This window comes from Selaginella moellendorffii, unplaced genomic scaffold (assembly GCF_000143415.4).
Source record: "Selaginella moellendorffii unplaced genomic scaffold, v1.0 SELMOscaffold_81, whole genome shotgun sequence".
In the NCBI taxonomy this organism is placed as follows: domain Eukaryota; kingdom Viridiplantae; phylum Streptophyta; class Lycopodiopsida; order Selaginellales; family Selaginellaceae; genus Selaginella; species Selaginella moellendorffii.
In genome coordinates, this window is record NW_003314342.1 from 639,448 (window position 1) to 701,865 (window position 62,418).

Sequence of the window (62,418 nt, forward strand, 5' to 3'; positions counted from 1 at the left end):
TTCTTATCTATTCCTCAAATTTATCTAAATAAATGAAAGCTAGAGGCAAACATCTTAACAAAATAGCAAACTCATTCAGCTATAGGATGAGATTATTATATTTAAAAGGGTGTAGAATCTAGGATTATCCAACATTCATACCCTAAACTTTTTTTTTCCATCTGTAGGATATGTTTGTTTTGGTCTTGGACTAGTTATACCAAATAAATATTGAAAAGTTTGTTTACTCAACAAGTGTGTTTTTTACTATACTTTTTTAGTCTTGGCATTGTTTTCTTTTCTGTAATCTAGACATAAAATTCCTTTTTGTAACAATAAAGCTTGAGACAACAGGAAAATAAGTGGTATTCCTATATAGACGAGTAAAAGTCATTACAGTAAAAAGGAGGTAATTCTTTACTCTTTCTTCACTCTTTTTTTCTTTCTTTTTTGTTAGATATACACACTAGGTGGTCATTATTTTTGTTGTAATTATTTTCTAGAAATTTTTTAATCATTTTATATAGGTTATTTGGTCAGTCTAAAAATCTTTTTTATGATATCTTTAATGTTTGCTATTGTGCTCGAGCAACCCATTGTTTGACAAGAACTAATAACCTCTTCAGCCTTTGGATTTATAGTAACAATAAATTCCACTTATAAAAAATAATTGAGTCCAAGAGGGATAGAAAGAAATAGAGTACAGTTTTTTGTGTTTTGGGCAACCTTTATTTTTTCTTCCATAAGAAAAAATAAAGTTCTATTATTAAAATAATAATAGAAAAAATGGCAAATATCAGTAGAATATTTCCATATCAGAAAGACTAAATTATTGGATTGCAAATTAAGATGATAATCTTGTGATTGTCAAAGATGGAAATTACAGTAAATTTTGTGAAATATTATCTATTGATGAAACTGTTGTGAGTGTACAATGTAGAAGATATAATTAAAAATATATAAAAACTTTATTTAATCCAGATAGATAGCTACTTTTGTGACTACTAATTGATTTTATTTTTAAAATTGAAGCAAAATATAAAATAAATAAAAGTGGAATCATTTTTTAATAACAAAGAGTATTATAACATACTAGAGTTGTTGGCTAAAACATACTATATCTAATACCCATATTTGTGAGGTGATAAAAACTTTCCTTTTGTTAAGTTTTTCCACCCAATATCATTTCATGGCTACCAGACATAGAAGGCCATTTAATTTTCCATCTCAAAAGTTTCGGGGAGAAAGAGATGAACTTGTTGAGGGATTGCCAAGCTACACACTACCTAATGCTCGTGAAGGACGACGGAAACAAATTGTTTTATTAATATAATTATACTACTAAGAAAACTTAAGTACATAATACAAAAAATTTAATAAAGTAAAAATACTGGAAATCACAGTTGGTGAAAAGTAATATTTTAAAATTTAATTATGACAATTTTCTAAATAGAAAATATTAAGATCTAAAAAATAAAATGAAAGTTTCTCATGTCACATTGTATCCATATCAATAGATATTTTATAATATTACATTATTTTAATAGATTAAGGTTTCTATATTTAAACTTTTAAAATTTAATATTTAAACACGTCAGCTATGATAAAGTTTAATAATTTCACCATTATTGATGTTTTGCTAGTGTATAAACCACAAAACTACACCAAACATGCGATCCCACCCAAGAGAAAATGGCCGGATCCTCATTGCGTCTAAGTGATCCAAGTGCCAGCTCCAAATATAAACCAGAAAGAAAATTCCTCCTCACATAGGTTACTTGCAATGGCCAAGCACATCGTTGCGCTCCCATTCCCAGGCGAAGGCCATGTCTCTCCCATGATGCATCTCTCCATCTTTCTCGCCCAGCAAGGCTTCTCGATCACCTTGGCAGCCATGACAATCGGCCCATTCGATTGTTACAGCTTCATCAAGAACAAAGGAACTTGGCCGCCTCCAGGCACCACCAACATCAGCGTCAAGGAGCTCACCTCCACAGTCCCATTCCCTGCCGAGGCCATAGCAGAGAACCGAGCGGACATGACGCAAATCTTGCGGTACGCTCAAACTTACCTGGCCTTGATGGAGGAGCTCGTCCGAGCCATCCCGGACGAGGTGTGCTGCATCATCTCGGACTATCTCTTCGACTGGTGTCCAAAGCTGGCCGCGAAGCTGGGAGTTCTCGGGGTCGTGCTCATTCCAGCATCCGCCACTGTCACTTGGTGTGAGCTTAGTATCGCTCGCCTTGCTGCTGCTGGAATGGTGCCATCGCAACCAGGTAAGCTCCAAGAGAATGAGCTAGCCTTTCTTTTCTTGCCTGTTCTTTGCTTATAGGCGAGCTAGCCGACGATGACGACGCAGTGATCCTCACAGATCCTGAAATACGAAGGTCGGAGATACCGTGGCATTTTTGCAACGACAAAGCTTACCAGGATCACATCGCCAAGTTTAACAGCCAAGCTCTCAAGGCTGCCGATCTCGCTATCGTGAACACCTGCATGGAGCTCGAGGGCCAGATCGTGAGTGACATATCGCAGCAAATGGATGACAAGTTCTTACCAGTCGGTCCTCTCTTTCTTCTCAACGACGAGCCACACACTGTCGGATTTGGCGTCTGCGATACCGATTGTCTCAAATGGCTCGACGAGCAGCCGCCATCTTCCGTGCTCTACATCTCTTTCGGGAGCTTTGCGGTCATGACTGGCGACCAGATGGAAGAAATCGTGCGAGGACTGGAAGCCAGCAGCAAGAAATTCCTGTGGGTGATCCGACCCGAGCAGCCAGAGATCTCAAAGGTCCGATTTCCAAGCACGGATCAAGGAATGGTCGTCCCGTGGTCGCCCCAGACGAAAGTACTCTCTCATCCATCGGTTGGAGCTTTTCTTTCTCACTGCGGCTGGAATTCTACCGTGGAGGCCGTCGCCAGCGGCAAACCCGTCCTCTGCTGGCCGCTGCTGTTCGAGCAGAACACGAATTCCATCTCGCTGGTGAGAAAGTGGAAGGTAGGCATAAGATTTGCGAAAGGAAGAGATGGGATGGTGAGCCGTGACGAAGTGGAGAGGATCATCCGCCTGGCAATGGACGGCGAGCAGGGACGGCAGATCCGAGAGCGCGCCGAGGAGCTGGGTGAGAAGATCCGATCGAAGAATGTACCTGGCAGCGGCCTGGAGAGATTTGTCACCGCCCTCTCTGTCCGAGCTCCTGCCCTACAATAAAATTCATTGGGCAAGAATAACTTAAAATTACTATCCTTTTTTGGGCTTGCAAGAAAATGTTTCAATCTTTTCAAAAATTTAAATTATAAATAATTTGCTACGTGTAGCAATGTTTAGTTTGTTTAATAATTTCTACTTATTAATCCAATTGATCAAATAAAAATGTATAATTTTAAGCATGTTTGTATTTTATAAACATAATTGCATAGATGGTAGAATTAAAAAAAAACACTATAAGTGTTTTAAAAAGTTTATAAATTATAAACATATTTATAAATTATAAATACATGATTAATCTAAATAAATAACAACCATTAGATGGTAAAATATCCTAGAATATCCAAATATATTCCCGATATGTTCATCAATCCCTTTATCGGTTTACTTAAACAAATTAAAAACCTTTGTGACTTTTTAAATTTTGCAAACTACAATTTTGCAAACCCTAACTTAAATACAGGAGTGAGTAGTTTAGATTGAAACTAATCCAACATCTACCAAAATCCCACTATACTAATATTAATATATGACATTATAGCTGTACACGTGAACCTCATATCATCCCTTTTTGGAATAATGGAAGACCATCAAGGTTCTTTTGTAGATGGGCCAAAATTTGGAGAAACATTAGGAGGAGGCATCAATGGATCTGTATGTGGTATTAATTGTTCTTAATCCCTTTGTACGAAACATTTCAACCGTTGCATATACATAATTTATAGAGGATCAGTCTACTGGACATCATATTGAACCTCATAAACTTGCAAGCTAACTTGCCACAACATCTGATATAATTCTTTCTATTGAGCAAAGAGCCCTTTACATAAACCATATATCATAAGATAGGGAAAATGAGCTAACACCAAGTCATCCACTTTGTACTCTATAGGTGGACAATGATGAGAGTTGTAATGCCATTGTTGTCCCACTTGTATGTGCTCAGGTGTTCAGTAGTCTCTACTCAGACAAGTGGAAGAATGCTCGTCAAATACGAATCCTATAACTTAGTATCAGTAGCTCATGGTAATCATGAAGGTAAACCCAACTCCATTGGTAGTATTGGATTATGATCATATAAGAGTTTATAGAGTGAAGCACCAATAAAACTTTGCACCTTTGTGACATATGCATACCGAAAAGACAATAAATAATCATCTCAATCCAAATCTTAAAAATTCACATACTTTGCAATCATCCCTTTGAATGTTCAAATGAGCTGTTTCACCAAACCATCTAATTGTGGATGATAAGCACTCATGAAAGTTATCCCCAACCGAGATATCAAAACATGAAATGCCTCAACAATAAATGTAGACCATTATCCAAAAAAAAACCGCTCCAGACAAGAATGCTAGAATACCACTCAATTGAGGAGGAAGTATCTAACAGTAGTGGCAAAGGTGCTAGTAAGAGCACTAACTTCCACCCAGTGAGTCAAATAATTAGAAGTAGTAATAACATATTTATTGCCAGCGGTCAATCATGAAAAAAGTCCCATAAGATCAAATGCCACCAACTCAAACAAATGAAAAACTGCAATTGACTTTAACTGTCCTTCTACAATATGAGGGGGAGTATTACAAGCTTAGCACTAAACACAACTATGCATATACCGGATAATATCATTTTACATCTCTGGCTAATAGAAAGACCTGCACAGCTTCTCGGTCATATGACAATGTCCTATATACTCGCCTAGAATAGGGAATCATGGTAAGCATGGAGAAACTATGAAATAAATATTGAAGGCACCACCAACTATAAATGATCATCAAAATCCGTCCCCACAAAATAAAGAAGCCCGTTTTTAAGGTGATATTGAGAATGTAAATGCTGGAATGGCAAGTCATCAATAAGTGATGTAGGATTTTTAAACCCATTTCGAAGCCTTTGAATCCATGGCTCAATCTTTTAAGCTTCGTAAACCTCATCAAAAGAGGGTAAATCTTACTTTGCACTTTGTGAACATTGAACGTTAAGTATAACAACCGCTAATGGCATAGAATTCTCATCTAGAAAATCCACAAATACTGGAATAATGGGCTCATCAGAAACATGAGAAAAGAATGAAGGAGGAAGAGGAGCTCGAGAAAGGGCATTAGCATTAGCCATAGAACTCCATGTGCGATGAACAACATCAAAATCATATATCTGAAGCTTCAAAGCCTACTGAGCAATATGACCAACCAGGTTTTTCTACTTTAATAATGAAGTAACAATAGCATGATCACCTTCTAATAACATTCAAAAACCATATAGATATGCATGTCCTAAATTTCAGTTAAGTACCACCTCAAAATAGTACTAAGTGTGAATCAGCATTATTCTAGTGAAAATAACTTAAATTTAAGTTATCCTAACTTTAGGACTAAGTACAAAGTAAAAAAGTCCAGGATAAAGAGCATGTATGAATTGGCTCAATCTTGTCTAGAATATAGCTAACCCAACTTATCACTTAGTTTATTTGAGCACTAACATAGTTGCTAACTAGCTAAATGAACGAATGTTAATAACACAAAGGTATGACTAAATTATCAATACCATTATTATCAAAACTAGTGAAATAAAATTTCTATCTTTATGGGCCCTCATCAATCACCAATTATCTGAATTACCACAAATGAAAAATCCAACCTTTCAACTATGCCTATGAAGAAAACACTTCATCTCATTTCAATCTTAACTTCAATAATGTCAATATTAAAGTATCAATTCAGTGCCATTAACACAAAAATAAAGCTAAAAGAAAGCTAAAATGAATCACCACTCAAAGCTTTTTAGCAACCAAGCTAACCAAGATTAAAGATATATTTATTTAATATCTGACTTCAACAATACTCACTATAAATAACACATCATCAATGAATGAAATATTATGTCTAAGACACCAAGACTAACTCAAAGATCAGTAAGATCTCACTATAAAGTATAACAAAATATAAGATATAACCTACAACCAAACATAATGCTATAAAGAAATGCATCAAGGTCATTTTTCTAGAAAAACATAATACCACTTTTTTATTCTAACTCTAAATTTTATCTAACTTAATTGCATTAGTCTCAAAAGCTAGCATCCCTTTTGAGCCAAACTATTTATTAAATTCTAAGCTAACCAAAGTCAACTCTAAACTTTGGCTAATTTCCAATGGCTCACATAAATAAAATAGTTTTTGGGTAAAATGATCAATAAATCAACCATTAGAAAAAGCCTAAAAAATATGTGGAAACATTTCCATTTTAGAAAAAGAATGACTCTCCATTCAAGAATATAAATTCTCATAACTCAATCAACTTCCTACTACCTACAATTTCACATAAGTTCATCTTAATATAAATTTCTATAACTCAAAAAAATGTCTAACAATATATCTATATGCTCGACATTCGATAATTGTATTTGTAAATGTTAATGAATACCCAAAACTTGATCATGACGACTATATTTTTGGATATCCAAACTACATTTACATTCTTCTTTAATCACATTCAAGATTTAGTATAAAGCTAAAACACTAACAAAAAAAATGATATAAAATTTTAAATTCTAAGGATTTTAGAATTCCAAACTTTTGCATCATAATCTAGATATCACAAATATCATATATATATGTATGTATCACAATCTGATTTAATCATGGCTAGATGCTAGATAGAGTTAATTTATGAGCTAGTTATGATTCAATCAACAATTTAAGGATAATAGTGAAAATTTTAAATTGATTTTGATCCAATCAGAGAGGAAATGATACACATTTTGATGTAAAGAGAGGGTTGTTCATAGAAATTCTAAATGTTTTATCCTACCACATAAATACTCATTCATAAATATCTTGATTGAGCAGGATAAGTCATTATCAATAAGAGAAGCATAGGAAATAACAAAGTATTGATGAATTGGACAATTATTTTAAAGAACAAGTGAGCGATGAACAAAATATACATGATAGCTGAAATGCATTATAAGCATCCTGTTTTTTTATCCTATTACAAAATTTGAAGAGGAAATGAGGAAATGCTACAATGGAAATTTATAAAAATTATGATGTAACTTATGTGAAGTTACTCGTGTATGGAAATTTGCTTGGTTCAATTAATCTAGATAAAGGCTGATGAAAAGTTTGATTTCAAAAGGTTATTTCTTTTATATGGTGTTTTCTTTATTAATTTTATGCATTATAGATTTTTTATCTGCTCGAACAGCAGTGGCCAACAGAGGACGGGCGACGGCCTCCACCGTAGAATTCCAGCCGCAGTGAGAAATAAAAGCTCCAACCGCTACTTTCGTCTGGGGCGACCACGGGACGACCATTCCTTGATCCGTGCTTGGGAATCGGACCTTGGAGATCTCTGGCTGCTCGAGTCGGATCACCCACAGGAATTTCTTGCTGCTGGCTTCCAGTCCTCGCACGATTTCTTCCATCTGGTCGCCAGTCATGGCCGCAAAGCTCCAATCGGTATCGCATACGCCAAATCTGACAGTGTGTGGCTCGTCGTTGAGAGGACCGACTGGTAGGTGTTCACGATGGCGAGATCGGCAGCCATGAGAGCTTGGCTGTTGATCCTGGTAAGCTTTGTCGTTGCAAAAATGCCACGGTATCTCCGACCTTTGCACTTCAGGATCTGAGAGGATCACATCGTCAGCTAGCTCGGGGAGAGACATGGCCTTCCCCTGGGAATGGGAGCGCAACGATGTGTTTGGTAATGGAGGAATTTTTTTTGTGGTTTATATTTGGAGCTGCCACTTGGATCATTTAGACGCAATGAGGATCCGGCCATTTTCTCTTGGATGGGATCGCATGTTTGGTGTAATTTTGTGATTTATACACTAGCAGAGCATCAATAATGGTAAAATTATTAAACTTTATCATAAATATGTTTTAGCGAAACATTAAAATCTATAGCTGACAAAGCAGAAGAGAAGATCTTCCCGCCTCATCTCGCCCTCTCAGCAGCGAACCCTGGTTGTCGGATTCCAGATCTGGACGGCCAGAGAGCGTCGCGTGGAGGATCTTGCCAATTCCGACGCTGTCTGGGCCGTCGGATCCCCTCTGCGCCAGAATGTCCAGCAGATCCCAAGGTCGGTCCAGCTGCGGTTGCCGTACACGAGGTGAGGCCGCTCTTCACGGACATGACATTCCGGATTCCGATCCGGAAGTACGAGGGCTACAGAACGGCTGGGATCCAAGAGATCCAGAGTCCCGCCAAGGAACGCTCGAGCTTCGCAACGTTGTAGAACATGTCTATGCAGTGGAGCTGGCAGTAGTTCCTCACCAACATCATCCCCTTCTCACACTGCTTGATCTTCCTCCATCTTCGGACCCAAGCTCATACTCCTGCTCGATTGGATCCAGCGAGCCTGGCTGGAAGTTAAAGATCTCTGGCTGTTGCTGCTCGGCGGAGAGAGGCCTCCAGCTACTACCGGACTGCTGCTATACAGCGCTCGGATCGTCCCAAGGATGAACAAGAGATCCCGGTTATCCAAGAAACATGACCATCGAGAGCACGCTTACCTGCTAGAGAGCTTGTCATCGTCCTCGACATTGTTTTTCTTCCTCTTACTGTGCGTGCTCGAATAACTCTTTTAAACGGGTGGAGCGCTGGTTAAATCGCTTCAGCTGAAAACGCGCTGGCCAGAAGAATTAAGATGGTGGTGGACAATTTGTCCTGCTCCAGATCTTCCTACAGCGATTCAACTGGCCTAGGAGAAAAATCGAAAGAGAAGAGCGTATCACCTATGTGAATTACCTATGGTTTCTGGAAATCAAAAAACCACCAAGGGCGGATTGCGTACAAATATTGGATCCTGCTCCATACATAGAAACTAAAACCATTAAGGATCTAATAGCATACCAAAAATTCTCACAAGGTGCGTCCAGCTACAAGCGTTGGGAGTTTGGCAGCAAGGTGGAGAACTTAAACACATTTCTATCTCCTCACGGGCATGGCTCGGCCACCAGGGACTGGCTGCGGCACGCCTCGACCAGCAGCTCTTGCCTGCTAAAACACACTTTGTTAGAAACAAAACGAAGAAGGAAAATAAAAGAGAGAAGGAAACGAAGAGAGAAGTCGAAGAACATTACCTTCGCCCGCATGGATACCGCTCGTCCTCTTCCAACTCCAATTCCAGCAGAGCCCTTCCCCTGCAGAAAGGAATGTTAAAGAAAGAAAATTAATCTAGCACCTGGAAAGAAAAAAATAAGAGAGGATCATCGTACCTTGATCTTGGCTTCCAATCGTTTGAACATCGGAGCGTTTTTCAACATGTCAGGAATGATCATGAACCTGAAAGAAAAGAAAGAAAAAATCACAACTTTGTTCCAATCTCTAAACATTTTATTTTCGCAATACCTGACTTTACTGCCGCGAACGAAGACATGCTCGAGCTGCGAAACCTTCCCATCCTAGAGAACGAGAAAAACACGAGAAACCAATGTAAGCACGAGAAACCGAGAGAAAAACTAGGAATTGGGGCAAACCTTGGCAGTGTAAGTGATATTCTCGAGCTGGCAGTTCCAGTTATCCTCGCACTCGATCAGCGTACCCCTGTAGAGCTCGCCGCTCTTGAGCTCCACCGTGACGACGTGACCTTCCGCCTCGTGGAGGAGCTTCACTGGAATCCCCAAGCTCTTGCTCATGGCGCCCAAAGAAGCAAGAAACCCTAGAAATCTGCCCTAGGGCTTTAGCTCTTGCCAAAAGAAATAATATTCCCGCTTTAGGCGACTAAGTTACAGGGCCCCGACCGTTGGATTGTTTGAACCGCGTTGTTCTTGAGGATCCGACGGCCAAGGTTGGCTAGGTCTTTCTCGAACGCGGGGATAGAGTTTGTGGTGCTGGGACGAGATCGATCGATCGATCGTGTCGCGGGAGGTGGAGATTGCGAATGCGAGTTTAGGTCTCGTATCTGGGAGCGCGAGGAGGCTGTGCGCCGCGGTATGTAGGTTTTGGATCAGCTGTGGGGAGGAAATCATGCGTTGCTTGACGGAAGCGTTTCTATCTAGCGATTCTCGGCCGCCGGTCAGTGGCAGCGGGCTAAGGTTGGAGTTTGTGTCGGTGAATTTGGGGCTAAGAGGTGTTTGTTTGTTCTTTGACAGCGAAGATGAGCGATTCAGCTATGGCTACTCGAGCCTTTGCGGGAAGAGGATGTCAATGGAAGATTTCTACGATGCTAGAATTTCCAAGATAGATGATACTGTGGTGGGTTTGTTTGGAGTTTTCGATGGTGAGGCTTTCCTAGTTTCTCTTCTACCAGGATTCATCGAGAATTCTCTTGGTTCTTGCAGGACACGGTGGTTCTGAGGCTGCCGAGTATGTGAAGAAAAACCTCTTTGACAACCTGACAAGACATCCTCACTTTGTGAGCAACACGAAGCTTGCTATTGGTTAGTGGATCTTCGTGCAAACGATTGATTGGTTGATTTAACATTCTTCTTCTTTGTTTTTTTCCTTCTTTCCAGAGGAGGCCTATAGAAAAACCGATGCGGACTACTTGCACAATGGCCCCGATCAGTGTGGCTCCACGGCCTCCACAGCGATCTTGGTTGGAGATCGCTTGCTTGTGGCCAACCTGGGCGATTCACGAGCGGTGCTGTGCAAGGCTGGTGAAGGTACGTTTTATGGTTTTTATTATTTGGTGTGATGGTTTTCACGTGTGCTACTCTTTCCAGCCGTTCCCTTATCCAACGATCACAAGCCGGATCGATCGGACGAGCGCCAAAGAATAGAAAACGCTGGAGGATATGTCTTGTATTTGGGTATGCACGCAAAAGCACTTTTTGGCTCGGATTGACGATGTCTCGTGCGTTTGTCTAGGAACCTGGAGAGTTGGAGGCGTGCTGGCCGTGTCTAGAGCCTTTGGAGACAGCTCGTTGAAGAAATTCGTCCTCGCGGATCCAGAGATCCAGGTTTGCTGCTAGTTTTTTGCGACGGTCTTTCGTAGCTCACCTCGAGACACTGACAGGAAGAGAGGATAACGGAAGACGTCGAGTTTTTACTCCTCGCGAGCGATGGTTTGTGGGATGTTTTGACAAACCAGGTGAGCTTCGTGATTTGATCTCAAAGGCTGTGAATTCACTTGTTCTTGGCAGGACGCTGTGTCGATGGTCCAATCCATACTGGATCCGGAGGAAGCAGCCAAGAGATTAACGAGCGAGGCGTATGGCAAAGGAAGCGCTGACAATATAACTTGCGTCGTCGTGAGGTTCCTCCACAAGAACTCGAAGTGTGAATAGAGTGTATTGTTATAATTCTTGCTAACCGGTGTTTAACGTGTTAATAAGCATAAAATATTATAATAGAACTTTGATCGATCTAAATGAATCTTATGGAAGTACCGCCATGATATCGATTGATGTCAACGTAAAACCTCTCATCACATACGAATCCTATGAGCAACCAATCGATTGATCCAATATATCCCATCGACTCGATCGAGCTTGTCACAATCCATTGCTTCTTGTATAATTGATCGATTGGATTCACTCACCGGTGAGCGAATCCATCAAGTTTGCTCGTCGCTGCTCTTGGCAGCAGCCACGATCTCGTGCGTCGCGAGGCTGGGATGGACATATCCAATCCCCTGCAAGATCTGGTTATCCGCGAAGAACAGCGCGCGATCCATTTGCCTCCTACACTCTTCCGGCGTGTAGACATTGTTGATCTTGCCGCTGCAAATCTGGCATCCCGTGAAGTGCGTGACAAAGGGCCAGCGATCGTCCCCAAATCCCGGGTGGCTGTTCTTCGCAAACTCCTCGTATCTCTCCACTAGATCCTTCCAGTAGCCATTCAAGTAGTAAGCGTTCTCGAGGTAGACGCGCGAGCCCCACGCCGCACGATCGGCATTGAGCAAGTAAATAAACGCGCCTTGGTCGTCCGATTCGAAATCTTCCGGGCGGCCGGAAAGAGCCAGCGTGAGGACCTTGCCGATTCTATCGGCCACGATCCCCCGGAATCCCATGGGCGCCCACGTGTCCAGCAGATCCATCGTCCACTGGCAGTTCCTCACCAGGAAGATTCCCATGTTGAGCCCCGTCCACTTCCTCTCGCCGTAGATGAGATGATCCCAGCCATGGAGCACGAAGTTGTGATCCTTGTAGCGATCCAGAGGGATGGAGAAGGCCATGTCGGTGAAAACGGCGTCGCTGTCCATCCACCAGAACCACTCCACGTCCGGGCGCGCGATCATCCAGGATCGCAGCAGCGGGAGCTTGACCCACCAGCTGGGGAGATCGGACGAGAAAGTGGCGGCGTTGTAGAACAACTCGATGCCGTGGAGGCGGCAGTAGTCGATCTTGTTCTTGGTGGATCGCAGGAGCATGTAATCGCCCAGAGTGTTGAGGCATGGATGGGGCTGGGAGCCAGTGACGAGCAAGAGCTTGGAGGGATCGCGATCTTGGTTGTGGTCGGCAAACCAGCGCGATCGCTGCTCGTCCCAGTCGGTGATTCGGGGACCCAATGCGAAGGACGTGTTGAGCAGGGGATCGATCGCGAGGGACTTGTTGAGGAGGAATTCGAGGTCTGTGCGCTCGGGCATGTACTGTGTGGCGTGCGAGTAAGAAGAAGAAGAAGAAGAGCTCTTGGAGCTCTTGGAGGAAGAGGGAGATTTAAAGGAGAGTGGGTGCCTGGATGCGTCGCCACTAGCGGCAGCAGCGAATTGGTGGTGGGCTTCTTCCTCCTCGGATTCCACCGGGGAATTGGACGCGTATGGCGCCAGCACGAAGCTCCAGATGAGGAATCCTGTGAGAATCGCGCCGATTGTCATGGGGATGTTGTCGGAGATCACTTTGATCGCGGGCCTGGTGCTGGATTTGGCAGGCTTCATCGCAAGCGAGGCTCGAATCAATTCAGCGATCGATTGATTGATAGAAACAAGAACGAATTGACAAGAACAAGAGAACAATCGCTCATGAATGGAAGAGATAGAGAGATTGGATAAGAAATCGACCAATCAGTGATAAAAACAACTCTACCCGCGAGAAGGAATCGATGCTGACGGAAGAAGAAATAGAAGGAAGCAATGATAGAAAGAAAGAAGAGATTGGAAGAACAAGACTACGACAAGATCCCTGAGATTACCCACATTGGAAAAGTTGGCCTTTTGTGCTCACAAGAGCGCCAGAGCAGGGGTATTTCCCCACATCCGGCTACCCGCCTGGGGCCGTCCGATAAGCCCACGGATCCAACGGCGGAGGAAGCCGTACGGCAGAGCGCCGCGGTTCAAGCGTGTCAGTCGGCCGCTGGCTTCGATGTGTAAGCTGCAACAACACAAAAGATTGGCGTCACTCAGGAAAAACCAAAGCAGCGGGTGAAAAATTGCTATCTTGCCTGGAGTCACGTTGCCATTTTTCTCGCCTTTTTTTTGTTCTCGCGCGCGCTCGCAGCCATTGTATATTTCACGGTTGTTGACGCTTTCTAACAGCCAATGCAGCTTCCACAGGAGATTTGTGTCGGTCGCCTCTCAATCATCCTAGAGTAATCCAGACGTCGCAATCCTGGCTACTATAGCGTGAGCGAGCGAATCCCATGCAGAAAAGGAAGAAAACAACAGCTTTGCTTACTTGGAAGAGGCATCCAGCTGCTGGACAGCCTTTGGCGACGAGATTTTAATCCGCAGGGTGCTTGGACCCCGGTGAAAACTGGAAACTTGGCGCAGCATCTTTGATCTCCCTCGAGAGAAGCGCTGTGGAGCGATTCTCGGTACGTATCTGGCTCCAAGTTTAGAGCAAAAGATAAGATTTTCCAGGACGGAGTGGATGGGAGAGCCTGCGTCGAACAAAAATTCTCGCTGCCAACTAGCAAAGCACATGTAGCATCTCAGCTTTCCAGTTCGAGCGTGATTCCATTGTGTCAGTTTTCCTGAGAGAAAACACAGCTCTATGTTAGCTACCAAAACAAAAACTAGAATAAAACGGAAGGAACACATTTTTTACGCTTTAGTCCTGTCCTGTGTCATAGGCTGATCTCCTTGTCCACGATAAATTTCGCTGGCCGTCCTTCGTTTCCTTGTTCTTCTTCTTCCTCTTGCTCCTCCTCGCCAGTACTCTCTTCCTCTTGTCTTCGAATAAAGACATAGACAGAATGCTCCACACTGTCCAGTCTGGCATAAATGTCACTCCGTGCAGCTCTCAAAAACATGTCCAGTCTCGAGTAGCCAAGCTTTCGATGATCGATGTCGCAGCTAAACTTGCTGTAGAACCTGGCCTTGATCATACTAATGGGAATTCCATCCGGGTGTTCCAGTAGCAACTCCTCGAGCAGCGGTGCGTAATCACTCAACGAGCGTGGATTCACCTTAGCCAGCCTGGGAAACGTCCTGGTTCTTATCATGCACACTGTAGACTTCGGATAATATACGTGAACGATGTCTTGCATGACGCCCAAGAGGTCCTTGATCCTCACACAGCCGAATATGTTGAGGTTGAGAGAGAGGCCAAACTGCTTCTTAAACTCTGCCTTGAGATGAGAGACGTCGAAGCTTCTCCGCTCCTGTTCCACATTTAAAAAGTAGACCATCCAAATCCTCAGCTCCTCGAGGCTGGGGTAGTGTCCCTGTATCGTTTCCCAAGGACACGGTTGATCATTTAATGCGGGAGCAGTGTCGTCCGAGTTTTGGATGTCATCTTCTTCCGTTTTAAGCTGCGAGGAAGGATCCTTTTCAAGCTCCCATGCCGAGGCATCAATCTCCTTTTCGGCTACGAGACGGCTGACGACCTCTGATACCCTGTCCTCTTCCCAGTTTCGAATGCATGGCGGTCCGGACTCGCAAAGCAAGCTTGTGAATTCCTTCCTGCGGTGTGAAAGCAAGTGTCAAAAGTCTTTCAAGCTGTCAAAACATCAAAACGAAACTTACTGGCTTTGCGATTTGGATAAAAGGGAGGCACCTTCCTCAGTCTTAGAAAACTGTTTCACAATATCCGACGCGTTGTCTCCCTTGTCCTCTTTTGCTGCCGTTGTACGCCTCCAGAAGTGACTCCAGGAGCGCCTTGGAAATGATTGATTTGATGCCTCATCGTCTGGCGGAGAAATAGAATGGCTGGGAAAGCTTTCCTTAATCTCCTCCTGTCCACCATCGACTTTTGCTCGACTCGCAGCCTTGGATCCGAACAGAAACCTTCTCCACGTCCACTTTCCTTCGTGGGCGCTGGTGACAGCACCTGGCGAGCGACTTTGAGATGTGCTCACTGCGTTTCCATCCTTCACTGTCACCGCATTTATCTGCCGCTGACACTGAGTCGTCGAGCTCTCGGTGGTGGCTGCTACTTGCTTTGCGACTTGGACGGCGACTTTGCTATCTCTTTGCCGAGCATCATGCGTGGAGCCCCCGGACGGTGCCTCACAGGACGACTGCTTTATAGACTCGGGCTGGTTGGTGCCGGAGTCGTTTTCAGTATTCGCCAGGGCTTTTTCCTTCGAAACACTCCTGTTCTCTGTTGCTGTGGAGTGCTCATCCTTCCTACCTGCCTTGGTCACACTCAAAAGCATCGATTCCGGAGGCTTTTGGCTGAGCGTCGAGGCCGCTTGCTGGAGCAGTGCGCAAATATCCTTGTGGAAGTCCTGTAAAGAATCCTGTTTCTCTAGTCTCCCTGGCAGAGAATCTTGAGCTGGACGTGGTGATGCTGGAATAGGTGGTGGCGGAGATGGAGTGTATGAAGATGGCGAACTTGGCAGCGATGGAGACAAAGGTGGCGGTGGTGTTGGCGGCGTAAATGATGGTGGAGGCGTTGGCGTTGGCGTTGGCGGCGTAAATGATGGTGGAGGAGACGATGGTGGCGGTGGCGGCGGCGAACTTATTTCCTGTAGAAACTCCTGCGAGGAGCGATGGACGCTGCTCACGATTGTCTGTGCTACTAGGCCTTCTCCTCTAGCGAGCTTACCCCACTGCCATACTACCGAAGCTGCGGCAAGGAGAGCCGGGGAGGCCGAGTGAGAGTTGCATGCCAGAAGAACGTTGTAGTTCTTCATCCGGAGGGAGTGTAATGCACTGGAGAGATCACTGTCCGTGGAGATGACGAAGAGATGCGCTGGTGGCGGATGATCGACAGTCCACAGCACCAAATCCAGCATGAGAGTTCGATCTGAGGCCAAATTCTTGCGAGCTGGATAGAAAAAACAGGTATCACAACGATGGATCCACGAAAATCCAGCAAAGAGAAAAGATCGAGAACTTACACGATGGCAAATGGTGGAGAGAAATCCCAGTGGAAGCCAACGCCTCCTGTGTGCTCCGCGAGAGCTGCCATGTATCACCATACGCGTCGATCGACACTGGACCCTTGAATCCCCTGGTTCGCAGCCCAGAGATGATATTATTGCTCACATTCGTCGCAGGAATCCCAGCTGGGATGTCGCAGTCCTCGAAATCCCACCACACCGCCACTCTCACCGCTCGCGGCCCCGCATCCCATCCACTGCCATACAAGCTCCTGGGATCATCCTCCGCCGGCGCCGGCGCGACGGACGCGCTCCACGATCGCCGCTGGATCCTGCTCGCCCTGAGAGATCCCCGGAGAATGCGAGACATAATCTAAAAACCCTAAACCCCAAACCGTCGGAAGCTTTACAACTTTGCCGGATGATTTACTGTTTGATAGGATGGAAAGAGATCATGGTTCAAGCAATCCAGTCTATGATCGTTGCATGCCCAGTGCTGGGATCTTGATGGAGCTCGAAAGTTCTTTGAGAGGATGACGCGGAGAGATTCAGTGTCATGGGCAACACTTATCAACTCTTTTGTGCAACATGGCTGCACTAATCTAGCAAGAGACACATATGAAATAATGCCACAGCACGACGTAGCAAACGCCCTGTGCAGTGAAGTCGACCAGTTACACAATCTCTTGATTCAATGCCTCAAAGAAACCTTGTCTCGTGGACAGTTTTCTAGCAAGACTTTGCAATCAAGATGATCTTGCAAAAACTAAAAGAGTGTTTGATCTGATAGCCCAGAGAGACAGTGTTTCTTGGAATATTAAGATCACCGCATATGCCGAACTAGGGCATGTATACGAAGCAAAGTGCTTGTTTGACACTGTAGAAGTTCCAAAGTTATTATGTGGAATCAGAGAGTTGGGCAAAATGGACACTTGGCAGCATTGTTTAGATGCTGTTTACAGCCAAGCATAGTATTTGATCAGTGTTGTGGAGCTTTCTTCCAGATGTTTCTAATTGGGGATGCTTCTTGAGTGCATGTAAGATCCACGCGGAGTGAGAGGAGTGTTTGGTGCTGCTAGTTAAAGTTCTTTTCACTATTTTCATTATTTATTATGATTCACCCTATAAATTTGGAAAGTTCACAAAGGTTTTCCTATAATATTTCCTTAAGTGTTGGAGCACCAACACAAGCTATGGTCTATCCCAAAGATTATTTTACTCTTACTACCAACGTGCTTATTTTCATTAAGTTTAATATTGAGCTTTTCCATTAGTTTTTGCATTACAACCACAATCACAATGTCAATCTTTCTTTCAAACCCAGCTATTGCTATAAAACCCTAATAACTTTTTATAATAGCTATACTAATTATAATAGTATAGCATATAGATTTGGGATTGATCTAAGTAGGAGTTTAAACCTAATTAATATATTATATTGGTGGAGGTAAGAAGCATTATAAGCACTAAATTGTCTTCAAAAGGCAAAAATTTGTTAATAGTACTTTGCTCTAGTGTTCAAGATCATGGTTTATTTGTTTCTCAATAGATTTAGAATTTTTTGTGTAGATCTCTTTTATTTGATCTTCATTATATTTTGTTCTTTCACAATAACATATTATTGTCAATCAAAGAGTAATTTGATCAAGATTGCAAATGCTACTCTATTGTTCTCATTAGGCAATGTTGTTTCTACTGTATCTTCCAACAACCAGACTAGCTCTCCAATTAATATCATGATTAAACTCTATATTAGCAAGAGATGGTAAGACATTGAGAACAGAAGAAGCTATATAATCACATCCCATGGAAGCTGAAGTAATACATCAATTGGAGCAACATTAGCATAATCATGCTTCACAACACTAAAAGTTAAATTAACATCTGATATATTCAAAGATTGAATTTATGAGAAAATAATGTTTATAACTTTGAATGGATTCCTAATTGTGATAAAGAGTTCAAGGATAATTTTGGAGATAAATTGAAGATTTTATTGTGTAAGTGTCAATTCTTCAATCTTTTATTCACTTTACCTTTTATTCTTTCTTAGTTATTTCTTATTTTTCAGCTTAAACTACCTTCTTCATCTGTAGTATTTCATATTCTTAATTTTTCTTCTTCATCTGTAGTATTTTCTTCTCTTAGTATATTAATTACTTTTGACTATTGTGATTCTCATTCTTAATTTAGTTTTGAGTTAAGTGTTCTTTCTCCCTCCTCAAATTGATTTGGATGTTGAGAGTGAGAATTTTACTTTTGTTTTATTGATGAAGTTTTTAATCAATTCGGATGTTAAGTATTACCCTCACTAACAATTAATTACCCAATAATATTTACTCTCAAGTACAATCACTAAGAAAATGCCCAAGCTAGTTAATTAAATAATAAAGTTTGCAATATTGGTACTTTGAGTCAAGGATGATAACAACCTCAAACTCCTACTCATTAGAAATAACCTTTGAAGGAGGTGGTAGTGGATCAAAATGGGCATAATAAAGTTTCAATAAAAAAATATGGAACACAAGATATAAATTTATAAATGGAGGGAGATTGAACTAATAAATGACCTCAAAGGTATAAGAAAGCATAAGAAAAGGACCAATATATTGATGTAAGCTCATAAATTTGAACTTCTTAAAATGTCATCCAACCCAATACTACTCAAACTAAAAACACTTTAACACCAAATATCTCAAAATATTTAGCTGATTAAAAAAGAAAATTACACTTTTATTGATAGCCCCTTCTCTTTATATTAAAATTTTAACAAATCATCTCTTAAATTTTTTTTTATTGTTTATAATTGATAATCCAATTTATTGAAAAGATGTATGGCCTTTCAATGATAACAAAGAAGTTAAACCTTTGATCCAACGAAAAAATAAAGATTAAATTGGTGAAAATGATTAATAGAATGATAATAAACAACTTGAGCATAAGAAAGGTGATAGTGAACCAATATTTACACTATGTTCAATATTGTAGATATTGAACATACTATTCAAGATTATGAATAGTATACTTTGATTACTTATCAAGTGAGAAGTTCATAACTTACTTTTGACATAGGAAAAAGAAAGAAACTAAGCATACAAAGATAAAAATAAATTGAAACCCTCAATACCATCCAACAATCCATGAAGATATTAAACCTTATAAGTAAAAATCATTTTTGACATAGCAAAAAATATATTATTTTGGAAAACTTGTTGACTCACTATGAAATCCTCAAGAAAGTGGAATATTAATAAAGAAAACTATATATTTAAATTTCCAAGCTCTTGCAGCAAGAGGAAGGGGCTAGAGAAAACTAGATGAAGGATATTAAAGTATCTTGGTCTATTTGCACGATGGATAAAGATTTTAATATACTATAAATAGACTTGAAAAATGATGTATTTAAATATAAAAGGAAAAATGCCTATAAACAAGAATGTGTTTTTTTTTCAATTAGTTAAAGGTCTTAGGGCTAATTATCCTTGGGTTTTGAGTACCACTATGCTGAGGGAAGTCTTAGAAAGTTTAAATTTAAAAGTGTTTATTTGGTATTAAAAAGTTCTTAGATCTGACTCTGTTAGTTGGTTAAAAGAATCACACCACATATTAAAATTAACATTTGCAGTTTAGCTTACTGATGCAAAAGGTAGGGAGTCCAAACAACAAAACTCTTAAGGGAGTTACAGCTTTTATCTTTTATTTATAAATGTGTGAGCTTGCAAGCAAGAGTAAAAAATATATTTTAACCCCAGTCATCTCTTAAATCATTTCTGTCAAAGGGAAAAGGCTTCATGAATAATAATGTATTTTATTTTACAATCGATTAAGGGTTTTAAGATAGGGTTAAGTGTCCTTAAGTTTGAGTATTACTAAGTTACTGAGAAGTTCAAATTTAGAAATTTATACATACTTATCCACATAAAGCCACCAAAACTATTATTAAACTAATGTGCCCTATTGCTAGGGTGTCTTAGCACACTTAAACAATACCCAACTATATCTCACCATTAGATATATAGTTGAGCATATCAATGAAGAAGCTTGTTTTAGAAATGAAAAAATTAATAATCATCATAATGAGTTAGAGAAGTATTAAAATAAATTGATTCTTAAATTTTCTGAATAAATAGATCAATGGCTTGAGTTACTTCACTCTGTTACTTGATGCAGTAATAAAGAGGAGCAGATAATTATGCAAGAGAATTAATTTGGAAGTGAGACTAAGATCCCATTAACTTTTCCTAACTAATGTGCAATTATAAATTAAAAATAAGATAGTGACTATGACCATCAAACTTGATACCAATACCAAGGACTAATAATGAAGGTTTTGTGATCACCATATGTAAAGATCACATGGAAAGAACCCTTAGGGCAAAAATAACTCTTTATTGAAGTTGTCATAATAATTTTTTTATAAATTTATACTTTTGAGAGAGTGGAGAGCAATTGGGTAAAGTTTGTTATTTAGTCCTTTTTATGACAAGACAGTGTTTAAAGCAAAATCTAAAGCATTTACTTTAACAAAATATGGCTTTATATTATTTGGATGGTGTAAGTTGTTGAATTTGGTTAGGATTTTTAACCCTAACATGTGCTATAATTTCTCTAGTTAACCAATAAAGTCAAAGAGTCAGACCTAAAACCTCTTTAATAAGTTTTTGTAGTATAAACCCAAGAACTCTTAACTCCAAGTTTTAAACTCTTTGATTTAGGATTCTTGAGAACATTGTTACTTTTGCCCAAGAATACTTAACCCTAAATATCCCAAATGATTGAAATTCATTTTTATTCATGGGCCTTTTTTTATATTTAAACTTTGTGGATTGTTTTTCAAATTATTCTTTTTGGTTATCCCAAAACCATTAAATGATTAAAAAAGAAGGTGCACTCTTATATATAGGCCTTTTCTTTTTATATAAAACTCTATTGAACTCTATTGATTGTCTATTGAGTCATTCTTTACAGATGGATAAGAACTAAGATAGAATTGAATGTAAAGTTTAGGAGAGTAAAAAAAGTTTATATAGCAAAAGGCTACACAAAATAAGCATTTTTTATATGAAAAGGGGGATTTTGGAAAAACCTCAAATGAACACTGATAGTTCACAATATTATAAATAAAGGTTGAGCATTACCACTTAAGAATGATAAAAATCTTGAAAGAATCCATAATGATGCTATATGAAAAAATAATATAGCCTAAAAACTCCACTAAATCTTGATTAAAAGAATGTTTTTCCAACTTTGCAAAAGGTAGTATTATTGAAGGTATTGGAAAATAATACAAATATGATAGTCATGTTTTTCTTGAGTATTAGAGAAGATAACAATATCATCAAGATAGACACCAATAGAAAAATAAAGAAAATTATCATTCTTTTAAATTAAAACTATAAGGATTAATCTACTGGTTAAAATAATCATTATTGTGCTCTTTTATATTAGATTGGACTGATTTATGCAAACCATTTTGGCATCAACTTGCATTGAGGAGGCAAGGCAATGGCCTTACAATGACAATTCCATGCTTGGACTGCTCTTTCTTTTATCATAGTCATCTCTCCAAAGGATTAAGTGCAATGTGTGGAGTTTTTCCCATGGATCAAAACGAAGTGAATGCGGCGATGTTGATTCTGCTCAGGAAGCGTTTGACGAGTGCCGAGCTCAGGACAACACGGGTCTCTGGAACTCTCTCATGCACGCTAAATATGGTATTAGCAATACCAGCCAGTTTAATAGAGAAGCTTGATTCAGCAGCCTCTGTTGAGACAGTGGAGGCATCTGAGATCACCATACGGCTGAGACACGTGGTGACACGTGGTGGATCTGGAGAGTCACAACTCTCACCTCTATATGTATAGCGATGATGATATCTAAGCAATAGAGTTTTTCTCTTCTTCCTTAGTTTTCAACATGGCATCAGAGATCAGGGATTAAATCCTGGGTTGAATGGAGGAGGAAGAGGAGGAAGACGATGAGCCCCCTGATCTGGAGTGGCTGTGAATTGCAAATATCAACAGGCTTACACTCTCCAGGGCCGATCGATCGAGGCCTTGGAGCGTTTCTATTCCATGATTCAGGAGGAGGGCTGTAAAGCTGACGATGTGAGTTTTGTCTCGGTGTTGAACGCTTGCAGCCATGGTGGTCTGGTCGGGAAAGGAAGGCAGCTTCTGGATGAAATGCCCAAGCAGTATGGAGTCAAGCCACGTCTGGAGCATTATGTGTGCCTGATCGATATGCTCGGGCGAGCTAACCTCCTCGACGAAGCTGTGAGAGTTCTCAGAGCCATGCCTTTTGAACCGGATGCAGTGGTTTGTACGTCCCTGCTCGGAGCCTGCCGGAAGTGGAAGAATTACACGATCGGCAAACTCGCGTTTGAGCGTCTTGTGGAGATGGATCCCAAGAGCGGCACGCCCTACGCATTGATGGCCAATATATTTGGAAACCTGGGGATGCTCAGTGAAAGGGCCGCTGTTGTGGAGAGAATGAGAGGTGAAGGCAGCTTCAGGGAGCCCGGGAGAAGCTGGTGGACGGATGTTAGCTCAGGAAAAGTGCATTCTTTTTCTGTCGGGGATAGGAGTCACTCACAGAGCGACGAGATTGCGGCCAAGCTCAAGCAATTGTTGCTGAGAATGAAAGAGGAGGGGTACGCGAGCGATGTGATCAACGTTCTAAAAGACATACCCGAGGAAGAGAAAGAGGATCACTTGTGCGGCCACAGTGAGAAGCTTGTGCTGGGGTGTGCTCTGGTGAACTCGCACCAGAAGGAGACCATCAGAATTGTGAAAAATCTCCGAGTTTGTGACGATTGCCATGCAGCCACTGCTCTCATCTCTAAGCTGGAAAAAAGGCTAATCCTCTGCAAAGATGCCAGTCGGGTTCATGTGTTCCAGGATGGCAGATGTTCCTGTGACAACTACTTTTGAAAACATGTCAGTGCTCTTTCTTGCAGTTATCCCTGGTTTTAAACCCTCCGTGAGTCAAGCAGAAACATGGGCCGCTGAGTGAGCATGCCTCGTCAAAGTACCGCCGTCAACCTGAACTTCACGGAGAAAAAATTAACATTTAAAAGTTAAAACTATGCAAAAGGACGTTGTCTTAAATTTAAATTTCTTTTTGGTAGCAGAATCGGGGAATGCTGACTAAACCTGCCAACAGGTGCCCCAAAATGGAGCGCCCAGATTCAGATAATAAGCCTTTATGAAGACTTGCCGGTACCCAAACTCTTTGCTGATAGCAAGTACCGCCTCATGTTCCGGGAGCAAGGTGATGGCAGCTTGCGGCATGACCAACTTTGGGTTTGTGCTCCTAGAGCACGTTGAAGACGTGTGGAAGCTGGTGACGATGGCATTTGTTTCTTGCGACATACTCACCAGTTCCTCGGCAATGTCTTCCTTCCAGATTTTTTGAGCTTGTCGTGAGTGGTGACCTGCTTGCTCTCTCCTGTGACGACTTCTTCCAGCCTCTGGTGCCCAACCTCAAGGCTCTCTTGTGGATGGAGCTAGCCCTACACAGTGTGTGTGTGTGTATCAACCAGCAGATGCACAAATCGTTGAGAATTAGCAAGAAGTGTGTATCATAGGTTTAGTATGTAGTGTACCAGTGTACATGTACATGTGTTTCAGCTAAATATAATGGGCCAAATACACCGAAGAAGTGTGTATAAGAAGAGTAGAAACAAATTAAGAAATGTAAATTAAGAAGTGCAAAAGAAATGAAAATAAAAATTGTCCATCCTCATCAGTTTGCTGAAATTAAGTTGGATTCATTTCTTCCAGCTCCAAATATTGTGTGATTGAGTTGTAAGTTAATTAATAGTAGAAAATAAGAAAAAAAAACAAACATTGAAAAAATAGTGTTTGATAATATCTTCTTTGCTTTTAGTTTTTTATTTTCGAAAGAAAATTAGGGGGGAGTGCTGGTAAAGATATCTTTGCCGTTCATTGGTGGTTAATTAAATGAGCATGTTGAGAGATGTTTATAAGAGTTTAGCTCTGGACCAAGACGAAAATTAAAGTGCAAAATTTACATTTTCCCTATTTGCACAATAACTTAAGCTAAAGTAATGTACTTACCCTTATTTTTTATGGGAAAATTATTAGTATTTTGGATTCGCACGAAAACAAAAAGGCAAATTTAGAGGATTCTTAAGTAATTTTTAAAAACCCCCGACCAAATCTAAAGTGTTGGGGGGTCATTTTATTTTAAGGGAAGTTGTTAAAAATTATTCCGGAAATATTCGAGAAGATTCTTATGTTAGGGTTTGGCGAGGTTTTGTTGCTTGCTGTGCAAGCTTTCATGCATGACAAGAGCCCCGGTCTCCAAGTGCTGCCTGAGGAAGAAGACCGGGAACTTCGTCGGGCTGTGATTGGGAGGAGGTTTTGCATCGCCTGTGGTGGGTGAAGCCTCAAAATGTCACCACCTGGAGTAAGTTTTCTTTGGAGTATTACGATGTGGGGATGGAGAAGAGGACCTTCTTCACCATTTGTGGCATGCTGGAGAGCGAGATCCGGAAGCAAGATACCGGTTGGAGGAGTGCAGTGCTGGTGGATGTTCGACTGGGGGTGACTTTGTACAAGCTTTTCAAGAACACAGATTACTTGGATCTGGCGGACAAGTTCGGGGAGTCCACAGCTCATGAGATTGTCATGGACACTACTGCGGTGATTGTCAAGTGTGTCAGGTACAAGATTCATTTTCCTTCAACCGCCAAGGAGGTTCGAGCTGTTGCTGCTGGCTTTCGACAAGTGACAGGTACATTTTCTTATGTTTTTTGGATTGTCATAAGTTTTGACGACCAATAGGAACCCGACTGCCTAATGTCGCTGGGGCGATCGACTGTACTCTGAGATCATCTGATCTACTAGACTGGACGGCGAGAGCTACTACGACCGGAAGCAGCGGTACTCAGTCATCTTGCAAGGGGTTTGTGATGCCCAGAAGAGGTTCCTCAGTGTCTACGCTGGGTGGCCAGGTATGTTTCTTTGTGTGTTGTGGATGGTTCTAAAATGTTCTTTTTGCTTTCAGGACGCGTCCATGACATGAGGGATTTTCGTAATTCAACCCTCAGGAACAAGATTGTAGCAAGGGAGCTGCTGACATCGCCCACGGTGTTAGCATATGATGATAGGATCAAGCCATACCTAGTGGGGGACAAAGAGTACCAACTCCAGCAGCATCTGATGATTCCACACACAAGTAAGTTTTCTTCATTTTACTTTCTTTGGTTCACTTGTTTTGGTTGTTGCTCAGCTCCAAACCCGACACCATCCAAGGCAGCTTTCAACCTTCATCAACACCTTGCTCGGATTGTTATTGAGCAAGCATTTGGACTTCTTAAAATGAAGTTCAGATGCTTGGATAAAAAACAAAGGATCCAGCCAAAGTACCTTCCCAACATCATCAAGAGTTGTTGCATCTTGCACAATTTCTTGATTGATGTTGGGGAGACTGATCTTCGGGCGGAGATCCAAGCTTGGAGGAAAGAGGTGAAAAGGCTCAAGGACCAGGACCTCTTTGTCGATTACGGTGATCCCGAGCAAGCGGAAGGGGAGCCTCATGAGGAGTTGCACAGTCTAGAGGATGCGAAAGAGGTTAGAGAGAACCTCACGTTTTCCCTCTGTCTTTGCCAGTGGCGTTCGTGTTTGCTTTGAAATTTGCCGGGATATAATTCTAAACATTTGAATTTGAATTTGAAATTTCAAAATTTGAATTAAGTGAATTTTAAGTGTTCGAATGCATTGTTTTTAAGTGCGAATCCGAGGGTGTTTTTCCACTTAAATCTAAGACATGTGCGAATGCAAAAGTCCTTATAAGTTTACTTTGTAACACAAATTTCTTCAATGTGCGAACCCAACTTTCTTAATTTTTAAAGTGGGTCGCTTAAGTTTTTTTTTCACTAAATAAATGTGCGAATTGGTCCTTTCTCAACATAAAAGATAATGTTTTGCCAAGCTTACCACAACCACTGGCAACCTTGATTGCCAATGATGTTGTCCTTGGCTGTGGTATCTATAACCATACAGCTAGGGCCAAAGTTACACACCAATGGCCCATAGCAAGCACAGCCATGGTGGCACAAGGTCTCGGCCATGGCTAGCACTACCTTGGCTGGCCTTAGCCGTGGCATAGCCATCTACTAGAGGAGCTAGAGGAGAACTGTTGTAGGAGGAGTGCTAGAGGAGTTGGAGGAGAGCTGTGCAGGAGAAGTGCTGGAGGAGCTGGAGAGCTGCTATAGGAGGAGTGCTGGAGGAGCTGGAGGAGACTCAATGCACAAGGGGTTTTGAAGGAGCTAGAGGTGAGAAAGAATGATTTGATGAAAATAAAAAAAAACTGAAAAATCCAAGAGTAGGATTGGCAAAAGTACAATGTGGAAGAGAGTTGTTGCAGGAGGAGCACTAGAGGACATGGAGGAGAGTTGCTACAGGAAGAGTGTTGGAGGGAGGAGATATGTTGCATTGGAGGAAAGTAAGAGCCACTAGAGGTGTGCAGATGGAGGTTTTCTTGTTTATTTTGTCTTGTGCAGGCAACCCTAAAATGGAGGTGGTTCTTGATCAAGACTGGCCTGGATTTGAATTGGAAGGGTTGTGACACTGCTTGCTACTGCTAAAGACAATCTGATGCCCTTGCTGCTACAAGGGAAGGCTTCCTTGGGCTGGAGACTTGCTGATGCTGCCAAGAGGCTTCTCTCAGGAATTGCTGTGCGCAAGGGCCTTGAGGCTGATGGAGAGATCACATTTGAGTGGGGGACATGGAACAAGATGCTGGTTCCTGATGGGTCCTGATACAAGCTAGGCTGTGTGCAAGCTTGGGTACCTTGGAACGTGCTGCTACTGTTGTTCAACACCACAAGATGCTAATTTCATGAGCTCAGCTTTTCTTGGCTGAGTGGGGGGAGTGAGATAGGTTTCCTAGTGGTTTAGCATTAGTTTCTTTTTTCTGATCCAGCCTTCTCATGTTGATCTCGGCTGAGTGGGGGTGTGAGGATGTAGTACATCCGAGATCACCGTACTGCTGAGACACGTGGTGACATGTGGTGGATCTGGAGAGTCACAACTCTCACCTCTGTATGTATAGTGATGATGATATCTGAGCGATAGAGTTTTTTCTCTTCTTCCTTAGTTTTCAACAAGAGGAGTTGGGCACTAGAGGAAAATAAGAGTTGCTAGGTGGAGAGTTGGGCATTATACACAATACCACCAAACTCAAATACATATAATTTTCTGCATTGGACTATGCAATAACGTTTGGTTTGCTTTGATATTGTCAATTTTTACATAAATAAAAAATTTATATGATCTACTTTTTTTAATACATTTATATAATTAATTTTAGTTCTCTCAAAGAGTTCAACTAATGTTTTTTTATCAATTTTATTCTTCCTATAGCAAGCTTAAAGAAAATAGTGAAGAATATAAGGAAGAAGTCCTACACTCTTTGCAAACTTTCCTTTAAGAACATTATTACTAGTAAAAAATTTCACTTATTTTGAGTAGTCTGATGTGTTTGTCTTTATAGCATGTCCATAAACAGAAAACAAGGAACTTTTTACTTGCTCCTCATAGTAGAGTATCACAGTGATAGAAGAAGTTTGAGCTTCTTCTCCATGCAATGGGCAACAATATAATCAAGTGGCTGTAGTGATTGATACAAAAGTTCTCCTGGATCTTGCTTGTTAGGCTGGCGTGGCTAAGACACTGATAAAGGTAAGTTCTGCAAGGTTTTGCTGGATTGTCCTTACTGGGCTTACAGTTAGATCATGGGTGATCAGGAGCTCACAGTTTTGCACAAGATTTGATCAAACATGTTTCTTGCTTGAGCTAGGATCTTTGATCTGCCATGGGTGGTCATCAATGCATTCACAAAAGGTGCTGGAATGAAATCCAACAGCTTAAGCACTTTCAAAAGGCACCCATTCTAGGCATTTGCAGTGATCATTGCATTCCAAGAGACCAAGGTCCTCTTGCTCAAAACTTCCTGCTATGCTCATGATCACATTTCCAAGATTGAGCTCCATGTTTCTAGAATTCTTCTGTGAATCGTCACTTCTTTCTCATACTGCACAGGTCACAAATCACCCAAGAAATCACCTCATGGAGGCTGCAACACTCAATAGTTCTAGGACAGGCAGACAAGCCCTGTCCCATGGACAGTCACTGCTCCTTACGTGGGAATGTGCACATTACAGAGGTTCGTTTCTGTTTTCCAGTCTGTCTTTTAACTCCTCAAATGTCTTGATCATTATGAAGAAGGGAACCCATTGAGAAAATACAGTGTTGGGCAGACTGTTCGAGCTAAAATCCTTTCAAAACGCAAAACCAGCAGAAAGCACAGAAATGCTGCCACTTTGGATTTATCTCTACGTCCATCTGAGCTGCCCTTTGAATTAGCTTACTTATCATGACTTGCAGGAAACGATGCTGCATGCTCAGTGATTACTTTCGAGACCGTAACCATTGAACAGTCGGTTATCAGATACGTTCAAGAAGTAAAGGACAACTGGGCATGGCTAGTCCTCTCACCCCATCTTAAAGGCTGCCTTTTTATACTGGACACGTCTGACAATCCCTCGGAGCTTGAACGTTTTAAAGAGCGCTTCAAAGTCGGTGACCCGTTCCAGTGCCATATAAGAAGTGTTAACCACGAAAGGAAGCAAGTGGATTTGTCTCTACACCCGAAAACAAGGGACGAACAATTCAAGAAAGGCGACCTGTTAGGCCGACGAATCACACGAGTTTTTGCTGGTGTTGGCGGACATACTGTGCAAGGCAGATGGGAAAGTCTCGGAAAAGTTCATGTAACGATACATGGATTGATGACCCAGCCAGTTTATTTACAGAGGGACAGTTCGTAAGGTGCAGGGTCTTGGATTTAAAACGACCAGGGAGGGGAAAGATGGGCTTGGAACTTTCAGTAAGTTGGTGGACGTGGTGGTTTTGAGTCCCTTCCGAGCTATCAAACACTACTTCCAAGATTTGCATTAACATTTTTTGACTCTGCATCCAATGCTTCCTAGTCTATGCCGAAACCCGAGTCCGAGATGGAGCCTGAGTTTGACTCTGCAAGTAAGCAGAAACCTTGCATGCTGTGGACGTGACTTGTTTTTGTGTTGCAGGGTTTTGTCAAGAATGTGACGGAGAAAGGTTGTTTTGTGATCCTGTCACCTTCACTTGAAGCTAGAATTCAGCTGAAGAACCTATCGAACTCGTTTGTACAAAACCCTGCAGAAATGTTTCCACCAGGCAAGGTGATATCAGGAAGGTATGAACTTTTCTCCATATGGAAGTGTTTGCTGATATCTTCTTCTTCGTCAGAATTTTAAGCATCGAGCCATTGTCTGGGCACATTGAAATGTCTTTGACGGCAACAACATCACAAGATTCAAGTGGCTGGAAGAAGTTTGGTGCTGGAGAGATTGTTAGTGGCCGCATACACAACATTGAAGCATTTGGGATCTTCATCAGCCTTCCCGAGAGCCATGTGGTAAGCTCTCTCTCTATCTTGGTTTGAAGTTCTTAGTCTGTGCTCCAGGTTGCTTGTGTCATGTCTCTGAAGTGTCTTACAATTTTATTCAAGACTTGTCAACACTTTACAAAGTCGGCCAATGGGTTCAAGTAAAGATTCTAAAGGTGAGAACGAAAGCTTTAGTAAAACCACAGGGTTATGATTTCCCTCTACAGGTTGATGCGGAAACCAAACGTGTATCTCTTGGAATGAAAGCGTCATATCTGACCCCTGAGGATGGCATCAAGCCGATGGAGGAAGAAGCTATAAATGAAGAGCCTTCGAGCACAAATGTGCTCATGGATAATGATGAGAGGGAGGAGGAGGACTACTTGGATCTGGCATCAAAACGATTCCCACAGCTATGCATGTCGATCCACTCTCAACAAAGACGTTGAGGATACAGTGCCAATTGACTTGAAAGAGCAGAGTTACTTCTTGTTTATATTCACTCTTCTCATGTCCTGCTTCTCAACAGGGAGGCTGCAGCAAAAGAGAAGTTATTACAGAAGGACCAGCCTCCAGAGACCAAGGACGACTTTTTGATTCTAGGTGTTACAATCCAAGCTCTTTTTTATAGGGCATTGGAGAAGATAATTTATCGAGAAGAAATGGAAAAGATGAACATATGGATGGCTTATCTCAACCTAGAGAATTTCTCTTCTAGCATTTGAAGAGCAAATGGCAATTACTTTAGGTGGTTATAATGATCATGGAAACTACTATAGTAAGCATGCTTGTGTTTGGGGATGGAGATCAAGGGTATGGTAGAAGACCTCAATGTTTTGAGTGCTTATATTGGGGATATATTACAACAATGTTAGGTGCCAACTTTGACCACATGGTCAAGGTCAGTCAAAGGGAGGTTCAAGGGTTTATGAAGGCATGTTAGGGTAAGGAACTTAAAAGTGACGGCACAAAGGAGCTTTTGAGGTAGTTTGGGGGTGGTTGGGCAGTGAGGAATTTCAAGAGGAGGTGTAGTTTAGTCTAGGAAAACTAGATTGTTGATTTTTCGTGCTGGGTTATAACATTGGTATAAAAAGCGTTCGTTGTGATGGCCGACCAAGTTGAACACTAGAATTCGATGGTGGTGTCGATGATAGTGCTAATGGAGCTATGGAGGTTTGGACCATGGAAGATGTTGTTCACGAGTTGCGAGCCTTTAATAAAAATCAGCAAAAGATGCAAGATAAAATGCATGGCATGATGGGTACTTTGTGCGAGCGTGTTGAAGCACTCAAGGCTGGTCGTGGTGGCACTCTAAATAAGTCTTCCTTGGTGGATTGACTTAAGATTCCAACTTTTTCCAGTGATGGTAGTGTGGATGAGTGTTTAGCTTGGCTAACCAATGTGAAAAAGTTCTTGGCTGCTAAAGGAACTCCAAATGCGGATTACAACCCCTTATATATCTTTTCACATAAAAGGAGTTGAATACTAAACAAGTTCGTTGGATGGTCAAACTCATGGAGTTTGGGGAGTTTCCTATTGACCATCGTCTGGGAAAATCAAATGTGGTAGCAGATGCTTTATCTCATGTTCACCATGTGATGGCATTACAAACACAATTTTGTCATCATTTAAGTAAAGTGGTTAGCGAGTTTGGGCAATTAATTGAGTGTGCTCAGGCTCATGATGCTGAAGTGGTCTCATTGCAAGCCCAAATAGAAGCATTTTTCTCATTGGTGGATGGGATTCTTTATTATAATGGCTATGTGTATTTGCCACGAGTGGATGTGTTAATTACTTAGGTTTTATTCCACTATTATAATTGTCCAGAGGCCGGTCATTTTGGGGGGAAGAAAACATATAAATTGATTAAGCACAATTTCTATTGGAGGAATATAAAAGTTGATATCCTTGAGTACTGTAAGTTATGTGAGCTTTGTCAGTGGGTAAAGGTGCTACGGGAGAAGTTGGGGGACTTTTGCAACTTTTACCTATTCCTCAGAGCCGTTGGTGTAATATCTTTATGGACTTCATCATTTGTTTGCCATGAACACAAAGGCAAAAGAAGCAAATATGGGTCATAATGGATCATTTGATGAAGTATGTGTAGTTGTTGGCTTTTCAGAAGAGTGTCACTGCCTTAAACTTGGTTATGGTCTACTTGGAGAAGGTTTTTCCTGATTTTGGTTTGCCGGAGGACATCGTTAGCAATTGAGATTCAAAATTCACTAGTGGATTTTGGAAGAGCTTTGCAAAGGTTATACAAGTGACTCTGAAACTCTCGAGTGGAGATCATCCTCAAACGGATGGGTAAACTAAGCATGTAAATTAGGTGGTGGAGGATATACTACACTGTAGCATTGGTCAAAAGCAGAGACAGTGGGATTTATATTTTCTGTTGGTGCAATTTGCCTATAAAAATAGCCAACACAGTGGAACCAAACTAAGTCCTTACTTTGCCATGTTTGGAAGGCATCCTTGAATAACGATGGAGTTGGAATTGCATTTGAGTAAGGATATTCAAGAAAAACTTGATTCAAAGGCGACTGAAACTTTATAAGATTTTGGTGGTGTGCAAATGGAATTTGCAAGTAGCTCAAGATAGAGTGGAGAAGTTTGCTAATAAGCATCACTAATTCCGGGAATATAAAATAGGTGATGGGAAGAGTGATAAACTTTCTCATCGGTATGCTGATCCATATGAAGTGCTAGAGAGCATCGGGAAGGCAACTTATCAGGTGCGGCTGCCAACTATGGTGAAAATTCATTCAGTATTTTATGTTAGCCAGTTGAAAGGTGTACTATCTTGAAGTGACAGACCCAATGCCTCCTTGATGTATACAGCTGTGGATGGATCAAGAGCTTGAGCAAGGTTCCCCAGAAAAGGCAATCACTGGTACAATTTGTCCTTGGGACAAAGACTTTGTTGGGGGGAAGAATTGTTTGACCATGTGATCAACTTCAGTCAAAGGGAGGCTCAAAAGGCAACTTAGTTTCAATTATTTATTGCACGAGCACTAGAGTGTTAGCCATCCATCCATAAATTCCCAAATCTCTCTCAATCCCCCTCCCTAAGTTAAACTATACTTAAGGTTCAACTACACTCCTCGCAGGAACAAACAGCCAAGCACACCAAGCCTCTAGGTTCCTAACATCCTTTAATATAACAAGACTTGATCATAAAACCCTCTAAATCCCAAGCAAGTTTTAGAGTAAAGTAAAGAATTTAACCTAATTTAGAAGCTTTTGAAGTAGCTCGAGGGTGGTTGGGCGGTGAAGAACCTTGAGAGGAGGCATAGTCTAGTCTAGGAAGATTAGATTGTTACTTTTCTTGCCGTGTCATAACACAATTGTTGTTCATGATGTGAGGAATGTCATGAATGGGGACATAACACTGGAACTTGTGCCAAATGTCAATAATATGCTAAAAAATATTCTTATGCTCTTTTGACATTTATGGATAATAAGAGTTCTATTTATTATGCTTCCAACAAATAACAAAAGTCCTCCTATTCTCTCTCCTCCACTCTCTTTCATAACATGCAATATAGAATTAGTGGAGGATGAGTAGTTTATATTTGTTTTTGCTGGACTCATAAATAGTATAAATGTGATGATCTTGGTGGACTTTGGCTTAGCAATTTCCTCTATTCAGTGTTTAATTGTTTGAAGTTTCATTATAGCAAGTCTCTTGTACTTGACCTTTATGACTTGTGTTTACTAATCATAAGTCATCAGTATAGATATTATGTATGGAAACGCTGGTTGTCTACGCGCGGTGTGGGCATTTGGAGGAATCGAGAAGGATCTTTGATGCATTGCCGGCCAAGAACATCGCGTCGTGGACGGCGCTCGCGAGCGCGTATGCCGAGAGTGGGCATCCGGGCGAGGCCAAGGCAGCGTTCGATCGAATGGCGGTGCGGGACGTAGTTTCCTCCACTGCGATGGTCAAGGCGCTGGGCGATTGCGGGCGGATTGGATCGAGCAAGGCGGTGTTTGATGCGATGCCCGAGAGGAACTGCAAGACGTGGGCGACGCTGCTGCGGGGATTTGCTCGCGGCGGAGAGATTGGGCGAGCGAGAGAGGTGCTGGATCGGATGCCCGAGACGAATGTGGTAGCGTGGACGATCCTCGTGCAGGGTTTCGCGCAGCGCGGGCGAGTGGGCGATGCGAAGGCCGCGTTTGATTCCATGCCCGAGAAGAACAGCATCACTCGCGCGGTAATGCTCGTCATGTTTGCAGAGAATGGATTCGTGGAGGAGGCGGAGGATGTCTTCCAGGAGATTGTCCACCGAAACGCGATCCTCTGGGGGGCGATGCACTGGTGCTATGCCCAAAATGGGGATTTGATTCATGCCAAAAGTTTGTTTGATAGGATGCCTCTGCACAGCATACTTTCGTGGACGATTATGATCAAGTCATACGCGCTAAAAGGTGACGCTGATCAAGGAAAACAATTGTTTGAAGCAATGCCACACAGAGATCTTGTTTCATGGAACTCGATAATCGCTGTTTATGCCCAGAGAGGTCGTTTCAAAGACGCTATACGAGCGTTTTCTTTGTGTTGCTGCTGGGATTCCTATTCATGGAACACAATTCTCGTGGTATACGCTTTAGATGCAAATATTTGTGAGGCAAAGAAGACGTTTGATAGAATACCAACTTGGAATTTGGTCTCCTGGAACACGATGCTAGCAGCATATGCCCAGAGTGGCCATGCGTATTCTGCGATCCAGCTTTTTTGGGCGATGTTTCTTCACGGCTTTGATCCCGACAAGGCAGCGTTTGCCATCGTTTTGACGGCGTGTAGCCATCTGGGGCTTGTCAAGGAAGCAGTAAGCTACTTCACGGCAATGAGCTTTGACAATGGATTGGACCCTTCGCAAGACCATTACACCTGTATTGTTGATGCTCTAGGACGGCTAGGGCGATTGGAAGAGGCCGAGGATGTCCTGGAGAATATGCCTTTGTCAGCTGATGGAGTTGCATGGGCAACGTTTCTTACCGCGTGTAAAAACCACGGGGAGATGAGTCGAGGGATGCATGCTGCGGAATTTACGTGCCAGTCCAGCCTTGTGAGTGATGCATTGCCTTATGTGATGCTGGAGAACATCTTCAGAGCAGTTCAGACTTGATGTGTTGACCCAAACATCGATCGTTGATATCCAGCCATTCCGTGAGCCGCCCCATCCCCCATGGATGGAGAGCGGGACGCACAGAGGATTGAGCATAGGAGAGTCTTCATGAGGAGCATAGTCCTCCGCCTCTCGCGTATGAGTCCGTGGTGTCCCATGCATCTGGAATGTTAAGTGCAGTGGGTTTGCTATAGTCAGCAATGCAAGATCCAATGCTGCTGTTGTGAATTTCAGCAGCAGCACTGCGCTCCTCCTGCTCCACATCAGTGCCATGCTAGGCGTGGCAATCCACGCCATGCCGGTGAGAGTGAGCCGTGGAAGTCTCTCATGAGCTCTTGTTGAAAGTGGGAAGCAGTGGTGTGGAAAGCTTGCGTTTGAGGCGCGGGTGGAGATGGGCTCATTGCAGTAAGGTGATAGCTCGATCCCATTGCCTTCCTTTTGTATCCTATCTCCCTCGTTGCCTCCCGACATGCTTCATATGTTCTCCTCTCTGTGTTCCATATGTTATCCTCTCCGCTTGCGAAGCATTGCACAGCATGTTGCTGGAGCTGGGCCTCAGCCCATTCGTTGATGGCTAGCATTTACGAAGGCTTCATTGGATGTTGATATAAGTTTAAAGACAATTGCCCCACTTTTATGATGGGCTTAATCTATGTTGACTGGATTGTTCTTTGCAAAGCATGTATGCAAGGCGATTTTACAAGGAAATTTATCAAATCTTCCGCAAAGTCAATGCCATAATCTGTCAAGAACCAAATCCTTGGAGAGCTTAGAAATTAATATATGCATAATGAAGGATAGTTAAAGTAATTTGATGATGAGAAGTTTGACATATGTTATCAAACATATTATCTAGCATAGCAATCAGGGATGCTCAACATCCCAAACAATTCTCCCAATTGGAAATAAGAAATATCACGAGTGCCATTTCCTACTCATCCATTCCCTTCGAAAACTTTCTTTCTATTCTGCAGGGTGGAGTTTTATATATAATGTTGTTGTATAGGGCAATATTGCTTCTTCAATGGCAACTAGCACTTGTTCAATGTTTCGTGACCAATCTATTCCCTTCTCTTCCAATATCATGGAATATAAGTATATGAAAATTTTCAAAACTAACATAGTTGTTTTGAATCGTTAGGATCATCCTTTAGTGATTTTAATCTACATTGAGTTATAATTTAAATAGATTGCTACTTTGTCCTCTATGACATGCTAGATGGAGAAAAAGTGTTATACAAGCTCATATTTTTAATGCATAAAGTATTCTTTACAAATCAAATATTTATTTTAATAGCTTTTTTTCTGCAGGCTATTTGCAAAAGAACACCCACAAGGTGTATGACCTGTTTAGTATTTGCACACATATCAATTTTGTTATATTTATATTTTTTATTTTTCCACAATACCTATCTTTTATGGCTTCAGTGAAGTTATAGTCATTTACACTTTTGAGTATTTCTTCAATTTAGGCACTATATTTTTGGTTTTCTTAAGCAAACTAACATAGGATATACCTGGGTATTCTTGAATATTTTATAATTTAATTGTTGATATTTATTTAGAATAATTTTATGTTTATAAATTAAAACATTTTAATAATGGTCATCACGTTGATTGACTGACAGTTTCAGCAAAAAGATGTTCTAATTTATTTTCAAAGCTTTTAAATCTTAGAACTACTAGTTCAATGTTTGGATACATAAGTTGCATGAATTTTTGTTTTTATCATTTCCCAAGTGTCTTTTATTAACCTCTGTTGTTCTCCACCAAAGCTTAACATTATCTACTAAGTATGGTTTAGCACATGAGACTTTCTTCAAACTTAATAATAATAATGCTTAAAAATAATCTTCTATATCACCACCACCTTATAGTCATTCATGTTTGCATGTGTGATTTTGTGGCGAGGAAGCAGGAGCAACAGAAGGTCCTCCAGACAAGTTCTTCTCAAGTAACCAACTGCCACCTCCATGCAAGGGTACTTTCCACGAGCTCATAGGGTAGAGGGCTAGCTCTTGATTTTTTTGGTTGTTCTCTAGGCTCCAATCTGTTAGGAGTGATGCAAAGAGACTGTTATTGATCAGGCCAGGGATTTCCAACCCAAAGCTATGTTTCTCATACCTGAAAAGTGTATCCATGAAATATACATATCCTCTTGTAGTTTCTCTTCTAAATAGAAGACAAGTGCCTGAGGTTGTACATATCGAAGTACAAACCAAAGAAGCAGATCAATGGATCTCCCCGTGACGTGTCAATCAGCAGTCGAACGAGGCGAGCAGCGCATACTTGATCCTCTTCCAGTCGATCCACTTTCCTGTAACCAATGGTGCTACCGTTGCTCACCAGGTACCAGCCCAGCTCGCTGTCCCATGCCTCGACGTGATATTCCATGACCCTTTGTCCCATGTTTACTGGCTCTCGGATCTCCAGTGCGTTGAACTTTGAGACCTTGCCAAGATCAAGCTCGATCCAGCCGGTCGACTCCCCTTGCATTGGAGCCCAGAAAGTCTCCATACGCTCGTCAAGGATTTGCTTCGGCCCGAACGAAGAGCTGCGAACGCTGCTTGCTGTCACGGACAAGGGATTCGCTGCTAAGTTGACGCTGAAGATGGAATCTATGGCGGAGCTAAACCGCTCCAGCGTCTGGAAGTCGGATTCGTCGATCAGTCCCGACGAGTTTGGAGGGACGTTGAGCAGGAGCAAGCAGTTCCTGGCGGATGATTTGTAGAAAACGTCGAGCAGCTGCTCCAGGGATTTTGGAGCCTCGTTCCTGTGCCAAAACCAACCGGGCCTGATGGAGATATCGCACTCCGGAGGGAGCCAGTCGGTTCCAGCACTCTCTCCAGACATCAAGTACCTGTTGATGTTGCGAATTGGATCGAGTTTCACGAGAACGAAAGTTTCATGCAAGGATGGATTTTACGTACTGGCCATCGCTCCTGCCGATCGTAATGGAAGATCTGTTCGCCATCGCCCAGCATGGTTGTCCGGCCTCGCCATACTCGTTCCCAACCCATCGGATGTCGGGGCCAGCGTCGGAAAAGATGTTGGCACCGGGTTGCAGCTGATGAATCGTGTCAAACCAGAGCTCAAAATCGTAGCTCATGTTCACTGCAGTGGGTGATTTCGCACCATCCAGCCACACCTCGGAGATCGGCCCATATCTGCACGCCAAAACAAAATGCCGCGTCAAGGCATCTGCTGCTAGAGATGAAAACTACAAAAGCCCACAAGCTCGCGAGCTCCTAATGCTAAAACCGTTTGATGGGCTGGAGCAAATGCAAACATATCACACAGTGACCATGCCACCAAGAAAATGCGTGAAGAAGAAGCAAAGAATGTCTCACTCACCCAGTAAGAAGCTCTCGGAGCTGAGCCAAGTAGAACTCGTTGTAGAGAAGAGTGTCGCCATAGCAGCTCTCGTGCAAATCCCATGGCGAGAGGTAAAAGCCCACGTCCAATCCACGCTCCCTGGCGGCGGCCACGAACTCGGCCACCACATCCCCCTTCCCTCCTCGCCAAGAGCTGCTAGCCACGGAGAAATTGGTGTAGGCCGAGGGCCACAGGCAGAACCCGTCGTGGTGCTTGACCGTGAGGATCACGAGCTGCGCGCCCGCGGATTGGGCCGCGTCCATCCACTGCGACGCATTCAATCGCTCCGGGTTGAAGATGGAGGGCGATTCGTGGCCGGATCCACGCTCCGAGTCCGTGAATGTGTTGACGCCGAAGTGGAAGAACATCGAGAGGCGGCGCGAGTGGAACTGGAGCTGGCGCCATGAGGGAATTGGGCGGAGAGGGAGCGGTGGGGGCGAATTTAGGGCGACAGCTCTCAAGAACACTAGTATCTCGAGGAGCAAGAAAGAGAGATGGAAATTCATTGCTATAGAGAATGGAGGAGAGAGCCAATCTTATAAGCCCAGTGGAGTAGAGGAATTCTCACCAGAGAGTAAAATCTTTGCTTCTTCCAGGGTGTCCTTGTTCTTGCAAGGCAAGATGGATTATCTTCTTCTTCTTAGCCGTGATCTCCAAGCTAGATTGGAATGTTCTTTCTCCGTCCAGGATTCTCAAGAGCTGTGGAGGTCGCGCCCGGATTTTCGCAAGGAATACCTCGCGACTCGCGAATGCGTGTGAGATCCAGCAAAGTTTATGGCATTGCTCTTCCCCAATTTCGTGATTTCCACAGACACCTCAGAGGATTGCTTGCTCTCCTGGGGAGCACTGCTCAAGAACTGCCGGGATCTGTCACAGGGGAGGCAAATCCACGCCCGCATTGCGCAGAGCGAGCACCGCCGCAACAAATACCTCGCGAATCTGCTCGTCCAGATGTATGGCAAATGCGGCAGCGTCGATGACGCCCGTGCAATCTTGGAATCCATAGAGAATCCTAAGCTCTTCTCCTCCAACATCATGATCCAGGCCTACGCACAGGCGAAAGATCTAAATCGAGCGCGCAGAACGTTCGATGGGATGCTCCGGCGAGATGCCTCGACGTGGAACTCGATCGTCACGGCATATGCCGAAAACGGGCATCTTGATAAAGCGCGAGAGATTTTTGAATTGGCTCCAGAGAAGAACGAAATCTCTTGGAATGTGATGATCACGCTTTGCATCCGCAGTGGAAAGATAGCTTCTGCCAAGGATTTGTTTGATCGGATGCCCGTGAAGACGATCGTTGCGCAGACTGCCCTCCTCACAGCATTGGCCAGGAAAGGGCATTTGGAAGAAGCCGAGGCTTTGTTTGAGAACATAAAGGAGGAGCGCGATGTAGAGTCATGGGCTTTTGGCTCTCGCTGTCTACAGACAACTCCAACCGAACAGCAAATGCAGGTTGGGCAGTCTTTTTCTCTTGAGTTGATACAAACGAAGACTTTCTGGCGACAGGCAACTGCATTTGAGGTGAAAAGGCTACTGATTGCCGGAAAGCAGAAAGAGGCTTTACGGGCTGCTCAAGACGGGCAACTTTGGGGATGTGCTCTTCTTATGGCCCGGCAGCTGGGAGAGAAGGTACCTTGTCTTGTAGCTTCGATGTATAGACCGTTAGTGATGGTCTTGTGGTTTTTAATAGTTCTACACCGACACTATAGCGGACATGGCTCAACGTCAGTTTCAACCAGGGTTTCCCCTCCGGACTCTAACTCTTCTTTATGCTGGTCAACATGCCGGAGTGTTCGTAGGGAACACTAATTCGTCGAACGTAACAGCGCTTCAACCTCAACCGGTTCCAGCGTCCGCTGTAGATGGTGCAACACAGGTGAAATACTTTTATCAAGCTACTCTCTTGCTTAAGGAGTGCATGTTGACTTGCAGGACGCAGTAGAAGGAATGCTCGAAGAATGGCAGGAAAACCTGGCTATAATGGCAGCTAACCGAACTAATGGGGACGAGAGAGTGATTATGCATCTTGGTGATTGTCTCTGGAGACATCGAGATGAGATATATACATGGTCACACGTTGATGTTTCTCATAGTTTTAACTTGCAGATATGTGGAGCCCATATTTGCTATCTTGTTGCAAATGCTAGTTTTGAGCCTTTCTCTACTTCTGCCAGACTTTGTCTTATAGGTGCCGACCATTGTAAGTATCCACGCACGTACGCTAGTCCAGAAGCTATCCAGGTAAGCCGTGTTTGTCCTCAATAACAATTGTTAACCTTTTCTTCATCAGCGAATGGAAGTGTACGGATTTGCAAGAGTGACTGGCAATTCCTAGTTTATTTTACTTCCTTTTCAGCCATACAAGCTTATTTATGCGTCGATGCTTGCTGAAGCTGGAAAGATAAACGAAGCTTTAAGGTTGGTAGTGATTTTTAACTGTATCCTTAAGGTTTCTCTTCGAAGGTATTGCCAAGCGGTGTTGAAAACATTGAAAACAGTGGGCCATGCAGCTGATGTGTGCAAAGAAGCGGCTGTAGCCTTGGAAGAGCGTCTTCGTATCCACTCTCAGGTTTGTAATCGGACACTCGGCTTTTATACTCACTTTCCTGTTATCCAGGGAGGCTCGACGTCAATTGTGCAACGGTTTTTTGGCAATATTGGTCTACACAAGATGATAGGCCCTTCTTCCCCGAAAGCTTCTGATATGCTGATATTAATAACTGTCCCGCAACAGCTTCTAGCAGAGGCAGTGTATCACTTGCCTCGTCGGCATCAATGGAACCCATAAGTGATAATACGAGAAAATCCAACATGCCAGCGAGAAGCATTTCTGAGCCTGACTTTAGGCCTGCACAGGTAACTCGACTTGCTCTTGTGTACCTTCAATTAAGACTTGTATTCTTTCATCAGATCGTTAGTCTAGCGAAAGGAACGCCAAACAGAGGCGTCTTTACTTCTTTCATGCAAAGAGCGATGGGCTTCATAAAAACACCTTCGAAGGAGGTTTGTAGAAGCTTTGGAAAGAGCGCTAGCTGATTGATGGTTGGTACGTGATGCAGGCAAAGCTTGGCGACAGCAACAAGTTTAGATAGGGTTGAAGAAGGAGCCGAGGCACAAGCGCCAGAGCTTCCGTTGGCTCCTCCTCCCACGGCAAACAAGCTCGTCTCACGCGTGGAGGAGAACGGCGCTCCTGTTTCCATGTCTCCGGAGAGACCACAGCCAACTCCGGAAAGGCCGCAACCGGTTGTGAGTGGAATCCCACCAATGCCTCCGAGCAGTAACCAGTACGCAGCTCGCGCACGTCAAAACGTTAGATCAAGGTATCATTCCCAGCACTCCAATCTCACGAGGTTTTTGCAGATATGTCGATACATTCAACAAAGGTAGCGTAACACCATCCAAGACATCATCGGACTCTCCTCCACTGTTTGGCGTGGTGCCAAAGGCAAGCGCAAAGCCTTTAGCTCCAGCGAGATTTTTCGTGCCTGCGGCCGCTGCTGCCGCTGCTCCAGATATCAACAGCAACCATCCGGTGGATCCTTCCTCGGCACCGGCCTTTGTCCCCGACACGGCATTCTCAAACGGGAATGGACCGTTTGCAGCAGCAGCATTCGCTCAGCCGGTTGTACAGGATATGAGAAACGATCCGGGGCCAACGCCTGATCATCTCTCGAGCGGCTCTTCACCAGCAATGTTCTATTCGAATCACTATCCAGCAGCACCGTCGACCGTCTCGTTGCCGCCACCTCCAGCTCTGGAAGTCACTCCGCCAGTGATGGTCGAGCAGCAGCAGCAAAACCAACACCAGGAAAGTTCGATTCATCGGCACCACCATCAACAGTCCGGCACAGTGGGATTTGAAGCTGCCAGTTCCTCCGGAGTGTTTGGAGACGAATTGCAAGAGGTGGAATTGTAAATCACACTCCACAAGTAAGTAGTAGTGACTGTTGCTGGGTGGATTTTGGTAGAGCAGTGTAGCGAAGTAGTAGTCGTGGAAGGAGGAATTTTTTTTTGGCTGGGGTGATTCTTTGGAGCCAGGAAACCGTTGCACGAGTTAAACCGCTTTGCAACATTAAACATCTGTACTACATTATTTAATAATCCTGCCTAAATTCAAACAAAACTGATACAAGCTATTAGTATCATAACACTACCCTATTCTTTGTCAAGCTTGCATTTCAAATTTTCACCCTCTTAGCCTTATGGTTTTTTCTTAGGTTTTATTATTTGGGTTCTCTATGGATCACATCTTAGGAGGCATTTTTCCTTCCTCTCTAGCACATCTTAAGCACATATCTCTCCCACACTGTTTTGGTTTGTTTATGGCCATGGTCTTTCCTCAAAACATATAGTTTCCATTATTATAAAGAATATACATTTGTATTTTAGTATTGCTTGGTGTTGTGAGGGCCAAGTGTACAGCTACGATGCCATATACTAATATTAGCATAGTAAGATTTTAGTAGCCGTCAGATTGGTTTCAATTTGCACCATTCGCTCTTGTATATAAGTTAAAGTTTTTAGGCTAAATGCTATGCACATTTTCTATATTCCCTTTCCATATCTCAAGAACTCACATTGGTGGAGGTGAGGGGCACCTTTGATTGTCCCTAAGGAGTGTTTGAATTTGGGATTTTGGTTTAGATCTAGCTTTTGCATCGTTTAGATTTAACTTTTTCCATTTCCTTTCTTTTGTTCTTCCTTTTTAGGATTTTGGTTTAGATCTAGCTTTTTGCATTGTCTAGATCTCCCATTTCCTTCTTGCTTTTTGTCGTTTCTCTTCTTTTCCTCTTTCTTCATCCGTCTTCATGGCAGATCAACAATCTCCTCTTTTGATTATGGAGTAGCAGTTGGTACAATTGCTTAATGCTATGCACTTGCAATTGAGCAATCAAACTCAGTTGATAGCGGCGTTCATGGCACGTGGTACAACTCCTCTTGCTCTTGTATGAAACACAAAATCCCTAGGCCTCAAAGTGGAGCTGAAAGGGCACCATGTGGTAGTGGCCGAAGCGAAAGCCAAACAAGCGTAACACGTTTGGACTAAAAGCTCCGACTTGAAAAGGTCGAGAGTGGGAGTGGAACTCCCAACGAAGTGCTCGAGGAACAAACACAAAGTGAAAGAAAAGTGAGTCTCTAGAAAAGGGACACAAGAGGACCGACACATGACACGTGGAAGGACCTGAGATGGAGTCCAAGATGGAGTCTAAGATGGATCCAAGATGGATCCGAAATGGAGTTTGAGATGGAGTCCAAGATGGAGTCTGAGAAATGGGACTTATGGAGGTTGTGAATGAGACTCCTCCAAGTGGTTGGAGGTGCGGTTAAGTGACTAAAGTAGAATGGAAAAATTAGTCGATTACAACTTGGTATCGGAGCTGTTCCTTAGTCCGACTTTTATTGATGCTTAAGTATATCACCACTTGTATGGGAATTAGAAGGTCCTAGGTATAGACCTATCCTCGAGGAGGAGCATGTCAAGAGGACATGGCTCTCCCCTCAAGTTCATGTGTGAACTTGTGCGCAATGTGGTGGATGGAAAAGGCCAGTAAGGGAACGACTTTGGGATCTTGGGAACAATATAAAGGTTTCCTCAGAAAGTTGAGGATGTGATCCAGATGAGCGTTTGATGCAGTAAACGGGCTAATGTAGTTGTGGTAAACAACTATAGTTAGGATCACGGGAAAGATGCAAACTCCAAAACGATAATGGAGTCACAAGATTACCCTCATATAGTTGAGGTTGGTGCTCATGAATTTGAGACTGGAATTGATGATCGTGGGAGGTCAAATACGGTAGAGGACACAAGTCCTTGAAATGGTAGCCGGGGCTACCTTTAATAAATGTTGGAACAACCCAAGGAGTTGGGGGTGTACTTAGAGGATGAGTTGGTATTCTCATCACATGGATAAGTGGTCATAAAGGGCAAAAGGTTGCCCCTAGAGAACAAATCAAGTGTCGGAGTAACACTTGCAAAGATGGTCCTTGTGAGTAGGACATGAATACAAGGAGTTGTATTCCAGTGAGCTAGCACCTCAAAAGTAAGACCTTATGGGTCGTCGGATTAGCAAAATCCAAAAAGTCTGATGACTCTAATAGAGTTAAGGAATAATCCTAAGGGATCGAGAAGCATTTGGACTGAGGTGCGTGGTGCCCCATGAAGGATGGGGAGGATCTTGAGATCCAAGTATGAAAACAGTGTGTATCTCATTGATGGCAAAATGTGCCACACTAAAGTCGTGGGAAAGGTGTTCCCAGAAGAAGCAACTTTAGTGCAGAGTTGTGTGCGAACACTATGGTGTAATGCTAATGAATAGTTGGCATGAGAAACGACTGGGTTGGTCTTGGCAAAGACTTAGACACAAGTGCAAAGTGTCATAAAGGCAGACTCATGGAGCCGATGGTGTGGGGACACCAAATGGGCCAAGGTGTGATACCTTCAGGTTATGTTGATGAGTTCATGAGAACCCTTTGCCAAGGGAATCCCAATGGAAATGAGAATGGCATAGCCTAAGCTGGAAAGCATGTGGTAGAGTGTGGTGACCCGGATAATGATGGAGGTGTGGAAGCATCAGCAATGAGTTGTGGGACTTGACAACTATGAGACAACTAAGCAGGAGGTGTAGGTAATTGGTTAAACGGGTAGAAAGTAGCTACCCAAGACTTCTTAAAGTTAAATATACCCTTATTGGGGATAAGTTGCTTATGTTGCGATATAATAAGTCAATGTCGTAAAAGGAAATGCTCATTGTCAAAGAGGCCATCATTGGGACACCCAAACACTCTAGAACACCAAGAGGTGGTATTTAGTGTTGCAAGGGCAATAAATAAGGCCCAAGGGACAAAGTCCCTGGCGAACGATGGATAGAAGGTGCTATCCAAACGTCCAAGATTGCAAAGATGGGAGAAATTTCTCTACCCGAATTGGACAAAGCCAAAAAGGGATTTTGGCAAAGGTAATGATGGGCATATAAAGGCATATGAGTAGCAACGTTAATCCCGGTGTGTGGGATTACAAGGTGAGCATACTCGGATTGAGGAACCACTCCCGAGGTTATCGGGTAGATTCATCCCTATGAATACTTGCAAAGGCATGGTAGAAAGTGCAAAGCCATCCTCCTAGTCTGAAGGAGAATAATTGAAGGAAACATATGAGGCCAAAAAGCAAAGTAGTAAAGGGATGGAACCGAACCATAGGAATCGACAGGCATAACTGAGGGTGGTTATGTAAATTGGGAGTGGAGAATCAAGAGGGTGCTCAAGGATGTTGTTACTAGCAACCGCGATGCCATGGAGAGTCTAAAATGGGGAATTATCCATATTAGACCATATGGTGACTAGGGAGCTTGCAAAGGAGAAGCCTTAGTGAGTTAAGGAATAGAGTTCCTTGAAGGTTCCCAAAGACAATTTTAGGTAGATAAGTACTTAGAAAGCCAAGTGTAAATGATTCTTAAAGTGCGTGAAATCAGAGTGGCGCAGCAGAAGCGTGATCTTGAAGCTAGCTATGAGGCGAGGCTATCAAGGTTGGGGAAATTGTTCCCGAGTGTTCAAAGAGAGGGCTTTGAACAAAAGGCGATGGTTAAAGACTTTCACGCTTATGCATGAACCATGTTACAGTAGCCGAATGACTTGCTAAGCGAGATTGGCGAGTCAGGGGAATAAATCCCCTAGTTGAAGGTGCTAACTTCAAAAGGGGTGGCCCATGGGGCCGAGCATGGAGGATATGCAAGATCACAAACTTGTCAAGCGAGAGGACTTGGTAGTGTAGAGGAACTAGGTTCCTAAGCTGTGATCTATAGCATGCTTTAAGTACATGTTGGTGCACCGGCGTGGGGAGTCACGCTAGGCATCCTGTGTGATGCCGTCCGTAGATGCATATACGGAGGTTGGGTTCGAGTCCCGACCCTCTAGTGCTTGGGTTCGAGTCCCAACTCACTAGGGCGTGGTGATGGTTTGGAATATGAGGATATTCATATTTCAGTGGTTATGGACTCTTAGTGGGGAGATTGGTTTGGGCACACCGCCAAGCGAGGGATGCCTTGGAGTTGTGATACACAGTTAGATTGCTTAGTATGAAAGCTCAGCATATCTAACTTGAACACTTTGGTGCAAGGGGGCACCAAGGACGAGGTGATTGAGATGGGGACACTCAATCTTAGTTGCTATGGACCCTTGGCTGGAAGGGCTGGCTTGGGCGCACCACCAAGCGTGGGGGATGCCCCTGGGTCATAGTCAACAACTTAAAAGTCTAGGAGACCTAGTACCTATTGGCAAACCTATTAAGGTGCCGAGGTTAGATCACTAAGTGATCTTATGGTTAAAAACAAGGATAAGGTCCTTGTGAGGTTAAGGGATAAAGTTCTAAGTTCAAAGTGTTGATTGGAACTATTGATGATAGTGTGGCTTGGTCAAGGTGATCAAGTGGGAAGGACACCTAAGGGAAATGAGATATGTTAATGCAATGACATAGTGAGTCTGAGGAAAGTAGTCTCTATAAAAGACCCATGGGAGGGTCACAAAGTTGGGCCGTAAATAGACCCCATAGCAGAAGATGCTAAAGAGACGTACTAGGGGTGAACACCCTCCGGACTTGGCAAAGGAGAGTCTTTGCTATAGAACCGAAAGGATACCTCGAAAATGGAGGTAGCGATCCTATGTTGCTAGATGCAACAATCAAGGATAGGAGCAAAAGACTAGTGGTTAAGTAAAGAGCCATAGAAACCATGGGAAAGAATCTAAATGGCAAAGTTAGGCCAAGAACACTAAGGTGTTGGGTGCTAACAGATTGTGGGAAATGCAAATGTGTTTCCAAGGATGGATTCCCAATTGCTTCAATTTGGCGAAAGTGGAAGCTCTAGGGGAGGGAGCGGTAAGGTAGCCAAACACAAATTATGATAACTGGAACTTAGTGCCAATGGTGGCACAAAATAAAAAAGAGGATGATGATGCCCTCAAGTAGAGAACTTTATAAGATGGGGAAGTGGAATTGCATAATATGTGCAATGCAAGGTGTTGGAGACATCCAAGAAATTGACTTCGAGAAGTCAAAGTTAAAAGTTCCAAAGTGCAGGGGTTATATCGATGGAAAGCGAGACTACTTGAGAATGAGTAGTGGGATTGAGTTAGAGAAGGTATCTTTAACAACTTTAGCGAGAACTAAACTAGTAAAAGGAGAGAACCACCACAAGTGGTTCAATCAGTCTTTAAGTTGGAGAGATTATACTCCTTAAAGGATGAGGAAGGCATGGTGAGCCTTCAATATCAAACCATTGACGAATATTGGTGAGGGGCCAAAGATGGAAATGGTAATACAAGTTGGTATTACTTTATAAAATAGTTTATCGTTCGATGAGGACATCGAACTTTGTCTATGGGTGGTGGAGTTGTGAGACACAAAATCCCTAGGCCCCAAAGTGGAGCTGAAAGGGTGCCACGTGGTAGTGGCCGAAGCAAAAGCCAAACGAGCGTAACACATTTGGACTAAAAGCTCCAACTTGAAAAGGTCAAGAGTGGGAGTGGAACTCCCAACAAAGTGCTCGAGAAACATGCACGAAGTGAAAAAAAAGTGAGTTTCTAGAAAAGGGACACAAGAGGACCGACACATGACACGTGGAAGGACCCGAGATGAAGTCCAAGATGGAGTCCGAGATGGATCCGAGATAGATCTGAGATGGAGTCCGAGATGGATCCGAGATGGAGTCCGAGATGGAGTCCGAGATGGACCCGAGATGGAGTCCGAGATGGAGTCCGAGATGGACCCGAGATGGAGTCCAAGATGGAGTCTGGGATGGACCTGAGATAGAGTCCGAGATGGAGTCCGAGATGGACCCGAGATGGAGTCCGAGATGGAGTCTAGATGGAGTCCGAGATGGACTCGAGATGGAGCCTGAGATAGACCCGAGATGGAGTCTGAGATGGACCCAAGATGGAGTCCGAAGTCGAGACCGAGACCAAGACCGAGATTGAGACCGAGATCGGGACCGAGACTGAGACTGAGACCGAGGCTGAGTCCGAGTCCGAGTCCGAGTCCGAGTTTGAGTCTGAGAGGGTGAAAGCCCAAAGCGCTCGTCTCCCAAACCCTGGGGGGTTTGGTGAGCTCCAAAAGTATAGTAAGGGGGAGGACTGCAGTGGAGCCAGTTTGGCCAGGAAAGGCTAGTTTGGCCTAGGAAGACTATATCCAATGTTGGGTGATGAGTTGCCCATTGGGAAGTCCAAAACTAGAGTGAACATGGACCGACAAACGGGGTAGCTTAGTGAAGTGTTCAAGAGCCGGCTCTAGTTCCCCCGGGAGATCAACTGGCCGATGCTCCCAGTCTAAGTGTGGGTGGCACTACCTACTTGGATACCTGGTGTGGCTCAACGAAACCTCACTCTAAGCCCATGGCTAGAGCACCCAAAGGCAGAAGGCGAGGAAAGTACCCAGGAGGCCCACGTAGGGCCACGGTGTTCCGAAATGTTGCCCCAAAGTCCCAAACTATGGAAAGGAAGAGGAGTAGCCCTCTGGTGTGGTGACTAAGGAGACAGTCACACAGTGAGGAAGTCCCAGAGGACAGTTGGACTTAGTGGTCGGGCCTGTGGGCCTTGATCTAGTGGCAGTGTTAGCGAACACGACCATGGACAAAAAGGGACTTGATGGGGACTGGAAAAGAGATATTGGGGAAGGCTATTCCCCATGTCTGTGACATCCTAAGGATGCTAAGGAGTGGATCTGGGATGATCACTCATGGACGGATGGTCTAGCCTTTGAGAGACGGGATTGTGATGCAGGTGGCATTAGTCCACCGGTGTGACCAGGGTGAATGGGCATGGCCTTAGCATAACGGGCCGATATATCGGTGGTACCTTGGGGTGTCGGTCATGGGATCTGATATGTGGAGCACTTGGACTAAGTGTAGAGGTTGAATGGCATGGATGCCATTCTCGGGGCTAGCAAGCCCCAAGTCTTGAATGGGACTTATGGAGGTTGTGAATGAGACTCCTCCAAGTAGTCGGAGGTGTGGTTAAGTGACTAAAGTAGAATGGAAAAATTAGTCGCTTACATCTTGGTGCTAGTTCTTTCGTTCGACCGAAGTTCTTTTGTGGGAATCCTAGGGATGATGTGTACCATTGGTTCAATCATTTCACGGTGATTGCCACATATCATTCTTGGGATGATACTCCACGTTTGTGTGAGTTTCCCACGTGTCTCCAAGGATGGTGTTGCAATGGTACAATGGTTTGAGCACAACCACTCGTGGGGATTGGAGTGTTCTCCTGGGCGTCTTCAAACGCGCCTTCGAACATGCTGACAACTGTGATGATGCCTTCCAACAATTGCATCATCTTTGCCAAGGGCCATCTAAGTCAGTGATGCAATTTGGCTTTTATTTCCGAAGTCTTTTACTTCGTGTGGAGCCACATATGTCGAAGCGGATCAAGCTAGGAATGTTGTGGCTAGCACTTCGTTAAGATCTTGTCAGACTTGTGCATGCACTTGCTCCCGCCACCCTTGACGATGCTCTTTGCTTGGTATAACGTTATGAGACGTCGCCTCTTCCACTTCTTGCTGCCCGTCCTTCAACTCTCCTTCTTATAGGTGATAGTCCTATTCTAATGGAGGTTGATGTTGCTGCTGCTCGAGTCCAAGGACAAGGGCGAGGACATGGTCATGGCCGTGATGTTCGCTGCTGGGCGTGTGATAAAGTTGGTCATACTTATCGGCGCTATCGGCGTTTTCCGATTGGCGACCTCCATTTCTTGGGTGGAGACTTTGGCGTCATCAATGTCCTATTGATGCTGCTGCAGTGGAAGGTTTGGACACTGAGATGCATCCGGGAAACGAGGAGTCACGCGAGTAACAGAGGGACCTTGCGTGAATAAATCAGTGACCTCTCCATCTTAATTTCGGGAGTATCATCAAGGGGTTCACTCGACACCGGTTCATCTAGTGTTACTTTCCAAGCTCATTTTTATAACAAGAGGTCTCCTATTATTCTCTCTTTGTTGGTTGATACAAGTTCGAGTTTATCTTTTATTGCTCAACTTGTTCTCTGTCGTGGAGTAGTTCACCTCTGCTAGTTGTAACATATGGCTTATATATGCAATGGGATGATGCTGACTAGGCACACTCAGGCTTTCTTGCATTAGCACACCTCCAAGACTAATATCAAAAGCATCTACGCGCAAAATAAAAAGGTCAAGTGTAGTCAGGATATGCCAAAATCAGAGGAGTCGTCAATAGCACTTTGAGATCCACAAATGCCCACTCACAATCTGAAGACCAGATGAGAGATGATATTGATGACTTCAGCAATGCTCGCAATGGTGCAGTGTAATCAGAAAGATGATCCACAAAACGACCGAGATACTACACTTTGCCCAGGAAGCGCTGCACATCATTCACACACTTCTGAGTAGGGAACTTTAGAACAGCCACAAGTTTGTCATGATCAACTTGCAAACCTTTACGAGAAATACGGTACCCAAGATAAGTCGTGTCCTTGGACCCAAACACGCATTTTGACCACTTCAGCTTTAAACCAACGTCCTATAGCTAATCTAACACTTTACACACATCACGAATATGCTCGTCCCACGTCCCCTCTGAGTGAATTAAGACATCATCAATGAAGTTAATAGTCACCTTTGGCATATCACAAAGAACCTCGTCCATCATCTGCTAAAAAGTTGCTAGAGCATTGTTTAAACCAAATAGCATCATCAAGAATTCATATAAACCAAACAGTGCATAAAAAACAGTCTTAGGAATATCTTCTTCGGCTAACGATACTTGCTAGTACCCAAAAGCAAGATCTAGCTTGGTGAACCAATGACTTCGCCCTAAACGATTCAAGAGATCAGCAGTGTGAGGAAGAGGGTACACATCTAGGATCATCACTTCATTTAACGGACCATAGTCAATGTAAAAACAAATACTCCCATCAGGCTTCGTCACAAGATGAGGTTCATATGCCCAAGGACTCCACGACTTCTGAATAACACCCTTCTCCAACGTCTCCTTGATGTTTGCACGTAAAATCTTGATCTCCTTGGGTAACCGATGACGAACAGGAACCTTGATTTGGACGAGCATCCCCAGTTGGAATGGGATGACGTGTGGCAATCTTGGCCCTAGACAATAAGTCAAATTCAAAGAGATTAGAATACTCCTTCATGAGCCGGTCAACCGCTGCAACACAAAGACTGTCGGAGGGATCAAAAAAGGGAAGAGCAGAACAAGACAAAAACATAGGAGGAAATAGTGGGGGAACAAAATTAATGGAAGTAGAGGTAAAAGTAGAGGGACGAAGGGGTACGGAAGTGAGAGGAATGAATGAAACATAAGGAAGTATGAGACAAGGGGGAGAAGCCTCAAAGTCACACTTGGCATGATTGCACTGCAACCAATCCATACTAAGAATGAGGTCAAAAGTTTGACTCAGCACCACCCATAATGACTGCAACTCAAGCTCAAGATCACCTACACGCACAACCAGGTCTGCCTCATCCCGTGCACATCCATATGAGACACAAAATCCCTAGGCCCCAAAGTGGAGCCGAAAGGGTGCCACGTGGTAGTGGCCGAAGCGAAAGCCAAATGAGCGTAACACGTTTGGACTAAAAGTTCCGACTTGAAAAGGTCGAGAGTGGGAGTGGAACTCCCAATGATGTGCTCGAGGAATGAGCACGAAGCGAGCAATAAGCGAGGCTCCAAAAAGGGACCCAAAAGGACCAACACATGACACATGGAAGTGTCTGAGATGGACCCGGGTTGGAGTCTGAAGTGGAGTTCGAGAAAGACCCTGAGATGGAGTCCGAGATGGAGTCTGAGATGGACCCAAGATGGAGTTCGAGATGGAGTCCGAGATGGACCCGAGATGGAGTCCGAGATGGACCCAAGATGGAGTTCGAGATGGAGTCCGAGATGGACCCGAGATGGACCCGAGATGGAGTCCGAGATGGACCCGAGATGGACCCGAGATGGAGTCCGAGATGGACCCGAGATGGAGTCCGAGATGGAGTCCGAGATGGACCTGAGATGGAGTCCAAGATGGACCCGAGATGGAGTCCGAGATGGAGTCCGAGATGGACCCGAGATGGAGTCCGAAGTCAAGACTGAGACCAGGACCGAGACCGAGATCGAGACCGGGACCGGGACCGAGACTGGGACCGGGACCGAGACCGAGACCGAGACCGAGGCCGAGTCCGAGTTCGAGTCCGAGTCCGAGTCCGAGTTCGAGTTCGAGTCTGAGTTCGAGATCGAGTCTGAGAGGGTGAAAGCCCAAAGCGTTCGGCTCCCAGACCCTGGGGGGTTTAGTGAGCTCCAAAAGTATAGTAAGGGGGAGGACTGTAATGGAGCCAGTTTGGCCAGGAAAGGCCAGTTTGGCCCAGGAAGGCCGGACCCAGTGTTGGGTGATGAGCTGCCCACTGGGAATTCCAAGACTAGAGTGAACACGGACCGACAAGCGGGGTAGCTTGGTGAAGTGTTCAAGAGCTGGCTCTAGTTCGCCCGGGAGATCGACTGGCCGATGCTCCCAGTCCAAGTGTGGGTGGCATTACCTACTTGGATACCTGTCGTGGCTCAACGGAACCTTGCTCTAAGCCCATGGCTAGAGCACCTAAAGGCGAAAGGCGGGGAGAGTACCCATGAGGCTTGCGTAAGGCCACGGTGTTCCGAAATGTTGTCCCAAAGTCCCAAACGGTGAAAGGGAAGAGGAGCAAACCTCTAATGCAGTGACCAAGGATACGGTCACATGGTGAGGAAGTCCCAAAGGATAGTGGGACTTAGCGGTCGGGCCTGCAGGCCTTGATCCAGTGGCAGTGTTGGCGAACACGGCCATGGACTAAAAGGGACTTAGTGGGGACTGGAAAAGAGTTGTCAAGGAAGGCTATTCCCCATGTCTGCAGACATCCTAAGGATGGTAAGGAGTAGATCTGGGATGATCACTCATGGACAGATGGCCCAGTCTTTGAGAGACAAGACTATGATGCTGGTGGCATTAGACCACCGGTGTGACCAAGGTGAATGGGCATGGCCTTAGCGTAACAGGCCGATATGTCGGGGGTACCTTGGTGTGTCGGTCATGGTATCAGACATGTGGAGCACTTGGACCAAGTGCAAATGTGGAGTGGCATGGATGCCATTCTCGGGGCTAGCAAGCCCCAAGTCCTAATTGGGACTTATGGAGGTTGTGAATGAGAGTCCTCCATGTGGTTGGAGGTGCGATTAAGTGACTAGAGTAAAATGGAAAAATTAGTCGCTTACAACTTGGTATCGGAGCTGTTCGTTAGTCTGACTTTTATTGGTGCTCAAGTATATCACCACTGGTGTTGGCATCAGAAGGTCCGAGGAGTGGGCTTATCCTTGAGGAGTAGCAGGTCGGGAAGACATGGCTCTCCATTACAGTTCATGTGTGAACTTGTAGACAAGGTGGTGGATAGAAAAGGGCCAATAATGGAACAACTTTGGGATCTTGGGAACAGTGTAAGGTTTTTCTCATTGAGCTGAGGAGGTGATCTAGATGAGCGTTTGACTCAGCAAACTGGCTAATGTAGTTGTGGTAAACAATTATAGTTGGGATCACGGGGAAGATAGAGACTCCAAAAACAATAAAGGAGTCACAAGATTATCCTCACATAGTTGAGACTAGTGCTCATGAAGGTGAGACTGGAATGGATGACCGTGAGAGGTCAATTATGGATGAAGACACGAGTCCTTGAAGTGGTAGCCAATTTTACCTTTTATAAATGCTGGAACAAACCCAAGGAGTTGGGGGTGCGCTCAAAGGATGAGTCAATATTCTCATCATATGGACGAGTAGTCCTAAGGGGCAAAGGTAGCCCACAGAGAACAGAAAATAATAAAGTGTTAGAGTGACACTTGCAAAGACAGTCCTTATGAATACACGAAGTTGTATTCCAGTGTGCTGGCACCTCAAAAATAGGACCTTATGGGTCATTGGATTGGCAAAGTCCGAAAATGCTAGATGACTCAAGTGGAGTCAAGGGATAATCCTAAAGGATTGGTAAAAGCATTTAGACTGAGGTGTGTGGTGCCCCATGAAGGATGGGAAGGATCTTAAGACCCAAGTATGAGAATAGTAGGTATCTCATTGATGGCAGAAGGTGCCATGCTAAAGTCGTGGGAAAGAGTTTCCCGGAAGAAAACAACTTTGACACAAAGTTGTGTGTGGACTCTATAATGCAGTGCTAATGGATAATTGGCATAAGAGACAATCATATTAGTCTTGGCAAAAAGACCTAGACACAAGTAAGAAGTGTCATAAAGGTAGGCTCCTGGAGCTGATGGTGTGGAGACACCGAAGGTGCCAAGGTGTGCTGCCTTGAGGTCAAGTTGGCGGGTTTATGAGAACCCCTTCCAAAGGAATCCCAATGGAAATGGGAATAGCATAGCCTATGCTAAAAGGCATGCGGTTAGAGTGTGGTGACCTAGATAATGATGGAGGTGTGGAAGCATCAGCAATGAGTTGTAAGACTTGACAACTATAAGACAACTAAGCAAAAGGTGCAAAATAAATCATTAAACTGGTAAAAGGCAACTACCTAAGACTTCTTATTGGGATAAGGAAGTTAGATATACCCTTATGGGGGAGAAATTGTTTATATTGCGATAGTAAATCAACATCGTAAAAGGAATGCTCATTGTCAAAGAAGCCATCATTGGGACACTGAAGCACTCTGGAACACCAGGAGGTGGTGTTTGGTGTTGTGAGGGCACGGATAAGGCCCAAGGGACAAAGTTCCTAGTGAATGATGGATAGGAAGTGTTATCTAAATGTCCAAGGTTACGGAAACGGGGGAAGTCTGTCTACCTAAATAGGACAAAGCCAAAAAGGGATTTTGGCAAGGCTAGTGATGGGCATATAAAGGCCCATAAGTAGCAACGGTAATTCCAGTGTATAAGATTACGAGGGGAGCAAACCCAAATTGAGGAACCACTCCCTAGGCTATCGGGTAGGTTCATCCCTATGAATACTTGCCAAGGCAAGGTGGAAAGTGCAAAACTATTTTCCTAGTTTGGAGGAGAATGACCAAAGGAAATGTATGAGGCCAAAAGGCAAGTAGTAAAGGGATAGAACCGAACCATGGGAATTGACAAGTATGACTAAGGGTGGTTATGCAAGTTGGGAGTGGAGAATCAAGTGGGTGCTCAAGCATGTTGTTACTAACGACTGGGATGTCATGGAGAGTCTAAAACATGGGATTGTCCATGTTAGACTATATAACAATTGGAAAGCTTGTGAAAGGAGAGACCTTAGCAAGCTAAGGAACAGAGTTCCTTGAACGTTCCTCCTAAGTAGATAAGTACCTAGACGTCCAAGTGTAAATGGTTTATAGAGCGCGCAAGATCAGAGTGGCACAGCAGAAGCGTGGTCTTGAAACTTGCCGAGAGGCGAGGTTATCAAGGTTAGGGAAGTAGTTCCCGAGTGTTCAAAGAGAAGGCTTCGAATGAAAGTCAATGGTTAAGGACTTTCACGCTTATGCATGAACCATGTTACGATGACCAGATGACTTGCTAAGTGAGATTGGCAAGGTGGGGGAACGAATACCCTAGTTGAAGAAGCCAACTTCAAAGGGGTGGCCCATGGGGCCGAGCATGGAGGAGTCCATGGTTGATCACAGGCTTGTCAAGTGAGAGGACTTGGCAGTGCGGAGGAACTAAGTTCTTAAGCTGTGATCTGTAGCACACTTTAAATATAAGTTGGTGCACCGGCGTGGAGAGTCACGCCAGGCATCTTGTGTGATGCCGTCCGTAAATGCATAGGGTTCGAGTCCCGACCCTCTAGTGCTTGGGTTCGAGTCCCAAATCACTAGGGTGTGGTGATGGTTTGGAATATGAGGACACTCATATTTCGGTGGTCATGGACTCTTAGTGGGGAGACTGGTTTGGGCACACCACCAAGCGAGGGATGCCTCGGAGTCGTGATGCACGGTTAGATTGCTTAGTGTGAAAGCTCAGCATATCTAACTTGAACACTTTGGTGCCAGTGGCATCAAGGACGTGGTGAATGAGATGGGGACACCCAGTCTTAGTTGCCATGGACCCTTGGCCGGAAGGGCTGGCTTAGGTGCACCGCTAAATGTGGGGGATGCCCTTAGGGTCATGGTCAACAACTTAAAGGTTTGGAAGACCTAGTACCTATTGGCAAACCTGTTAAGGTGCCAAGGTTAGATCACTAAGTGATTTTATAGCAAAAAACAAGGACAAGGTCCTTGTAAGGTTAAAGGATAAAGTTCCAAGTTCAAAGTGTTGATTAGAACTATTGATGATAGTGTGGCTTGGTCAACGTGACCAAGTGGGAGGAACACCTAAAGGAAATGAGCTATGTCAATGCGATGGCATAATAAGTCCAAGGAAAGTAGTCTCTATAAGAGATCCATCGGAGGGTCTCAAAATTGGGCTATGATAGAGCCCATGGCAGAAAATGCTAAGGAGACGTACTAGGGGTGAACACCCTCTAGACTTGGGAAAGCAAAGTCTTTGCTATGGAATTGAAAGGATACCTCGAGAATGGAGGTGACGATCTTGTGTTGCGTGGTGCAACAATCAAAGATAAGAGCAAAAGACTAGTGGCTAAGAAAAGGGCCATGGGAATCATGGGATAGAAGCCAAATGGCAAAGCTAGTCCAAGAACACTAATGTGTTGGATGCTAACGGATTATTGGAAAGCAATATGTTTCCAAGGATAGGTTCCTAATTGCTCCGATTTGGCGAAGGGGGAAGCTTCAAGGGATGGAGTGGTAAAGTAGCCAAATGATAGGGCCATGGACAGCCCTAGCACGAATTATGATAGCTAGAACTTAGTGCTAAGGGTGGCAGGATATCGAAGAGAGGATGATGGTGCCCGCAAATAAAGAACTTCCTAGGATGGGAAGTGGAGTTGCACCATGTGCAATGTAAGGTGTCGGAGACACCTAGGAGATTGACTGTGAGAAGTCAAAATTAAAAGGTTCCAAAGTGCAAGGGTTATATCGATGGAAAGTGAGACCACTCGAGAATGAGTAGTGGGATTGAGTTACAGAAGGTGTCTCTAACAAGTTTAGTGAGAACTAAACCAGTAAAAAGGAGAAGACCACCACAAGTGGTCCAATCAGTCTCTAAATTGGAGAGACTACACTCCTTAGAGGATGGATAAGGCATGGTGAGGCTTCAATGTCAAACCATAGACAAATATTGGCTGAGTGCCAAGGATAGAAATGGTAACACATGTGGGTGTTACTTTACAAAATGGTTTACCGTTCGATGAGGACATCGAACTTCGTCTATGGGTGGTGGAGTTGTGAGACACAAAATCCCTAGGCCCCAAAGTGGAACCGAAAGGGTGCCACGTGGTAGTGGCCGAAGCGAAAGCCAAATGAGCGTAACACGTTTGGACAAAAAGCTCCGACTTGAAAAGGTCGAGAGTGGGAGTGGAACTCCCAACGATGTGCTCGAGGAATGAGCACGAAGCGAGCAATAAGCGAGGCTCCAAAAAGGGACCCAAAAGGACCAACACATGACACGTGGAAGTGTCTGAGATGGACCCGGGTTGGAGTCCGAAGTGGAGTCCGAGAAGGACCCCGAGATGGAGTCCGAGATGGACCCGAGATGGATCCGAGATGGAGTCCGAGATGGACCCGAGATGGACCTGAGATGGAGTCCGAGATGGACCCGAGATGGAGTCTGAGATGGAGTCCGAGATGGATCCGAGATGGACCCGAGATGGAGTCCAAGATGGAGTCCGAGATGGACCCAAGATGGACCCGAGATGGAGTCCGAGATGGAGTCCGAGATGGACCCGAGATCGGGACCGAAACCGAGACCAGGACCGGGACCGAGACCGGGACCGGGACCGAGACCGAGTCCGAGTCCGAGTTCAAGTCTAAGAGGGTGAAAGCCCAAAGCGTTCGGCTCCCAAACCCTGGGGGGTTTGGTGAGCTCCAAAAGTATAGTAAGGGGGAGGACTGTAGTGGAGCCAGTTTGGCCAGGAAAGGCCACTTTGGCCCAGGAAGGCCAGACCCAGTGTTGGGTGATGAGCTGCCCACTGGGAAGTTCAAGACTAGAGTGAACACGGACCGACAAGCGAGGTAGCTTGGTGAAGTGTTCAAGAGCTGGCTCTAGTTCTCCCGGGAGATTGACTGACCAATGCTCCCAGTCCAAGTGTGGGTGGCACTACCTACTTGGATACCTATCGTGGCTCAACGGAACCTTGCTCTAAGCCCATGGCTAGAGCACCTAAAGGCGAAAAGCGGGGAGAGTACCCATAAGGCTTGCGTAAGGCCACGGTGTTCCGAAATGTTGTCCCAAAGTCCCAAACGGTGAAAAGGAAGAGGAGCAAACCTCTAATGCAGTGACCAAGGATACGGTCACATGGTGAGGAAGTCCCAAAGGATAATGGGAATTAGCGGTCGGGCCTGCAAGCCTTGATTCAGTGGTAGTGTTGGCGAACACGGCCATGGACTAAAAGGGACTTGGTGGGGACTGGAAAAGAGTTGTCAGGGAAGGCTATTCCCCATGTCTGCAGGCATCCTAAAGATGCTAAGGAGTAGATCTGGGATGATCACTCATGGAGGGATGGCCCAGTCTTTGAGAGACAGGACTATGATGCTGGTGGCGTTAGACCACCGGTGTGACCAAGGTGAATGGGCATGGCCTTAGCGTAACAGGCCGATATGTCGGGGGTACCTTGGGGTGTCGGTCATGGTATCGGACATGTGGAGCACTTGGACCAAGTGCAAATGTGGAGTGGCATGGATGCCATTCTCGGGGCTAGCAAGCCCCAAGTCCTAACTGGGACTTATGGAGGTTGTGAATGAGACTCCTCCAAGTGGTTGGAGGTGCGGTTAAGTGACTAGAGTATAATGGAAAAATTAATCGCTTACAATGCATATGTACAGCCGTTGCCATAAAGAATGAAAATTGGTTTTGCCACATGACACAAGTGTAGACGGCAACGTGTTGGGGTTTCGAGAAACTTCATGCATATCTACATGGTTCTCGGACGTTATTTGAAGGTGACCATGCTGCTGTTACTTCATTATTGAAGTGGAAGAACTTGGTTGGTCATATTGCTCGGTGGGCTTTGAAGCTTTAGATATATGATTTTGATGTTGTTCATCGCTCTGGGAGTTCTATGGCTGATGCTAATGCCCTTTCTTGAGCTCCTCTTCCTTCTCTACTCTCTTCTCATGTTTCTGACAAGCCTATTGTTCTAGCATTTGTCGATTTTCTAGACGAGGATTTTGTGCCGTCGGCGGTTGCTGTACTTGATGTTCAGTGTCCAAAAGGCGCAGAGCAAGATCTACCTTTTCTTGATGAAGTTCACAAGGCTCAAAAGTTTGAACCGTGGATTCGAAGGCTTCGAGATGCGTTTGAAAATCCTGCATCACTTACTAATGACTTGCCTTTCCGATATTTACATTCTCAATATCGCCTTGAAGATGGCCTTCTTTATTTTTTGGGGACGGATTCTGATGGTCATTTATGGCTGGTGGTGCCTTCTATCTTTATCCCACGGTTTCTTCATGCCTACCATGATTCTCCTATTTTAAGTAGGCATATGGGACATCATTGTGTGACCGAGAAGCTGCGCAGGTCTTTCTATTAGCCGGAGATGCGACGTGATATTATCTGGTATGTGCGTAGCTGCGTTTAGTGCCAAGTTCGTAATACTCCCCCTTGTGCTGTGGAAAGACGGTTGGAGTCAATTGCAGTTTTCCATCCGTTTGAGTTGGTGGCATTTGATCTTATGGGACCTTTTCCATAGTCGGCTGCTGGCAATGAGTATGTTATTATTGCTTTTGACTACTTAACTCGTTGGGTGTAAGTTGGTGCTTGTGCTAACGCCTTTACAACTACTGTTGGATACTTCCTCCTCAATCGAGTGGTGTTCCAGCATTCTTGTCCAGAGTAGATTCTTTCGGATAATAGTCCCGCATTTATGGCTGAGGCATTTCATGTTTTGACATCTCGGTTGGGGATATACCACACTTTCACGAGTGCTCATCATCCACAATCAAACGGTCTGATGGAACGGCTTGTTCGGACATTCAAAGGGATGATTGCAAAGTATGTGAACTTTCAGCATTTGGATTGAGATGGTTATTTGCCGTCTCTTCAGTATGTCTATGTCACAAGGGTGCAGAGTTCTGTTGGTGCTTCACCATATAAACTTTTATATGGTCATGATCCAATATTACCAATGGAGTTGCATTTACCTTCGCAATTGCCACGAGCTCCCGATGCTAAATCGTGGGATCAATATTTGACGAGCATTCTTCCACTTGTCCGAGCAGAGTCTGCCGAACACTTAGGCCACGTACAAGTGGGATAACAACAGTGCTACAACTCCCATCATCGTCCACCTGTGGAGTACAAAGTGGATGATTTGGTGTTAGTCTGTTTTCCCCATCTTATGGTATGTGGTTTATTTAAGGGGCTCCTTGCGTAGTGGAAAGGATCGTATCGGGTGTTGTGGCAAGTTAGACCACAAGTTTATAAGGTTCGGCATGATGTCCAACAAGCCGATCCTTCGAAGATTATGTATATGCAGCGGTTGAAACACTTCATACAAAGGGATTAGGAGCAGTTAATACCACCTACAGATTCCCCAATGTCTCCTCCAGGTCCCAGCTTGTCTACAAGAGAACCCTGACGGCCTTCCATTATTCCAAGAGGAGGGGATGATGTGAGGGCCAAGTGTATGACTACGATGCCGTATACTAATATTAGTGTAGTGGGATTTTGATAGCCATCGGATTGGTTTCAATCTGGACCACTCGCTCCTGTATATAAGCTAGGGTTTTTGGGCTAATTGATATGCACATTTTCTGTATTCCCTTTCCATATTTCAAGCACTTATAGCGTGAGACTATATGATAGTGTAGTGTATTTACAAGAGAGTCATCCCATACTTGTCTATAGGCATAAGAGCGCATGCCTAGAAATCTCAAAACAAAAGAACAAAGATTTACAAGAGAGAGTCATCCAAAACTGATCTATAGGTGTATAAGTGCATACCAAGAAATCTCAAGCTTCTTTGGAGAAACTCAAATTGGAGTTTGGCCAGGCATGAGCCCACACGCTAGCTTAAAAAAATAAGAGACCATGAGAGAGAGAGTGTTAGAAATCCTTACATTTTTGAAAAATGAGTGTGAGACCATGCTTGTTCAAAGTTAAGTAACCCCCATTTCTTTGGTCATTTTACAAACTTGCACTTACTAATCGATTTCTCTCTTAATTTGACTTTGGTTTATTGTGAGCTTATATTCTTTCATCAATACATTAAATTGGGTCTTTAGCGTGCAAGTGCATGCTAGAAATTCTTTGACTTTATGTGTGCTTATTTTATGCATTTTTAATTTTTTTTGCTATATATTTTCATGTTTTTTTTTCTCATATTCACAAAAGGAGCTTTGTTTTTTAATTTCCTATTTGCTTGTCTTTTTTTTTTTACTTTTTTCCTTCTATTTGTGTTTTGATATTCGTAATTTTCTTTGTTTTTCTCAAGTTGTTAAAGGAGATGTAATAGAGATTGTTTGGGATAATGGAGAATCAATTATAAAGGGAAGAATAAAATCTTTAGATGCTATTTGCATTTGTCATTGTGCTTCTTTAAGAGTTAGATGTGTTTTGCTTTGCATTATTAAGGTGTTTAGCTTGAATTACTCCCCCCTTACAGGTGAGTTGGATGTTAGTGGGTTTTCTATATAGAAGCAAAATCAACTAATGTTTCTAATAGAGATATTTCCTACCAAAATCTCTTAAGGAAATACAATTGGAACACAGAGGAATAATGATGAAGATGTTATTCCACAAAATATAGAGAGTAAAAATATTTTCGAAGGTAAGAATATCCCTAATTCTGATTGTTCTTCTATAGATATAAATGCTTGTAGTATATGGTATAAAGCTTTTGTGAAGATAGTGGATGTTATACGCTGAGGGACTAGTTATTGTTGTAGACCCTCAATGTCGCGAATGTGACTTCGGGTATTGAAAGATACTTGTCGGCTAGTCCTTACGGACACTCTCTCCTTACTGCCATGACAGCAAGAGGTTGGTACTGCTGGTTCCCTTTATGTCTCCGCCCAAGCTAGTTGAGAAACTGGTCAGCACATGTGCACTTAGACC

At 43.7% G+C, this 62,418-nt stretch overlaps 9 protein-coding genes across 15 annotated transcripts; 5 read left to right on the forward strand and 4 right to left on the reverse strand.

The window, feature by feature from the left end:
• The first annotated feature begins 1,584 nt into the window (after positions 1-1,584).
• On the forward strand, positions 1,585-3,239 carry LOC9629274 (UDP-glycosyltransferase 85A7). Of its 2 annotated transcripts, none has more exons than XM_024661249.1 (2): positions 1,585-2,255; positions 2,312-3,239. In XM_024661249.1, the coding sequence occupies exons 1-2, from the start codon at positions 1,763-1,765 to the stop codon at positions 3,190-3,192; spliced, it is 1,374 nt and encodes a 457-aa protein (XP_024517017.1). In that variant the 5' UTR covers positions 1,585-1,762; the 3' UTR covers positions 3,193-3,239. The 2 variants fall into 2 exon arrangements, with proteins under 2 accessions (XP_024517017.1, XP_002987409.2); XM_002987363.2 differs by having other exon boundaries at positions 2,351-3,239.
• A 5,668-nt stretch (positions 3,240-8,907) lies between these two features.
• Positions 8,908-9,901, reverse strand: LOC9629275 (small nuclear ribonucleoprotein SmD3b). Of its 2 annotated transcripts, XR_002990520.1 has the most exons (6): positions 9,672-9,901; positions 9,544-9,596; positions 9,411-9,477; positions 9,276-9,335; positions 9,059-9,189; positions 8,908-8,998 (listed from the first exon to the last, which is right to left on the reverse strand). XR_002990520.1 is itself a non-coding variant. In XM_002987429.2 (5 exons), the coding sequence occupies exons 1-5, from the start codon at positions 9,828-9,830 to the stop codon at positions 9,121-9,123; spliced, it is 408 nt and encodes a 135-aa protein (XP_002987475.1). In that variant the 5' UTR covers positions 9,831-9,901; the 3' UTR covers positions 8,931-9,120. The 2 variants fall into 2 exon arrangements, 1 of the variants encoding a protein (XP_002987475.1); XM_002987429.2 differs by having other exon boundaries at positions 8,931-9,189.
• Positions 9,902-9,972: 71 nt separating this feature from the next.
• LOC9629276 (probable protein phosphatase 2C 45) lies at positions 9,973-11,507 on the forward strand. Its single transcript, XM_002987364.2, has 8 exons — positions 9,973-10,229; positions 10,287-10,414; positions 10,476-10,574; positions 10,650-10,799; positions 10,860-10,946; positions 11,005-11,096; positions 11,153-11,227; positions 11,280-11,507. Exons 1-8 carry the CDS (start codon positions 10,162-10,164, stop codon positions 11,421-11,423), a joined length of 843 nt encoding a protein of 280 aa, XP_002987410.1. The 5' UTR covers positions 9,973-10,161; the 3' UTR covers positions 11,424-11,507.
• A 100-nt stretch (positions 11,508-11,607) lies between these two features.
• Positions 11,608-13,442, reverse strand: LOC9628858 (xyloglucan 6-xylosyltransferase 2). The gene has a single exon (XM_002987430.2). The coding sequence runs from the start codon at positions 13,010-13,012 to the stop codon at positions 11,693-11,695; it is 1,320 nt and encodes a 439-aa protein (XP_002987476.2). The 5' UTR covers positions 13,013-13,442; the 3' UTR covers positions 11,608-11,692.
• Positions 13,443-13,521: 79 nt separating this feature from the next.
• Positions 13,522-16,713, reverse strand: LOC9629277. 4 transcript variants are annotated; one of them, XR_002990519.1, is made up of 5 exons: positions 16,360-16,713; positions 15,041-16,286; positions 14,121-14,977; positions 13,749-14,046; positions 13,522-13,686 (listed from the first exon to the last, which is right to left on the reverse strand). XR_002990519.1 is itself a non-coding variant. In XM_002987431.2 (3 exons), the coding sequence occupies exons 1-3, from the start codon at positions 16,709-16,711 to the stop codon at positions 14,140-14,142; spliced, it is 2,436 nt and encodes an 811-aa protein (XP_002987477.2). In that variant the 5' UTR covers positions 16,712-16,713; the 3' UTR covers positions 14,070-14,139. The 4 variants fall into 4 exon arrangements, 1 of the variants encoding a protein (XP_002987477.2); XR_002990518.1 differs by having other exon boundaries at positions 13,522-13,682; positions 14,112-14,977; XR_002990517.1 differs by having other exon boundaries at positions 14,112-14,977.
• A 5,210-nt stretch (positions 16,714-21,923) lies between these two features.
• On the forward strand, positions 21,924-23,270 carry LOC112341353 (pentatricopeptide repeat-containing protein At2g41080-like). Its single transcript, XM_024661288.1, has 2 exons — positions 21,924-22,199; positions 22,365-23,270. The coding sequence occupies exons 1-2, from the start codon at positions 21,924-21,926 to the stop codon at positions 23,268-23,270; spliced, it is 1,182 nt and encodes a 393-aa protein (XP_024517056.1).
• Positions 23,271-33,545: 10,275 nt separating this feature from the next.
• LOC112341354 (pentatricopeptide repeat-containing protein At4g02750-like) lies at positions 33,546-34,928 on the forward strand. Its single transcript, XM_024661289.1, has one exon. It carries the CDS (start codon positions 33,546-33,548, stop codon positions 34,926-34,928), a length of 1,383 nt encoding a protein of 460 aa, XP_024517057.1.
• Positions 34,929-36,988: 2,060 nt separating this feature from the next.
• On the reverse strand, positions 36,989-38,853 carry LOC9628859 (alpha-L-fucosidase 1). The gene is made up of 3 exons (XM_024661318.1): positions 38,283-38,853; positions 37,859-38,095; positions 36,989-37,788 (listed from the first exon to the last, which is right to left on the reverse strand). The coding sequence occupies exons 1-3, from the start codon at positions 38,807-38,809 to the stop codon at positions 37,101-37,103; spliced, it is 1,452 nt and encodes a 483-aa protein (XP_024517086.1). The 5' UTR covers positions 38,810-38,853; the 3' UTR covers positions 36,989-37,100.
• LOC9629279 (protein transport protein SEC16B homolog) lies at positions 38,811-41,111 on the forward strand. Of its 2 annotated transcripts, none has more exons than XM_024661320.1 (8): positions 38,811-39,758; positions 39,813-39,935; positions 39,997-40,182; positions 40,239-40,364; positions 40,413-40,547; positions 40,597-40,724; positions 40,770-40,875; positions 40,924-41,111. In XM_024661320.1, exons 1-6 carry the CDS (start codon positions 39,078-39,080, stop codon positions 40,639-40,641), a joined length of 1,296 nt encoding a protein of 431 aa, XP_024517088.1. In that variant the 5' UTR covers positions 38,811-39,077; the 3' UTR covers positions 40,642-40,724; positions 40,770-40,875; positions 40,924-41,111. The 2 variants fall into 2 exon arrangements, with proteins under 2 accessions (XP_024517088.1, XP_024517087.1); XM_024661319.1 differs by having other exon boundaries at positions 40,817-40,875.
• Positions 41,112-62,418: the final 21,307 nt, after the last annotated feature.

What these genes read in the sequence shown, in the direction of transcription:
- LOC9629274 (XM_024661249.1), top strand. Translation starts at nt 1,763, where the DNA reads ATGGCCAAGCACATCGTTGCGCTCCCATTCCCAGGCGAAGGCCATGTC. An exon ending in AATGGTGCCATCGCAACCAG is followed by an intron (nt 2,256 to 2,311) that starts GTAAGCTCCAAG and finishes CTTTGCTTATAG; the next exon opens with GCGAGCTAGCCGACGATGAC.
- LOC9629275 (XM_002987429.2), bottom strand. Translation starts at nt 9,830, where the DNA reads ATGAGCAAGAGCTTGGGGATTCCAGTGAAGCTCCTCCACGAGGCGGAA. An exon ending in ATATCACTTACACTGCCAAG is followed by an intron (nt 9,597 to 9,671) that starts GTTTGCCCCAAT and finishes CTCGTTCTCTAG; the next exon opens with GATGGGAAGGTTTCGCAGCT. An exon ending in GTTCGCGGCAGTAAAGTCAG is followed by an intron (nt 9,478 to 9,543) that starts GTATTGCGAAAA and finishes CTTTTCTTTCAG; the next exon opens with GTTCATGATCATTCCTGACA.
- LOC9629276 (XM_002987364.2), top strand. Translation starts at nt 10,162, where the DNA reads ATGCGTTGCTTGACGGAAGCGTTTCTATCTAGCGATTCTCGGCCGCCG. An exon ending in TTTGTTTGGAGTTTTCGATG is followed by an intron (nt 10,415 to 10,475) that starts GTGAGGCTTTCC and finishes TGGTTCTTGCAG; the next exon opens with GACACGGTGGTTCTGAGGCT. An exon ending in TCGCGGATCCAGAGATCCAG is followed by an intron (nt 11,097 to 11,152) that starts GTTTGCTGCTAG and finishes AGACACTGACAG; the next exon opens with GAAGAGAGGATAACGGAAGA.
- LOC9628858 (XM_002987430.2), bottom strand. Translation starts at nt 13,012, where the DNA reads ATGAAGCCTGCCAAATCCAGCACCAGGCCCGCGATCAAAGTGATCTCC.
- LOC9629277 (XM_002987431.2), bottom strand. Translation starts at nt 16,711, where the DNA reads ATGTCTCGCATTCTCCGGGGATCTCTCAGGGCGAGCAGGATCCAGCGG. An exon ending in TCTCCACCATTTGCCATCGT is followed by an intron (nt 16,287 to 16,359) that starts GTAAGTTCTCGA and finishes TTTTCTATCCAG; the next exon opens with CTCGCAAGAATTTGGCCTCA. An exon ending in TTATCCAAATCGCAAAGCCA is followed by an intron (nt 14,978 to 15,040) that starts GTAAGTTTCGTT and finishes TTCACACCGCAG; the next exon opens with GAAGGAATTCACAAGCTTGC.
- LOC112341353 (XM_024661288.1), top strand. Translation starts at nt 21,924, where the DNA reads ATGTGTGGAGTTTTTCCCATGGATCAAAACGAAGTGAATGCGGCGATG. An exon ending in CACAACTCTCACCTCTATAT is followed by an intron (nt 22,200 to 22,364) that starts GTATAGCGATGA and finishes AAATATCAACAG; the next exon opens with GCTTACACTCTCCAGGGCCG.
- LOC112341354 (XM_024661289.1), top strand. Translation starts at nt 33,546, where the DNA reads ATGGAAACGCTGGTTGTCTACGCGCGGTGTGGGCATTTGGAGGAATCG.
- LOC9628859 (XM_024661318.1), bottom strand. Translation starts at nt 38,809, where the DNA reads ATGAATTTCCATCTCTCTTTCTTGCTCCTCGAGATACTAGTGTTCTTG. An exon ending in CTCCGAGAGCTTCTTACTGG is followed by an intron (nt 38,096 to 38,282) that starts GTGAGTGAGACA and finishes TTTGGCGTGCAG; the next exon opens with ATATGGGCCGATCTCCGAGG. An exon ending in ATCGGCAGGAGCGATGGCCA is followed by an intron (nt 37,789 to 37,858) that starts GTACGTAAAATC and finishes CAACATCAACAG; the next exon opens with GTACTTGATGTCTGGAGAGA.
- LOC9629279 (XM_024661320.1), top strand. Translation starts at nt 39,078, where the DNA reads ATGGCATTGCTCTTCCCCAATTTCGTGATTTCCACAGACACCTCAGAG. An exon ending in CCCGGCAGCTGGGAGAGAAG is followed by an intron (nt 39,936 to 39,996) that starts GTACCTTGTCTT and finishes GGTTTTTAATAG; the next exon opens with TTCTACACCGACACTATAGC. An exon ending in CTAGTCCAGAAGCTATCCAG is followed by an intron (nt 40,548 to 40,596) that starts GTAAGCCGTGTT and finishes TTTCTTCATCAG; the next exon opens with CGAATGGAAGTGTACGGATT.